The sequence below is a fragment of the Brassica napus genome, chromosome C2, assembly GCF_020379485.1.
Source record: "Brassica napus cultivar Da-Ae chromosome C2, Da-Ae, whole genome shotgun sequence".
Classification (NCBI taxonomy): domain Eukaryota; kingdom Viridiplantae; phylum Streptophyta; class Magnoliopsida; order Brassicales; family Brassicaceae; genus Brassica; species Brassica napus.
Genome location: NC_063445.1, coordinates 33,826,691 through 33,898,779, shown reverse-complemented (window position 1 = coordinate 33,898,779; position 72,089 = coordinate 33,826,691). Strand labels below are relative to the sequence as shown.

General features: G+C 39.4%; 3 protein-coding genes and 2 long non-coding RNA genes across 7 annotated transcripts; all 5 read right to left on the bottom strand.

Annotated features, from left to right (window-relative positions):
- Positions 1-13,558: 13,558 nt before the first annotated feature.
- LOC125582356 lies at positions 13,559-14,397 on the bottom strand. Its single transcript, XM_048749018.1, has 2 exons — positions 14,103-14,397; positions 13,559-14,052 (listed from the first exon to the last, which is right to left on the bottom strand). Exons 1-2 carry the CDS (start codon positions 14,395-14,397, stop codon positions 13,559-13,561), a joined length of 789 nt encoding a protein of 262 aa, XP_048604975.1.
- A 6,046-nt stretch (positions 14,398-20,443) lies between these two features.
- On the bottom strand, positions 20,444-26,498 carry LOC125582530. The gene is made up of 2 exons (XM_048749271.1): positions 22,155-26,498; positions 20,444-20,656 (listed from the first exon to the last, which is right to left on the bottom strand). The coding sequence occupies exon 1, from the start codon at positions 24,423-24,425 to the stop codon at positions 22,800-22,802; it is 1,626 nt and encodes a 541-aa protein (XP_048605228.1). The 5' UTR covers positions 24,426-26,498; the 3' UTR covers positions 20,444-20,656; positions 22,155-22,799.
- A 5,977-nt stretch (positions 26,499-32,475) lies between these two features.
- LOC106399569 lies at positions 32,476-34,213 on the bottom strand. The gene is made up of 4 exons (XR_001280055.3): positions 33,734-34,213; positions 33,399-33,638; positions 32,986-33,207; positions 32,476-32,726 (listed from the first exon to the last, which is right to left on the bottom strand). It is a non-coding gene; the product is annotated as an uncharacterized LOC106399569 (long non-coding RNA).
- Positions 34,214-42,071: 7,858 nt separating this feature from the next.
- Positions 42,072-44,544, bottom strand: LOC106401628. 3 transcript variants are annotated; one of them, XR_001280504.3, is made up of 7 exons: positions 44,216-44,544; positions 44,093-44,117; positions 43,764-43,879; positions 43,215-43,509; positions 42,808-42,945; positions 42,604-42,710; positions 42,072-42,509 (listed from the first exon to the last, which is right to left on the bottom strand). It is a non-coding gene; the product is annotated as an uncharacterized LOC106401628 (long non-coding RNA). The 3 variants fall into 3 exon arrangements; XR_001280502.3 differs by having other exon boundaries at positions 44,093-44,137; positions 44,216-44,539; XR_001280503.3 differs by having other exon boundaries at positions 44,093-44,150; positions 44,216-44,504.
- Positions 44,545-53,438: 8,894 nt separating this feature from the next.
- Positions 53,439-55,090, bottom strand: LOC106397221. Its single transcript, XM_013837804.3, has 2 exons — positions 54,935-55,090; positions 53,439-54,196 (listed from the first exon to the last, which is right to left on the bottom strand). Exon 2 carries the CDS (start codon positions 54,175-54,177, stop codon positions 53,659-53,661), a length of 519 nt encoding a protein of 172 aa, XP_013693258.2. The 5' UTR covers positions 54,178-54,196; positions 54,935-55,090; the 3' UTR covers positions 53,439-53,658.
- Positions 55,091-72,089: the final 16,999 nt, after the last annotated feature.

The window sequence follows — 72,089 nt, the reverse complement described above, 5'->3', positions numbered from 1 at the left end:
AGTGCTAAGTTTGCTCTTAAAAATGCCCTTCTTATGCTCCTCGCCTAGGACTCCTTATATACTAGCTCCAAGGTCGGTTTACGCTTTTACTCTTCTGCCCTTAAGCCGTCATAGCATAAAAATGGAGATATCCCATTTTTCCCGATCTTTCAATTATCTTCAAAATTTCCGTATTTATCCGCGGAAACTTGACATTTATCCTTCCTTGTGGACCAAGCGTAAACCGTGCTGCGGTTTACGGGCTTTTGGTTAAGAAATCGTAGGATGGGCCTCAAGTCGTGTTTTAGATCCCTTGGGGCCGTCTTCCGACTCGACACGTTTACTACGAATTCTTTTTGATAAAGAATGAACTTTCCGCGGTTTCTAATCCGCGAAGTTTGATCGATGAATTTGAATAGCGGAAAACATGGACTGAGCTTGCTACGGTCTTCGGGAGATAGCATTTGAAGGTTTGACGAGAATGCATGGATTGATGTCGTATCGATGTTCGGAAGGGTTCAATCGCTACACAGCGACTGAACTTCGGCTCGAGCCCGGTTGCTACGTAGCGACCGAGCGGGACGAACGCTCGGTCGCTACGTAACGATCGAGCTTTGGCTTGAGCTCGGTCGCTACGTAGCGACCGAGCTTTGGCTCGGGCTCGGTCGATACGTAGCGACCGAGCGGGACGATCGCTCGGTCGCTACGTAGCGACCGAGCCTTGGCTTGAGCTCGGTCGCTACGTAGCGACCAAGCGGGACGATCGCTCGGTCGCTACGTAGCGACCGAGCTTTGGCTCGAGCTCGGTCGCTACGTAGGGACCGAGCTGGACGATCGCTCGGTCGCTACGTAGGGACCGAGCTTTGGCTCGAGCTCGGTCGCTACGTAGCTACCTGTTTCGATCTTTCGTCAGACATCTCGATTCTTTCTTCCGTAAAGCTTTTTCGTAAGGAAGAATCTATTTCGAGAAGTACTCTTCGGAGAAATTCTTATTTTCTTCCTCGGACGTTTTGAATGTTAAATTTGTCGTAACCGTTTTTGACCCCAACAGTTAGCCCCCCAGCCTGTTAGAGTTGTGACTCTAGCGGGCGGATAGATGACTTTGACAAGGTTAAGTGTATTGGACAAAATTCACATTTTAAACTCCGCGGAAAAAAGTTGTCGAGACGATATTCCGAGTCCATACTTCTATAAGTAGTGGGCTCTTGTCATTCATTTTCTTCACACCTTCCCTTCTTCATTCCTTTAAACTCATTCAAAAATTAAAAAACTCTCTAGTTTCATAATTTTCCTTTCAACATGTCTTCCTCCCAAGGTGATAAGAAGGATTCCGACGTCGAGATGGGCGAGGCCACTTCTCCGGCTCTGGTTCTAACTTCTCCGGGGGAAGCGCCGGCTTGTGTTGCCGGTCATCTTTCTTTCCGCGAGGAACTAGTTTGTCGTCAAGCCGAGAAAGAACTAGCTCAAGCTGGCTCTGAGTTTCCGTCTTCTTCCGCGCAGGTCGTTGCCTCGTGTCATGGGACCGAAGTCATGGCTCTTCTCCCGCAAGCCCTACCTGCAGGATCTTCCACGACTCCGATCCTCGTCGAGGACAAGGAGAAGGCCGCTGACTCTATGCCTCTTCCTCCAGCCAGAAAAGACGTCGTTCTGGCATTGCGTGCTCCTAGCGCTGTCCTGGCTACTCAGCCTAAGAGTCGGAAGAGGAAACCTGCCAAGAGTGGTGACGGAAAGAATTCGCAGCGAGGCGGATCGAGCCTAGCATCGGGACTTCGCGGAAAGGTTTATCTCTTGTTTGAATTCTCGATCGTCTTTTGTGCATTGTTTTCTCAGACTTAGTCTTAAGAATTTTCACCGTTCGCAGTTCATATCGTTGATCGATGGGATGATCGGCGAATGTGGTTCTGAGACCAGTCGCCTTTCCTGGGAGTTGGTGGAGCTTCAGGGCAGATGGTCCGAAACCGAGGCCATGTTGACGGCCGTCAAGGACTCTCACTCTGCGAAAGTGTCGAAGCTCGAGGTTGCGATAGGGGAGCTTGAGAGGGACCTTGGGAAGACGGCGAGTTCCTTAATTAAGGAAAAGAAGGCCAGGAAGGCCAAATCCTCGGAGGTGCGTCGACTCCAGCGTCAGATCGAGAGTGACGCGGGACTAGCGCGCCGTGGGATCCAAGAGGCTACGGATGCCATTCGCGCGGAGTTTCAAGCTCGCTTGGCGAAGATTTCTGCTTCCCTAGGTTCCCTCGAGTGTATCCGGAGCAGGGATCTAGCTTTGGCGACGATTGAGGGTGGGATGGCCGTGGTTCGGTCGTTCCAAAGTGAGACTCCCCCGACCTTGGAGGCCGAAGAGGCCCGACTGTCCGACTGCAAGGGAGATATGGCGGCAGAGAATGGAGATTTCGGTCTCGTCCTGGCCGACCTGAAATCCGCGTGTTTCCTTCCGACGTGTTCAGAAGACCCAGAGGGGAAAGACCCGATGGTCGGAGAAAACGGAGGTGGCGCGGCTCCAGGCTCGGACGAGGCAGCAGGTGAAGAGGGGGCGTAAGTTCTGAGGATGACTTGGGTTAGATCTCTTGCGAGAGATTTTTTTTTTATGTTTTTATGTTTCGGCCCTGAATGGCCTTATTTGTATTTCGGGACTGGCCGTGTGTGGCTTTGAATCCCTGCCGCTCTGCGGCTTTCTTTTTATGGTAAGATAATCGGATAGTGCTTTTTATGAGTTTGCGAATAGTGGGGAGGAAGGTGATGAGTTGTCGTCTCATATCCTTCTTCGATTGTGAAATGTTTCATTCGAGACCTGTTTCGAGAGTTCTTCCGCGAGATGTGAACTCTGCGGGGGTGATGAAGATGTCGAACGTAAACATAGAGGCATGGTTTAAGAATCTCTTATCTTTCGATATCATGCCTTCGAGATGTTAGAGACCAGTGCGTTGGGTTTAGGGCAAGACCTAGGTTTACTCTCGGTTTAAGGATTGTGCGGTGACTAACCGGCTATCGTTTTTCCTGTCGCGATTTCTTCCTGATTCGTATCGATGTAAAGTCCGCGATAGGTTCTTGGCTTATACGACTTGTTTGATACGAATCGAGCATCTCTCCGGAGACCGGAAGTGCTAGACCAAAATTTCAGATTTCTTTTATAGCGCTATTATCCTTGTGTCGGATGTAAGAGAGTCATCTTCGTGAGATGGCTATGTCTGTTTAGGACGTTTTGTGAGTTCGATGTGATCAGCATCGGACTTGGTGGCGTGTGCCGTTGTTTCGAATTTTTTGCGCAAAACAGGTGCTAGTGTGTGCACATATATGTTTCTTTTGTGACGGAAGTTTCGTTCGTTCGAAAGAAATAAACTTTTGAGGCATCTTTTGCGACGTCTCGCGATGCCGAAGGTTGCTTCTCCTAAACGGTTGACTAATATCCGAAGACCTCGCACTGATTTTACAGGTGAGGAGGTTTTGATAAGTCGAAAACATCAACAGCGTGGTAAGAAGTTTTTTTTTTTTGATTTTGGGGAGTATACGAGTATACGTACCCACTCCCCCCCTTTTTAATGAGGGGGGACAGCTGAATTTGCCTTTCGGCAAACTGCCTACGTACTCCTTTGCGGAGATCAAGCCGTCTCGTAGTTCAGTGATTGCGGGTTGGTTCGTTTAGTGATAGTATTTTTTGAGATGCATCGCGTTCCAGGTTCTAGGAATTTTTATGCCCTGCATGTTGGCTATTTCGTAAGAACCTGGTCGGACGACTTTTTCGATTTTATAGGGACCTTCCCAGTTCGGCCAGGAAGTCTGCGAGCACTTGTGATTTCGCGCTTGTCCTCGGTCGGTATTCGATGTCATACTCGCTCAATTCGACCGCCCACTTAGCCAATCGGCCTGATTGACTTGGGCTATGCAAAATTTTCCGTAAGGGAAAAGTCGTGAGGATGACAATCGTGTGGGATTGGAAATATGGTCTTAGTTTTTGGGCCGATGTTATGACCGCGCATGCCAATTTTTCCATCAACGGATACCTAGATTCGGCATCCAGCAAGGTTTTGCTTATGTAGAAAATAGGCTTCTGCTCCCCGCGTTCTTCGCTGATCAGGACTCCGCTTACGGCCGTTGCCGACACAGCGATGTACAAGAATAAAGGTTCCCCTTCCACAGGTTTTGCGAGGTCTGGAGGGGTAGCTAAATAGCGCTTCAACTGTTGGAAGGCGTTTTCGCACTCCTCCGACCATTCGAATTTTTTATTTCCTCGCAGGACGTCGTAGAAGGGCAGGCACTTATCTGTTGATCGTGAAATAAATCGGTTGAGCGCTGCGATTCTGCCGGTCAGTCTTTGGACTTCCCGCTTATTCTTTGGTGAAGCCATCTCGATTAGTGCGTTGATCTGTTTGGATTCGCTTCGATACCGCGGCATGTGACCAAGTAGCCGAGGAATTCCCCTGATGCCACGGCGAATCTACATTTTGTCGGGTTGAGCTTCATGTTATGGGAATTTAATTGCGCAAAACACTCTTCGAGATGTGACACGTGATCTTTTGCTTTGAAGGATTTGACGAGCATGTCGTCGATATAAACCTCCATCGTTTTTCCGAGTTGTTTGGAGAACATTCGGTTTACGAGTCGTTGGTAAGTTGCACCGGCGTTTTTGACGCCGAAGGGCATTACCCTATAGCAATAAGTTCCGCGATCGGTAATGAATGCAGTCTTCTCGCGATCGTCGGGATTCATCCTAATTTGATTATAACCTGAGAAGGCATCCAAGAAGGATAAAAGTTCGTTGCCCGCTGTTGCCTCTACCAATCGATCGATATGTGGTAGAGGGAAGCTATCCTTTGGACATGCTTTGTTTAGGTCGGTAAAATCCACGCAAACTCGCCACTTCCCGTTTTTCTTTTTGACTACTACAGGGTTGGCGAGCCAGTTTGGGTATCTTACTTCTGTTATCGACCCAACTTTAAGCAATTTTTCGATCTCATCGTTTACTGCGGCAGCACGTTCGGGTCCTAGCTTCCGCCTTTTCTGCTTGATGGGTTTGAATGTTGGATCGATATTCAACTCGTGACATGTTATGTTAATGTCGATCCCCGGCATATCTTCCGCAGCCCATGCGAATGTATCGAGGTTCTTTTTAAGACAGGCTATGAGTTCTGTTCTTAAAGGCTCGCGGAGATTGGCTCCAATCTCGACGCAGCGTTCCGGGAAGGCTTCGTCGAGACAGATCGTCACCACGGGTTCGCATGTTGGCTCGCATTTTTCGTCTAGGGCTGCGATGCTGCGAGATTGCCAGAAGAGTTCCGCTGAATCTTGACCTCGTGTATCTTTGCTGGAGGTCTTTTTCTCCACTTTTCTAGGAGTGATCTCGAGAATTGGTCTTTTTCGTTTCAGTTCCGCGGCGAAGCAAACCTGTGAGACTCTCGGATTTCCCCATATTATCTCGACTCCGTTAGGGGTCGGGAATTTGAGGCAAAGATGGTACGTTGATGGGATTGCGCGTTTAGCCATGGCGTCCCCATGATAACGTTGTAAGATGCGGGATGGTCAACGACTAGAAACTCTGTGACGTTCGTCACGGTTCCAGCTTTGACAGCAAGATTAATCGATCCGTAGGCCATGGTTATTTCCCCCGAAAGTCCCAGCAGTGGGCTTGGGTATTTTGTGACTTCGGATTGATTGACCCCCATCTTTTCGAGCGTTTCTTTGAAGATGATATCGGCCGAACTACCGGTGTCGATAAGCACCCTAACGACGTCGATATATCGAATCGTCAACTCGATGACAAGGAGGTCGTTTCGAGGTTTGGCCCGATCACCGTTGCTCCCCCCTTGAATGAGATGACGTTCGCGCACGTCGAGTCTTGCATATCGTTTCTGATCGTTGAGTGGCTTTTGCGGGTTAGATTGATCCGTATCCCCCCTCCTTCTAGCGCAAAACTGTGGGAACCGAAATTCGCACTGTCGATTTCCGTTTAAATAAGGAAACTAGGAAAACCCAAATTTCCCAGAGGACCCGGATATCTGCTAATTACCACACGTCAAGCAATCAGAACATGAGAATAACAACGATAAGAATAAGAAATAGAAAAAGAGAGCAAAGTAGATCTTATTCCAAATCTGCGTATGAGCGTTTACAACAAGGTATAAGCCTGGGCTCGAGAGCTGTCGGCGAGATTCCTAGTTCTAGCAACCCTAAGACGGCTTAAACCTAATTGAATCGCAGCTCGAAATAACAAAAACGGAAGATTGCCTAAATTGCTCTAAGTGCTAAGTTTGCTCTGAAAAGTGCCCTTCTTATGCTCCTCGCCTAGGACTCCTTATATACTAGCTCCAAGGTCGGTTTACGCTTTTACTCTTCTGCCCTTAAGCCGTCATAGCATAAAAATGGAGATATCCAATTTTTCCCGATCTTCCAATTATCTTCAAAACTTCAGTATTTATCCGCGGAAACTTGACATTTATCCTTCCTTGTGGACCAAGCATAAACCGTGCTGCGGTTTACGGGCTTTTGGTTAAGAAATCGTAGGATGGGCCTCGAGTCGTGTTTTAGATCCCTTTGGGCCGTCTTCCGACTCGACACGTTTACTACGAATTCTTTTTGATAAAGAATGAACTTTCCGCGGTTTCTAATCCGTGAAGTTTGATCGATGAATTTGAATAGCGGAAAACATGGACTGAGCTTGCTATGGTCTTCGGGAGATAGCATTCGAAGGTTTGACGAGAATGCATGGATTGATGTCGTATCGATGTTCGGAAGGGTTCAATCGCTACACAGCGACTGAACTTCGGCTCGAGCCCGGTTGCTACGTAGCGACCGAGCGGGACGAACGCTCGGTCACTACGTAACGACCGAGCTTTGGCTCGAGCTCGGTCGCTACGTAGCGACCGAGCTTTGGCTCGGGCTCGGTCGCTACGTAGCGACCGAGCGGGACGATCGCTCGGTCGCTACGTAGCGACCGAGCTTTGGCTCGAGCTCGGTCGCTACGTAGCGACCGAGCGGGACGAGCGCTCGGTTGCTACGTAGCGACCGAGCGGGACGATCGCTCGGTCGCTACGTAGCGACCGAGCGGGACGATCGCTCGGTCGCTACGTAGCGACCGAGCTGGACGATCGCTCGGTCGCTACGTAGCGACCGAGCTGGACGATCGCTCGGTCGCTACGTAGCGACCTGTTTCGAGCTTTCGTCAGACATCTCTATTCTTTCTTCCGTAAAGCTTTTTCGTAAGGAAGAATCTATTTCGAGAAGTACTCTTCGGAGAAATTCTTATTTTCTTCCTCGGACGTTTTGAATGTTAAATTTTTCGTAACCGTTTTTGACCCCAACAAAGACCAGGAGGAGGAAGCATGTATACCTCATCTTCTAGCTCACCTTGTAAGAAAGCATTCTTCACATCCATCTGCCACAAATCCCACTCCAAGTTTGTTGCAATGGACAACACAATCCGAACTGTGTGCAGCTTAGCTACTGGTGCAAAGGTATCAATGTAATCCTCTCCATAGGTCTGTGTAAAACCTCTTGCAACCAATCTGGTCTTCTTCCTATCAATCTGCCCATTTGCTAGATACTTTATTGTGAAGATCCATCTACTAGATACAGCCTTCTTTCCCTTAGGCAGCTCACTCTCATACCATGTATCATTCTTGATCATAGGACATGCTTCAGCTCCCACTGATTCTTTCCATTCCTTGTCTAACATAGCTTCTTCATAAGTCCTTGGTACATAACTCTCATCCAGACTAATCATAAAGGCATAATGCTCCTCTGGAAACTCAGCAAAGGAACACACGGCTTGAGAAGGATCCACAGCCTGGGCATTGTAGTACACTCTCGTGTTTACCCAGTTAGAAGGATCCCTCTTTATCCTTGTGCTCCTCCTCAAAGCTTGAACCTGATCTTCAGTTTGCACACTAGCCGACTCCACTTGCTCTTCTTCTGAACTGGCCGGTCCAACTTGTTCTTCTCCACTAGACTGAACCTCATCCACTTCTCCACTAGACTGAACATTGTTCTCAACTTCTTGTGATATATCTTGATCATGAAGACCTGAATCCTCTTGGTTTTGCTCTTGCTCACCAGATTCAGTTCCATTCCCCCTCTCATGATCAAAAGGAGTTGTTCTTCCAGCTCCACCAGTCTGATTAGAGGGCTCTCTCCTTCCGGGTTCCTGATCCTGGGATAACCCTATCCCGAGCTTCTCCAACAACACTCTCAGTATTGTTGCCTTATCAGATGGAGCTTGAGACAAATCCTTCAGATTTTCCCACTCATTTTCTTCATAATAACCTTTTGTTTCAACAAACTTCACTTCTCTAGATACCATCACTTTCCTTGCTTCAGGATCATAGCACTTGTACCCCTTCTGAGTGATAGAGTAACCAATGAACATAGCCTTAGTACTCTTTGCCTCCAGCTTGTTTCTCTGCTCTCCTGGAACCATGACATAGCACACACACCCAAAGACACGTAGGTGATCAATGACAGGTTTGCTCTTGTTCAACACTTCAAATGGAGACAGATTCTTCAATATCTTGGTTGGAACCCGGTTGATGAGATAGCACGCAGTCTGCACAACATCACTCCAAAAACGTTTTGGAACATTTGAATGAAACATCATTGATCTAGCAACCTCCATCAAGTGCCTGTTCTTCCTCTCAGCTACACCATTCTGCTGTGGTGTATAAGGGCAGCTAGTCTGATGCACAATCCCATGCTTAGCTAGATGACTCTTGAATGCATTGCTGATGTATTCACCTCCATTATCTGATCTCAGTACCTTCACAGTAGCATTGTACTGATTAGTAACATATGCTTGGAAGTTTATAAAAGCTTCTAACACCCTATCTTTAGATGGAAGCAATGTGAGCCAAGTATACTTTGACTTCTCATCAATGAATGTCACAAAGTATTTCTGGCTGTCCCTAGACACACATGGAGATGTCCACACATCCGAGTGAACCAAATCAAAACAATGCTCATAAGTAGTCTCAGAAGTTGGGAACACAGTCCTACAATGCTTTCCTAATATGCAAGCCTCACACTCCAAGTGATTAAATGACATATTAGGCATGATCAATTCAATTGCACGAGCATGAGGATGTCCCAATCTAGCATGCCAAGTCATACTATCACACCTATCAGCAACACTACTCAAGCAAACATAATCAAAGGGTTTAGAATTCTTAGCCATTTGAAGATGGTATAGCTGATTCTTGCTGTCTCCTCTGCCAATAACTCTCCCAGTCTTCAAATCTTGAAACTCAACTTCATCAGGTCTGAACACTACTTGACAATCAAGATCAATGGTAGCTTTCTTCACAGATAACAGATTTGAAGTGAAACAGGGCATGTAGAAGGCAGTCGTGTCCTTCTCAAACAGTTTGAGCTTCTCCACTCCTTCTATTGGGATCATAGTACCATTAGCTATCATAACACTCCCTGTTGCAGCCTTGATCTCACTTATAAACCTCCTATCACTGATCATATGATGACTTTCTCCAGAATCAATCACAATGGGTTTAGGAGCTCCGGATTGTACATCATGTTTCTTGCTTGCTGCTAAAGCTTGTACATGTTCCATGAACACTCTCCATTCCTTCCTGGTGATGCGATCATCAGCTCCACTCCCTTTCTCCTGCTCTCTTAGCACCACACTGTCTTCTACTGATTCACCCATGTAGGCTGAGTAAGAACACTCTCCTCTAACCATCTGGTGAACTACATTCTTGATCCCCTTCAAGCCCATCATGTGTCTTAAGTCATCCGACTCACTATCCTCTCTCCAAGGTCTTCTCATCATGAACCACACCTTGGAAATCTTTCTCAACCTTCTCCTTTTACAGCTTGTACCACCTCTCCACTGAGTTGATCCCTTGTTCTTCCCACACACACCACGCACATGTTGAACAAGCTTACAAATCCCATTCACAAGAAGGTTAAATACAACATCTTGTTCCTGCCTTTCTTGAATCACTTTCGGATCTGATGTGCTTGGCCTCAACACATCTAGCTCCGACCATACACATTTCAGCCTTCCCACAAGCTGATACAACTCGCCCTTTCCATGTTTCCAGTCTTGGATAACACCCCTGGCTTCATGAACCTTCAACTTTGCTGTCTGACCTTCTTCAGCAGCTATCTCCTTTAAAGGTTCCACCTTTACATGGATCTTCGCCAAACTTGCTGTCTGACTTTCTTCAGCAGCTACCTCCTTTAAAGGTTCCACCTTTACATGATTACTCCAAATCCCACAGCTTTTCAAAGCTGTCTTTACCACTCTTGACAATACCCACTCGTTCTCTTCTTCAAACTTCTCTGATCTACCACTTCTGTGCTTCATATCCATGTTGAGATCACTTGTTTTCGCCAGAGAATCTCACACAACCAAGCCACAGATGAATACACAACACAAATACCCAGAATCTTCAATAATCTTAAGAACACTCAAGAACACTCAAGAACACTCTCTGATTTTTGCGAAAAAGAATCTACACCCACTCCCTTTTAGCCAAACTGGCTCTGATACCATAAACACTTTTGTGTTTTAGAGCATGATTCAAACAATCAGAGATATTCAGATGAAAAAATTAGAGAGATTAAGAGATTTTAGTGAGAGAATAAAGAGAGAGACTCAAAACTCCATTAATTATTAAAGATGAGGTTTACAACATATTTATATGAGTGAGACAATCAATTTCGAAATGTATCTGATAAGGAAGAGATTCAGAGCATGTGTAGTCAAAGAGAGCCATCCAAAAGCAGCCAATGAGAGTCTTCACATGCTTGATCCCTTTGGCATCTTTTACTAGATGCTGTCTACTTTACAGCCTGTCTCCAGCCTTTCTAGCTTGAGGAAACCTTATCCAGACTGATCCTTCCTTATCCAAAAGCTCCTTGGTCGTGGTTAACTCTCCAAGGTGAAGCAAGGTCACTTTCCAAGCTTTAACTTAGTTACCACAGTAAAACCAAAGTTACTGTGGTAAAACTCCAAAGTTACTGGATGTCTCAATCCTCTTTCTCTATCAATGTATTCACTCTTTATTACCTCATCTCAACAAGGGGGACTTCTTCGGGTACGTTATTGTACTTTTGATTTCTTTCTTATTCCAGTTTCTGATGGGAGACTACGGTTTCTGTGCAGACCATCTCCCAGCTGTTTCATCTTGGAGAGCGGCTGTCTATTGAGAGCTCGCCGGTTAGCCAAGAAGAGCTAGATGAGTTGAAGCGTCAAGTTTCGGAGGAAAAGGCTCAGCGTGTAGCCCGTGAGATGGAGATCCGTGATCTCAAAGACAAGCTAAAGGATGTGGATAGGACAGCCGAAATATCCTCGGCGGATGCGTTGAGTATTGGCAAGAAGAACCAGAAGCTGGAAAAGGCCATAGAAACTCTGAGGCTCGAAATGGTGATGGCCATAAACGGGGCAAGAGTCACCGCTCGGTGGGAATTGATGAGAGAGTGGCTACAGAAGAAAAATAACCAATGCGACCTAGCCAAGGCTTTGGAACAATATAAAACAGTAGCCCTGGAGGAAGCCAAGAACAAAGGTGCTCCGGTTCCTACGTTCGAGGATGAGCCTGCCGTTCTCCCTATTTCTGGGATGGACATAGATTTGAGGCCTGGGGGGGTCTTCCTCTTGAACGCATGTTCTTCCTTTTTGTTGTGATAACGGCCTTTCTCGGCCTGCTCTGCTTTTGTTTGAACAATAGCCCTGTTGCGGCCTTATGAAATAAGTTTCTCTGGTTTTGCTCGCTTTTCTTCTTTTCTTCTTTGACTTTCGTAGATGATATTCGTATTGCTTTTGTGATTGTCTTTTCTTTCGAAAGAATGCAGGTTGCAGGATGACCTCCGGGTCTTGGAACTTGACTCATGAGTCGTAATCGGAGGATTGGTGAGCCAAGTGTCGATTGCTTGATAGTCTCTTACAAGACTTGGGCCGTCTTGGCTTTGGATGATCGTCGAAGGACTCGTGGATCCTGGGAGCCAAGGTTCCTTAGAACCTTTGGACCTTGCAATGATCAGACCTCGTGGGTCTCATATGACTGGATCTCCTCTGGGGACCCTGGGGTCGGTTGGAGAATTTTAATAATCTTGGGACCCGGGGGCCCCTTCTTAGGGAACCCGTGGGTTCTGGACCCTGAGGTCTTGAGTTGGACACATGGTCTTTGGACCCTGAAGTCTTTTTTAGGGAACCAATAGGTCCTTGGCCCTGAGGCCTGTCTGAGCCCGGACTCCTTTCTCAGAACCCAAAATTAAAGTTTTGAAGGGACTGCATTCTGCCATCCTAGGTGAGGCCACTCTCGGTACCTGTTGGGGTATCGCATTCTACCGCTCGGAAGCTGGTCACTATCGAGTTCCCGTGCTGCATGCTGCTTTCTGCAGAAAGCCACTATCAGGCTTAGAGGGTGCTGGTGTGGGTGAAAGCCCAAGTGCCAGGCTTTGCTGCTTTCCACGTCTGGAGAAGCAGGATATTATAAGGTGCTCCCGGACTTTTGCACTTGCTCAAGGGCAATTATACCTCGTGTCCCCTGTATTATTCTAGCACGTAGCGTTTTAATACAGGTACTTTCACATTTTTGGTATTTTTGTTTGGGACCCCAATATGCATGAGGCTATACATGGGTTTTAGGTAGTATTGACGGCATACTCGGGCTTGCGCAGACCCATTCCTACCTTATGTCTCATACCCATTTTGTTTTTGCGTGGTCGTACCACTTGTCATTAAGGGTTGGCCAGGATTGAAGGTCTCTTGGACTTGATCCAGCTCGTTTGCCCCTTTAAGTATTATGGCATTCCTACTACTCTTTTATAGTCGGAACTATTTTATTATATAAGCTTTGTCCGGAGACGTTTCAGTTTACATAGGAGTAGGAAAACATAATGCTTAAATAATAGATAAAATAATTAATAGAAATCATGGTCCGGAGACCGTACAAGATATCAGCTTTTGAGGTACCCCGGAGGTTAGGCCATGTTTTACCTCTTGTTGCTAGGTGGTCCGCAGGGTTTGACTTGCTTTTGGGACGAGCGTCCTTGCTGGAGGGTTCCTCCTTCTGCTGCAGGGTTCTGCCTCTTTCTTGGGTCTAGGGACCGCGGTCGAGACTCATTTCATGCCCCAATCCTTAGTGTTCGGGGACCACTCTCTTCTGTTGATGAAGGTTTTCAGCACTTCCATGAAACATGTAGTCTCATTCATCCACTGGAGCCACCAGGTTCGAAGGTCTCCTGCCTGGCTAAGTGTCTCCATCCTGCGTCTGCGAGGCGCCCTTTGCTCCAGATCCACCAGATGTACCCTCTGAGGAGGTCTCCTTGGAGTACTCGTGCCCCACTTGTTTATCTGCGAGACCACTGGCTAATATCTAATAAAGTTCTCGGTGATCTTGTCTATGTGAGGCGGGGGACGAGGGTCCTGCGAGGACCAGGTATTGCGAGCAGATGCAACTTTGAAGGGCTTCGGAGGAGACCATGCGAAGCGGTTGACATAGGTACTTTGGGGATCCTTTGGGTTCTTGGAATGATTCAGGGTCCGCCTTCTCCGGAACGACCCCCAATTACCTGTATCATTGACCTCTGATCCTTAGGTTCGCGGGGTCCGAGGCCTTCTCTGTAATTGCTATAAGACTTTGGTCTTCCCCTTCAGGGTGGTATGGTAGCAGGATCGAGAGTTCTCCTTGTCTCCCCTAATTATTCTGATGCCCCAGGGTGTAGGGAACTTCACCATCTGATGAAGGGTTGAAGGGACTGCTCCCATGTCATGAATCCAGGGTCGTCCCAAGATCATGTTATATGCCGATTGGCAATCTACGACCAGGAATTTGGTAGACATGTTGACCCCTTCAGCGTATACTGGGAGGATAACCTCTCCGGCGGTTTTCTTGACCTCGCCGCTGAACCCAATGAGTGGGGTTACCTTGCGCGTCAGGGTGCTCTCCTCCAGCCCTAGATCTTGGTACGCCATCTGGAAGATGATGTTGCTGGAGCTGCCGTTGTCTACTAGTATTCTTTTCACCAAGCAGTTTGCTACTGTGAGAGAGATAACTAGAGCATCATGGTGGGGAGCCAGGATCTTCTCTTGCTCCTTAGCTGTGAAGCTTTTCTCGTCGGTGCCTAGAAGTAGGCGCTTCGGTTATGTCGTTCCCAGCCATGCTTAGCGTTACGGGTGCTTTTCTTTGCGGCTGTGTGGCTTACTCCGCTTACTTCCGAGCCTCCAGATATGACATGGATCACCCGATCTTGGCGAGGTGGTGAGGCTGGTGCAGCTCCTTTGGATTTCCCTGTTGTCTCTTTGTTGAGGTGGGCCGTGGCTTTCTCTGAGAGGAATTCTCGAAGATGCCCCTTTTGGAGTAGTTCGTTGACCTCGATCCTCAGGGCGATGCAGTCTTTGGTTTTGTGGCCATGATCGCGATGGAAGTCGCACCAAAGACCCGGGTTCCGGAACGAGTCAGGTGTCATCTTCGGAGGCAACCTGTTGGGCCATCTGTCTCAGTACGTTGACTAGCTCTGGTGTTGATACTGAGAGATGGGAGATATCGGGCCAGGTAGATACCGACATCCCTTCTTCCTTCTCTTGCGGCCGGTACTGGAACCTGCCCTTGTTTCTACTACCAGAGTCCTTGGGTCCCCTTTGGGATGATCTTTCATCTCGGTCTCCTCGATCTGATCGGGCTGATATTTGGTCCTACTTTGGCTGAGCCTTGGCGCGGCTAGCAACATCTTCCTCCCACTTCACCTGCGCCTAGGCTCGGGACAACACATCTTCCATGGTCTTGCAAGGATACATGGTCAGCTCTTTGTATAGCCCCCCATCTGGAAGTAGACCTCTCTTGAAGGCAAAGATCGTAGTAGGGATGCTGCATTCGGAGACCGCCACTTTCTCCTGGTTGAAGCGGGCTATGTAGTCTCGCAGGTGTACCACTCGATGATGGAGGATCTCGTAGAGACATCTGAAGTCTTCTCCAGGCTTCTACTGCTTGCGAATTGCTCCACGAATTTGTCACTCAGGCCTGTGAAGGAAGATATGGACCTGGTAGGGAGATTGATGTACCATTGCAAGGCAGGTCCAATCAGAGTGGAACCGAACCCTTTGAACATCGTGGCTTCGCAGGACTCCTTAGGGAGTGCAACCGCCAACATCCTTTGCTTGTACTGCGCGATGTGATCGTCGGGGTCGCCAGTACCGTCATACATCATGATGCTGGGGAAGGAGAACTTTCTAGGCATCTCAACCGAGGTAATTTCTTCCGCAAAAGGGGTATCCGCGTAGGAATCAGGTTGCTCCTTCGGATTAGGGGAGCTACTCCTGGTAGGCATTCTACCATGGATTGCATGGCATCGAATCTCCTAGAGAACATCTGCTCTAGGTAGGCGGTTATGGAGGATTCGGTTGCTGCTTTCTCGGGTTCTTCCTTCCTGGGTTCTGGCTCGGAATCACTCTCCTCCAGATCATGGATTTGAGGATTCTCGGTCCCTTCCCGTCTTGCCCCAGCTACCCCAGATGCAGGAGGTGTGTCGGTGGTACCTTCTCCGGTGCTGGACGTGTTCAGATTTCCCATAGGTTGAACCCGGGTGTTGAAGCGACGCTTCTTGTTACCTGCCACGTTGAGGGTTTGATTCTGGTCCCGGAGGGCAGTGTTCTCTGACTGTAGCTGGCTGAGCTTCTCGGCGCTTAGCTCCAACTGTTTGGAATGTTCGTCAAGTTTTTCCTTCAGGCTCTGGACTTCTGAAGAGAGGTTGGAATTTTCTCCGGTAGTTCCTTGAGTTTGGTGTATGTTGGTGATTTGGCCTTGCAGGCTGTCTATTTGCTTTTGAAGCTCAACTGTTGTTTGAGAAGCTCCAGGTGATTCGCCGTCGTGCTCACCCACCGTCATCGTCACGTAGTTAGATTACTCTCCTCCTTCTAGCGCCAAACTGTTAGGGGATTTTTGTGTAGGCTCTTTGTGAGTACTACGGAACGATGGACAAGCCGGTAAACCGAATGTATTTGAGGATGCTTGTAGGTATTTCGTAAGGATTTGAAAGAATAATGAAGAGAAAGACTTGAAGAGACGTTTTATTAGATAGAACAGCAAGAACAAACAGGGTTACAAGGTATTGAAGAAGAACCATAATTCTAGCCGTCTAGCTCTAGCCTCTAAGTCTTGGAGAAGTCGATCCTTGCTTTAGGGTTTTAGTAGCTCTTATATAGTCGTCTAGGAATCGGTTTCATTAGGTTAAACTCTTCCATATTCGGAAATATGGAAGGTTTTCCTTGTCGGAAGTTTTCCATTTTTTGGAAGGGAGATCGGTTCCAGGGACCGAGCTCGGGGTTCCTTCTAGCGGGGACCTGGAGCATTCCCTTATCGGGGACCCGAGGGTCTGGGTCCTGCCTGGAGGCTAGAGGAAATGATAACGGGGTATTTTTCCCCAATACCGAGAACTTAGATTTATGAGCCTGTCTCAAGATCTCATCCTTGAGTTCCCTGCTGTTCGGCACACTGACTCTTCCATTGACCAAGATGGTACTATTGCTCGTCGTTTGGTACTCTGTTTTGTTATTGCGAGCCACCTTCTGCAACATTTCGTCAAACAACTGAGCACATTGTATCTTGGTAAGTAGATCAGCCTGATCCACTGCCTCCAACCCCAATGGCTCGTCACTCCCAACCAATATGTTGAGGTGCAAGGACCTAACCATCTCTTCCAACTCGCCTGCCTCACGCTCGGACGAGACTTCAGCCCGTCTCCGGCTCAATGCGTCTGCTACTAGATTCGCCTTACCCGGATGGTAAGCTATATCCAGATCATAATCAGCCACAAACTCCATCCATCTCCTCTGCCTTAGATTCAACTCAGGTTGAGTGAAAATGTACTTCAGGCTCTTATGATCGGTGAGAATCTGGACCTTAGCCCCGTACATATATGATCTCCATATCTTCAGAGCAAACACCACGGCCGCCATCTCCAGATCATGGGTTGGATAATTCCCTTCATGCTTTCTCAATTGTCTCGAAGCATAGGCAATCACCTTCCTATGTTGAGTCAGGACACATCGCAACCCAGTGATGGACGCGTCCGTGAACACTACATAAGGCTGATCCGCCTCAGGCAGTACCTGGACTAGTGCTTTTGTCAACACGCCTTTCAGAGCTGAGAAACTCTTCCCACACTCCTCTATCCAGAAAAACCTCACGTCCTTACCGGTGAGTTGTGTCATGGGTTGAGCCACACTTGCAAACCCCTTGACAAACTTCCAGTAATAGCCAGCCAGCCCTAGAAAACTTCTAGCCTCCGTGGCATTCTTAGGCTGCGGCCATGCCTGTATAGCCTGAATCTTTTTTGGGTCTACAGACACTCCTTGATCAGACATAATATGTCCAAGGAACCCAATGCTCCTCTGCCAGAAGCTACACTTGCTCAACTTAGCAAAGAGCTTATGTTCCCTCAACCGTTCCAACACTGCTCTGAGAAGCCTCTCATGGTCTTCCTTGTTTCTGGAATATACAAGTATGTCATCTATAAAGATGATTACAAATTCATCCAGAAATTCTCGGAAGATGCCATTCATCATCTTCATGAACGCAGCTGGAGCATTGGTTAGAACAAACGGCATAACCACAAACTCATAGTGGCCGTACCTGGTCTGGAACGCCGTCGTCTGGATATCATTGGGCTCAATTGGGATCTGATGATACCCCGAGGCCAAATCAATCTTGGAAAACCATTTGGCTCCTTTAAGTTGATCCAACAACTCATCAATCTGGGGTAATGGGTACTTGTTCTTCACAGTCACCCTATTCAACCCTCTGTAATCAATACACAGCCTGAAGCTACCATCCTTCTTCTTCACGAAAAGAACTGGTGCTCCCCAAGGCGAGACACTTGGGCGTATAAACCGTTTGTCCAACAACTCCTATAGTTGTTTCTTTAGCTCGGCCATCTCGGCAGGAGCCATTCGATAGGGACTTTTAGACATTGGGGCCGTCCCTAGTTCCAGTTCTATTATGAACAGGTCAGCCCTATCAGGGCGAATGCCCTGTAGCGCCGGAAACACATCCTCGAACTCACTGACCAGCGGAATCTCATTTGGGTCACCACCCCCCCCCCCCCCCTACGACCTCTTTAGTGGTGATTGTGGAGAAGTAAGCCTCACAACCATTCTCAAGCATCTGTTCCACTTGGATCGCTGATACCACTAAACAACATGAGGTCGGCTTAATACCTTGGAACCTGATCGAGGGTCCACACCCACTCTCGAACTGCACCCTTTCCCGGTGACAGTCGAATGTGGCCCGATTCTTTCCAAGCCAGTCCATACCCAATATCACCTCGTGATTCTTAAGGGGGACTACCACTAGATCCACAAGCATTACCCTGTCCTGGATCTTAACTGGGATGTCCTTAACCAGCCCTAGCGAATGCATCACTTGCCCTCCGGCTGCATTCACTATGCATGGTGCATCCCCTGTCCCAATCTGGAACAAACCCTTTCCAATCAACCCCGGACTCACAAAACTATGTGTAGCTCCAGTATCGAAAAGTACATGTGTATCCACACCACCAATACTTAGGGTCCCTACAAAGACCCACTTTAAGTATCTAATCCGTTCTAAGGTTTCGTACCATGCAATTCTACTGAATTGAAAAAAATAAACTTAGAATCATTACCAGTGATCTTTCAATGGTTTAGTCTCGTCCTCGTCTTTGGACAGCTCGTAAACCCTTGGCGTGGAGGTATGGCCCCGGCTCTGGCTTGGCTTGCTTGCCTCACCATGGCTCTTCTCCTGTTTCGCTTGGAGCTTGGGACATTCTCGTTTGAAATGTCCTACCTTTCCACAATAGTAGCACCCTCTGGTATCACCGTCACTCGAGCCCTGCCTGCGGCTCTGTTCTGGCCCTGGACAGTCTCGAGCTGAGTGATCCATCTTGCCACAATGAGTACAGGCTCCCATAACCTTCCAGCACTCGCCTCCATGACGTCTTCCACACTTAGAATACTCAGGCCTACCACTTGAGGTTCTACCCTCCTCGGCCGTGTCCCTCTTCCTCATCCGGTCACTCCCGGAACCACCAGAAGCCATGTGACTCTTGGACTTCAGCTTGGCCTCCTCAGCCAGGTTGGTCTCTACCATGGCCATCCTCTCCACTAGTTCAGACACTGTCTGAAAATGACTAACCGAGCAATAGGTTCGAAGTTCGACCCTTGGGCCTCGAACGAACCTTCGAATTTGTACTGACTCCTCCTCCAGCTCCTTACCCACATATCGTCAGAGCCGGTTAAACTTTTCCTCATACTCACGCACTGTTATGCGTCATGGGTCAAGTCTAAGAACTGAGACTCCAGACGATCCCAAGCTTCAGCTGGAAAGTACTTGTGGTTGAACTCAACCTCAAAGTCTGGGAAACGCTCAATAGATCCATTGGTGCGTTTGTCCAGAGCTAACCACCAGTTGTGCGCGTCTCCTTCCAGGAAGTGAACCGCAATGTCTTTCTGGTACTCCTCTGGGCTACGAGTTCAGCGGAAGTTCCAAGCCAATCTGCTCCTCCACTCGTCTGCCTCAATGGGATCAACACTATCAGCAAACTGCTTCGTACCCAGCTTGGATATGTGAGCTAACAAGCTCAGGTAATCCACTCTCCTAACAGGACGAGCTGGTGGGTCGATTTCCATAACACCCGCCTCGACCGTAGCTCGATCCTCAACTGTCCTAGCAGCTGTCCGAGCTACCTATGCAGTTGTTGTCTGAGCTACACCTGCTGCTGTCCCAGCTCCCTGAGCTGCCCTCCGAGTTGCTTGAGCCGTGGCCTGAGCTGATGTGACCTGGCCCACGGAGGAATTCACCTACGGGGTGAACGCTCGAGTGAAAGCCAACATCTGAGTTCCCATAGTCTTTACCACGTCCAACACCTCACGCATGGACGGTTCAGCCAACTCCTCTTTGCCAGTTCCACGACCGGCCTGGTCTCCTGCATGAGAGGATTCAGCTTCCTCCTCACGTTCCAACTCTTGTTGCTCGCCCAGGTTATCTACCTGAACCTCAGTAGGAAGGATCGGCACTAAGGTCTCCCCGGTCTCATTGTTAACCAGCCCCGTCTGGGTAGGTAACACTTGAGTGGGATTTGTCCCATCAATCCCAACTGGTCCAGATGCACCAGCCGCTTCCTTGCCCTTTCGAGACTTAGACTTCCTTGTTCCATTGGGAGTTGAAACATAAACAAGTTAGTTCCATGAACTTAACATAAACCTCAATCAACACACAAGGTAAAGCAATTCAACAATTATTACCCAACCTTACCGTGAGACTCAAAGCCAATGTGTGGTGAACACATAACCCACCCAAATCCTAGAATCAAGCATGCTCTGATACCAACTTGTAATGACCCGATCCCGGTCCTTAGACCCAAGCTGATCTGCGGCCATTCATCCTACTTATGTCTATGTGATTCCGGTTTTAAGTCAATAGTTTCTAAGTTCATTACAATGCAATTGAGGTTTAAGACAACAATGTAACAAGATAGCATAAGGGGCAAATCGATTGTATATATAATAAATGAGATCCATACATCATTCATGGGTACATACTACTAGAGTACACACTTAGTCTATTATAAGTTCACAGTTTGCAAAATAGGCTATCAATACTTCACACTTAACAATAAAGACCCATTCACCACACATCTTCCCATGGCTTGAATCCTCACGGTGCCTTTCCTTTACCACGGTCCAAGTCCGATCCTGAAACCAATCCATACACATCAATCAATACATAACCGATAGCCTAACATCAACATCTAAACATGCATGGTTCGGTTCCCTAATGTTCTTGTCTAATCTAAACCTCAGTAACCATAATAACACACGGCCACACTCAGATCCTTCATAGGATCAGGCGCGCCTAAACCAGATCACAGCCGGATCACACCCAAGCGATCTAGATCAAACCGATCAGTCCTTGGTGTATCCGATCATGTTTAAGTCCGGCCCAAGGCCAAGGACTTCTCTTCTGAACCGGCTAAAGCCTTGGTTCAGTCTCTCTACATATGATCAATCATAAAACAACATAATATAAAGAGAAACAAGGCGGATTAGAAGAGAGGAAGAGATGGATGTATCTGATCATCAAACCGGCCACAAGCCCGATCGGTGTAACCGCCGACTAGGGCCGATGGTTCTCAGACTACACCACTAACCTTGGGCATTAGTTCCCCTGGAGGCAAGTCCTTCTCCTTCTCCATCTCCTTGTGTTTCTGTCTAGTATCCATGTCAATCTTCTGGTCTTCCCATGATCAGATCTCGCCGGCAAGACACACACCACCACACACGGTTCTCTCCTAGAACCGCCGATCTCTCTCTCTCTCTCTCTTTCTTAGGTTTGTCTCTAACGATTTTGGCAGAGGTTCCCCTCAGGAATTATGTCTGCAAATCTGGCCCCAAGGCCTTGTATTTATAGAGAGAGGGAGTCGGAACTGCCATGGGGGCGAAAGGGTGGGAGTTGTAACCGAAAAGGTGCTTCTCTCTCCTTTGCAACCGTTCGGCAATAACCACCCCTAACCGGTTCCCAACTGCCTCCAACTGCTCCTGTTCCTGTCGGTTTCAATCCTGGCTCCAAGGCCAAGCCCTTAGGCTAATTGTCCATGCCACGGCCCCATCCTCTAACTGAGCCACCATAACCGTCCAAGTAACCACTCAACCGCCTCGGACCGGAACACTCCGCCAAGCTGAGTTGAGCTGGCCACTAGTTGTCCCCAGCTGAGTGAGCTAGTCCATCAGCTCCAGTGAGCTGATCAGTACTGACTGAGCTAGCTTCACTCTTGTTTCAACTGAATGAGCTTGATCCGGAACTCGCCCAGCTACCAGATCACTCGTCCAGCTCTCCTAAACTTCCTTTTACTCCATCCTGGTTAAGTCTCAGCTCCCTGATGCCCTTAACCTTCTCATTGAGCCATGATACGCTTGTCCTTAGGTCTGATGACCTGACTGGTGCGTCTCCCCGCACCATGGCTCGTCCCGATCGATCCTATCTCGGATCGGGGACACTACAGAGCTGGTCTCATCGGTCGATATGCTGAGGAATCGTCTACTCGGATCTTTTTTTTTTTAAATAGCTAACTAAAACACAATATTAGTAGAACCTCCTCCAGACTTAAACAACACTATGACCAGTGTTATATAGTCTAAGATTGGTGGGGAAATAAACCATAAGGACAATGTTTAACAAGAAGAAACGTTATACCTGATCGCTGATGGTGAGCGTCGATCGACACAGTTAAGTGGCGATCGATCGATACTCGTGATGCTCTGTCGACCGACAATGGCCTGTTGTCGTTGATCGCTGTTGGTATATCAACTCTTCTTCCTTGGATCTTTTTCCTTTTACCTATCATAAACAAAACATTAAAAGTCAGTAAAAGATAACTAACAAAACATAACTTTTCTTTTTTTCGATGAACAGTGTTCTGCTACAGTAACGCTGCTACAGTAACTCCTGATTTTCTGATACAGCGTCGATCGATTTATTTGCTATAGTGTCGATCGATTTCCTTGCTACAGTGTCGATCGATTTCCTTGCTACAGTGTCGATCGATGCTACAGTGCATATGCTACAGTGCAGTTGCTACACTACCGTCATTACTGTTCATCCATTTTTTTTTTTAACCAGCAATGAATAAAAACTTTAATCAATAACAATCTAAACTAAACTTAATGAAATTACCTAATAGTGGGTTGTCTCCCACTCAGCGCTTTGTTATAGTCATTTAGCTTAACTTTGGAAATATTATTTAGTCCAGATGAGAATGAGAACATGTTCCAAAACAAGTTTCAATGTCTGCTCTCTGAAGCTTTATCATTCTTGTGTGAAAGCTTCCTCCATAGACTCTTATCCTCTGTCTATCATCTCGGCAATAAAGAGTGCTCGAAGCTTTGCAAATGGCTGTGAGAAGCATCTGCTGCGCACTCTAGATTTCCTGACACCATCTGAGAAGTGAGGGACCAATGATACCTGAGGACCGTCCTTGATCCTTTTTCTCTTCTTCCAATTCATCCTCTTCTTTCCCCCAGACTTGTCTGATCGCGTTGTGGTATCTCCATCCCTAAGATTTCCACACACATCGAATTTATTCGGCTCTGATACGCATCCAGTGTCGATCGATGGAGAAGTGGTAGCGTCGATCGATGCCGGCTTGTTGATGTCGTTCGATGGTATCTGGTCAATGTCGACCGATGGTATCCGGTCGGTGTCGAACCATGCTGCTTCTGCTGGGCCCTTATCGACTTCATCTATAAATCGCAACCCTCTCTGAGAAGCTTCTACGTGCTGATGATCATCCAATACCTCATTGTAAGAGTTGAACTGCATACTTCTATCAGGTGGAATAGGAGATTCAGCTTTAAATACAGAGCATGAAACCACAAACTTCACAAGATCATGTTTCCTCTTCACTCTTTTGTGAAACCCAGCAGCTTCTTCTTCGCATATAAGTGGTCTCAGATGTTTGGAGTCAGCATTGCGTGAGGCCTTAGCTCGGATCGATGCTGCAGTCGGATCACTTGTATCAGCTTCTTCTACTTTGCTCGGCTCTCCAAATCCATGTTGTTCATCCCTTTTTGCCATAATGTCGTCGAGCACCTGTATTGGAATCATATACTCCTCATCTAACAATGCCAAGAACCTGTCCCATTTATCATTTTTCTCCTTTTCTCGAATTGCCTCAGCATCATCAAGAAATTTGTAAAGGAATGCTCTTTCAATGTTCTCCCAGCTGGTTAGAGATCCTGGCTTTAGTTGACTGAACCAGCTGAATGCATCCCCAGAAATAGAATAGGGGAAGATCATGCAGAGCATGTGGTGTTCAGACACTTCATTCTGCTCACTCCTTGACACAAGATCCTCAAGCTCTTCGATGTGGTTTCTAGGATCTTGGTGAGGAAGACCCTGGAAGGAGTCTTGACCAACCCAATCGTACCAGTCTCGGCTCAGGTCAAAGTCATTCATCTCAGCAACAACAATCACATCATAGATCACAGCACCCTGAGCATTAATTAATTGTCCTGCGCTGTTGCGAGTGCGACATTCTTCGTCTCTTAACATCTCATTCTCGTTGACTTTGAGTATGAGCACTTTGATCTTCTCTGTCTCCCCGCAAGTGGTGTTGTTTTTCACCGGATAAACAGTGTCGGGATGAACAGTGTCCGGATGAACAGTGTCACGATAAACAGTGTTCGGATGAACAGTATCGATCGACGTGAGATGAACAGTGTCGATTGACAGAAGATGAACAGTATTGATCGACGTGAGATGAACAGTGTCGATCGACGCATGATGAATAGTGTCGAGATGAACAGTGTTGTCCGACACAAGTTGGATAGTATCGTTTGATGCTTGGTTCACGTTGTCGATCGATGCTGCTTGGAGGGTGTCGATCGATTCTTCCCTCGTAGACTTAAGGATCGTGAGTGAATCAGCAGACTCCTTCTTTGAAGAACCCATAAATCCTCTCTTCATTGTTGTTCCTGGTACTAAGATGTTTGTACCTAAAACAAAAGAAAAAATTTTATCAGTTTTTTTGAACAGTAGTAAAACCTAGACTAAATCTAACTAGATAAGATCTAATGGCGATCAAAGCTCCCCGGCAACGGCGCCAAATTTGATATCACTCAAATTACCCTAAGGAGTGATTTATACTCTCTCAAATAAGAGGTCGAATTGTAGTACTTAGGGATCGAATTCACAGGGAGCTAGGGAACCAATTAGATCTAAACAGTTTATGATTAAGCTAGGCTAATGGTTTATAAAGCAGTAAATAAGCAATAAACAAGTTGAACAAGACAATTGTTCAGCTTGGTAGGGAGTTGTTTAATGGAAGTATGGGTTGCTAGATCTAGGGTTTCTATTCATGAAATTAGGATTATAATGATATAGATGCATAAGATGTTTGTTGGATGCACAAGAACTCAAACAATAACAATAATCTACCCAGCTCTCGCATGTCTAGATTATCTATCACTAGATCTAAGATCTCAACTCTCGCATGTTGATCTGTAGAAAATATCGATCGACGATTTGATAGAAATGTCGATCGATACACCTTTCAGACCGTCGATCGATACAACTACCGAGTTGTCGATAGACGATCCTTCTAGCGAGCTTTACCGAGCAGGTTTGAACTATGTTCACTATGTTCCTAGATCAACTATCGTCTTTCTCTAGGAATCCTAGCACAATATGAATTATTCAGGAGATAAACCATGCTCTCGCGTGCGCCTATTCATCCTAACATCATGGTTCTAGTTCACGACTATAGAACACAAGCAATAAGTGCAAATCAATTGATGGGCATCCTAACAACTTAGCAATCTATATTTGGGGCTAATCCTTCATCCTATCTGAACCCTAAACCTAACAGGTGGATCTATTCAGACATGAAGTTGTCACAGAAAATCATAGAAGAATAGATAAGAAATTGCAATAGAATAGATATAAAAGCAATCAAGAAACCAAAGGAGTTCCAGGAGGACTCTGAAGGAGTTCCTTCTTTCTCTCCTAACTAAGAACAAGAATCAAAGAAAGCTTAGATAGCGTGTAGCTGTCAACAATGGCTCATAAATAACATAAATAGGGTTTCTGGTCGTCCAAGGGCATTCTGGTAATTTGGGGTTGCTTCTGGGCTTTAGCGGTCATAAAATATGCTCAGCCCATATTCTGGCATCAATGTCGATCGACACCAATGCATCAACATCGATCTACAGTCCTTCTTCTCCTCGACAGCTTCCTCTCGCGAGGCAGACTGACTACTTTTCAGTAAAACGGGCATAACGTCTGCTACAGGATGATGATTGACCTCAAACCGGTGGCATTGTAAAGCTAACTCAATGATCGATCTTTTACCAAAAGATGGGCTCAATCTAACGGTGGGATGGTTTCCATCCGTAGCTATATATCTGACTCGCCTGTGTAGTTCTGCACCTCAAAAGGCTCCAAAATCACTATATTTCTCCAGAACGTACCTGAACCTGTAAATACTCTAAATAGACTCTATATAGTAGTAATTAGTTATTAAAACACTTATATACCATGGCTAAAAGTGGGTAAAATCCATGGTCTATCAAGAGACTTCACTGGTACATGGTTCAACAAGCGCAAAGAAGATATGGAGACTTGTTTCCCAACAAGTGCCAACTTTCAACATCACTAGCCCAATCACCTCCAAAGTCAAGCTAAATGACTATAACAAAGCGCTGAGTGGGAGGCAACCCACTATTAGGTAATATTTTTTTAGTTTTAATTAATATACTATTTATGTTGGTTTTTACTTATTGCAGGTCATAAAAATAAAAAAAGAAACAAAAACAGATCCGAGAAGACGATTGTCCTTAGTATCGCCCGATGAGACACTGTCGACATCGATCGACAGAACAATACCTGCATCGACCGATATCAACATCCTTACATCGGTCGACATCCATTCCGGTCTGGTATATCGTTCTAACTCATTACATTGAGTACTTATGATTTATTATCACCATAGCTCTGACTGAATTTACACTGGGAAAAATGTAGTTTAAGTCTGGGGGAGGTTTACTAATATTAGTTTATTTATGAATTTAAAAAAATATATTTTCAAATATAAAATTTTTATTGAGTCAAGAAGGGGATAATGAACTTATTAGATTTTTGCTTGTTATCTAACCACTCTTTACCACCATTCAAGACTTACTGATTGCAGATAGTACTAAAGATACTAAAGTGGATCAATCTGTCAACTATGTTACACTTGCTGAGATTGTTTGAAGGAACCAAAGCTAACCTCCAACACTAAACTTGACACAACTGCTTGTCTTGGGGCTTGGTATACATGGGATCGAATTCTTCAAAAAAAGTCTGGAAGATAAAGCCTTGTGTAGATAGATTTATCACCCTCTCTTTCTATTTTCGAAATATAGATACAAAAAAAAAAAAAAATAATAATAATATTTATATATCTATTAGAGATTTAATTCGAACATGACTTAGTGGCTACAACCATTAAGGCTTGCTTCATATGAATTCTATAGGTAAAGGATTAGAACATGACTTGGTGGCTACAACCATTAAGGCTTGTTTCACAAATAATCCTAGGGTATAGGTCAAAAAGAAGTGAACAGGACTTGGTGGCAACCACCATTAAGGCTTGATCCATGGAAGTCTGTCCAATCTTGGTCAATGATCTTGCAAATATAAGCAGACTTTGACTAAGAGAGAAATTAGTAGACAGAGAGGATATGAACTAATGTTTACCTGCAGGTCCAGATACTTGTGTGAAATTCCTTGCATCATGTGATCGATACTCCTACGGTAAAGCCTACACTTTTATTTATGCTAAGAAATGAGGTTGGTAGAGGGGAATGTCAAATAAGATTTGCTAAGTTGTTGGCTATGTGAATTTGGTTGCTAAGCTAGGATATGGTATTATGTGCTTTTGTGATTAGGACCTCTTAGATGTGGATTGCAATATTGTAGAGGTGATGATTCTAAGTTTTAAATTATGTGAGTCCCTGCTGTTTTCAAACTTCTTTCAGAGAGACTGCCTGTTTGTTTTGCTTGAGGACAAGCAAAATGGTAAGTCTGGAGGAGTTGATAGACCATGGATTTGACCCATTTTCAATCCATGGATTATAGGTGTTTTTACTATCTATTAATATATTATAAAGTCTATTTATTATATTTATAAGATCATGAGCGATTTGGAGATAAGTGATGATTTTGGAGCATTTTGGAGATATTTGGAGTAAGCACCCGAGATGACCATTGAGCTCGACCATCGGTCGATATTGGAAGAGGAATATCGATGGTGTGAACATCGATCGACAGCGAAGCGCACAGAAAGCCCGTTTGGGCTTTGGTCGGGTCGAACCCAGTATATGGACAATAAATACAAAATGTCTTACCACTATGACACTGGAAACTAACTGTTAACTGTCCCGAATACTAATTAATATTACAAATGGTATCTGAAATCTGTAAACAGTGCGAAAATCTAATCCCCGAATAAACACCAATTTTTCGCTAACTCGCTAGGCCCAGACCAACCGCCCGACTAACGCCTAGCGTAGTTCCGAACAGGAATTATAATAAAGGGATAAACGGAGATTTTTTTGGGGAGTATGGGGTATATCTATGTTGCATGGAAACTCCGTTGAAGGTCCATTTCCCGTTTCAGAAACGTTTCGGAATCGGAATCTCTCGGAAACTTGCGGAAACGCATTGGAAACTCGTTTCTTAAAAATTTCAGTTTGGAAACTTAATGGAAACTTGCGTTTCTATTTTAGAAACTCGCGATTCTGTTTTGGAAACGTTTAAGAAACTCTTTTTTTTTAGAACAATTTCTATAAATAATAATAAATATAAGGATTCGTTTGTTATTTAAATAAATGATTCTTTTGTTCCTAAGGCAATAGAAACGCAAGTTCCTAAATCATAACTCATAACTGTTTCATTATCTTCTTTCTCATCTATAGTGTCCTGCAAACAGATAATACAAAAAAATAAATAAACCGGTGCATGTAGAACAGATCATGCTCACGCTCTTGACAAGGTTATGAGCACTGTAGCCTCCTCCATTGCCTACTTCCTCATATTCCAAGATTGAAGCCATAACAAATGCTGCTTATCTCTCAACGTTACTGCTTTCTTCTGAAGCTTCACCATTCATAGCAGGAACTCTCTGTCTGCAACACACATTCACAGGAGGCACAATGGCATTACCTTGGCGAGGGTTCATCATGTATACGTAGTGCGGTACTTATTACTCTTGTTTTTGCTCTTGTTTTACTTTGATTTTCTTCAAGATGAACAATATGAATCTTAAAATTATCAACCCCACTGTAAGTAACATAAGAGGTACTGATTACATATCTTTTCTTTTGGTTGAGGAATTGTAGTTCTCAAGTTGTAAATTGGAGTTGACCTTACTCTCGGGTCTTTTGGATGCTTTTTGATCGGTTCAGTCTGATGTTTTACAGAATCATGATACTCGCCTTGGAGAACTCATTACATGCACTATAAACACAGCAGTAATAACTCCCTTTACCAAGATATTATACACAGGAGATATCACACGACGTACGAAAGAGGTCTTTGAACAGCTTTGTGCTAGCCAACAAAGGACTCTGTCTACGCCATCTCAAGCTCACTTAGCCGCTGAAAAAATGCTCTATGAGCGCTGGTCTCGTCTATCATCAATCGAGGAAAAGGTCTTAAGTCAAAAAGCAAAGCTACATTGGCTATGTGTGGGTGATGGTAATAACAAACACTTTCATAATGCGGCAAAGACTCGGGAAGTCAGGAATACTATCCGAGAGATTCAAAGAGAGGATGGATCAACAGTAACTACTCAGGAGGACATAAAGACCGAAGCAGTTAATTATTTTAATGGGTTTCTCGCGCATCAAACATTGGATTACCAGGGTATCTCCGTGGAGGCATTGAAGGAGATTCTGAACTTTGAATGTGAAGAACTGGATCAGACAATGCTAGCGAAGGAAGTCACTGCAGATGAAATAAAGGAAGTTGTTTTTAAGATGGCACGAAATAAATCACCAGGCCCCGATGGTTACACGTGTGAGTTTTACAAAGCAGCATGGCCAATTGTTGGTACGGAAGTGGTGATAGCAGTAACTTCTTTTTTTGAATTTGGTTTCTTACCAAAGGGAGTTAACTCCACAATCTTGGCATTGATTCCTAAAAAAGATGAGGCCATAAGGTTCAAAAATTATAGGCCGATCTCCTGCTGTAATGTTTTATACAAAATAATCTCCAAGCTGTTGGCAAATAGGCTGAAAAGAGTGCTACCGAAATTCATCTCCCCGAGTCAATCTGCATTTGTAAAGGATAGGTTGTTGATGGAGAATGTCCTCCTAGCTTCGGAACTGGTTAAAAACTATCACAAGGATTCTGTCTCATCCCGCTGTGCGCTTAAAATCGATATATCAAAGGCTTTCGACACAGTGCAATGGCCTTTCCTCTTGGGAACTTTGAAGGCGTTGGGGTTTCCAGGAAAATACATTACATGGATTGAGAAGTGTATCACGCTAGCCTCTTTCTCTGTTCAAGTTAATGGTGAATTGGCTGGCTATTTTAATAGCAAAAGAGGGCTAAGACAGGGTTGTTCGTTGTCTCCGTACTTGTTTGTCATTTGTATGCAAGTACTATCTCGGATGCTTGATAATGCAGCCATATCTAGACAGTTTGGCTTCCATCCTTACTGCCAAGGTTTGAGACTCACACATTTATGTTTTGCGGATGATGTTCTTGTGTTCTCTGATGGGAAGAAGCGATCTGTAGAGGGTATGCTTGAGGTCTTTCGGCAATTTGCAGATTTCTCGGGTCTGCAAATAAGTATGGAAAAATCAACACTCTACCTTGCTGGAATCAATGATACAGAGGAAAGAGAAATTCTTGAGCACTTCTCCTTTGCGGCGGGTACATTACCAGTTCGTTACCTTGGTCTGCCTCTGATGACAAAACAAATGTCGGTGGCCGACTATACCCCACTTATTGAGAAGGTCAGATCGCGCATAAGCTCATGGAACAATAGATTTCTATCATTTGCTGGCCGGCTCCAATTGATAGGATCTGTAATTCATAGCTTGACAAACTTCTGGATCTCCGCATTTAGATTACCAAAAAAATGTGTTCATGAAATAGATAGTCTGTGTGCGGCTTTTTTGTGGTCGGGACCTGAGCTGAATACAAAAAAGGCGAAAGTCTCATGGAAAGATTGTTGCAGACCAAAAGAAGAAGGTGGGTTGGGTTTGAAATCGATAGCTGAAGCAAATAAAGTGGCGAGTCTGAAACTACTTTGGAGGCTTGTTTCTTCCCCATCGTCCCTATGGGTTAAATGGGTTAAGAATTATCTGATACGAAAGGGTTCTATGTGGACAGTTAAGGAGAGCTCCACAGTGGGTTCATGGATATGGAAGAAACTCTCGAAGTATAGGGATGTTGCAAAAACTTTTTTGAAATCTGAGATACGAAATGGGGAAGCAACTTCTTTCTGGTTCGACATCTGGACTCCGGCTGGAAGATTATTTGACATCACAGGCAGTAGAGGCTGTATTGACATGGGCATAAGACTGGATGCAACGGTAGACACGGTCATCAAAACGCATCGTCGACGAAGGCATAGACTGGAGACGCTAAATGACATAGAGGATCACATTCAGCGTATGAAAGAGAGAGGTCTCTTGGAAGGAGAAGATATTAAGCTGTGGAGAAGAGGAGACAAGTACAAATCCATCTTTAACTCCAAGGAGACTGGGAGATTGATACGAGTGCCTCAACCAAAAGTGAACTGGAGTTTTGGACTCTGGTTTGCTTTTAATACACCTAAATACTCTTTCATGGCTTGGCTTGCAATTCTCAACAGGCTTGCAACAGGAGACAGAGTTCAGCAATGGAACATCAACAACTCCAGCGTGTGTGTGTTCTGTAATGATCCGGTGGAGTCAAGAAATCACATGTTCTTTGCCTGCAATTTTTCAGGGAGAGTTTGGAAAGGTCTAGCTCAGAAGCTGCTGGCTGCGAGCTATACCGACCAGTGGGATCAAATCATATTACTACTGGTGGAAAACAACAGAGACAAGACTGAATTATTCCTAGTCAGATATGTGTTCCAAGCTACTCTATATGCCATATGGAGGGAACGAAACCAGCGTAAGCATGGCGAAAGGCCAATGACATCGGAACAGATCATTCAAATGGTGGACAAGATTGTTCGCAACAGGCTCTCATCCATCCGTGACAAGGCGCACATGGGAGGATTGGCCAAATGGTTTGCAATTCGATAGCTACTTAAAGCACATGTTTTGATTAGCTTTCAAGTTAAGAAAATTTCTATTCTAATGTAACACAAAGTGTAAAACAGCTTTTTTGTTTGAATTAATTTAACATTCTTTCAAAAAAAAAAAAAAAAAAAAAGATATTATAGCAAAACCAAAATACCTTCTAACGCTACCGCCGCCAATATTGGGATCATATTACTCTTCATGCGCTAACTCTTTTTTTGACTCATAGGTGCCTCATTCAGCTCTCTAGAAGAGATTTCAAGAATTCAAGTTGTTTTCTTGCAACAATATTGCTTTAAATCTCGGTGGTTCTGCCACGGGTTGGGCAAAGGTAAAGCTCAACTACTGAAACCGGTTCAGCGAAACTTACTCTCTCATCTTTAGAGTATGAATCCACCACCTGCATAATTGCAATACCTACATTTCACAAAACTGTTCCCACTGAAGACAGTAATATAACCAGTAAAGAAAATTGATGTTGCTATATACTATGGAAACTTAGGTCTCCAAACTGGTCTCAGTCTATGAATAACATTAACCAAGTGTAATTTATTCTAGTATTGATTTGTTTTTATGAATTCAGTTTTTCTGGATCAGTTAATACGGATAACACGCTCCTACACAAAAATTTAGTTAACTACCAAGGACATACCTCAGAAATGGTTTCTTGTTCTGTCTTGGAGCACGCCTCTTTGCAGACAAAACACATAAACTGTAATATAAAAGTAAGGTTTATATATAAGGACACATGACAGCTACTGAGAGAGAGTTTATCAAGTAGGACAAGCAAGTCCTATTACTTTAGCCAAGTAGACAGCTTTCAAGCAATTAATGTGAAAATTCCAAGCCGAAAAACAATACCATTACAGCATGACTCCTAGAATTTGGGAGCTCTCGAACAAACTTCTCAAATGCATCTAATCTGACTCTACCCTTGATCTCAAGCAACATAGGCCACTCTTTTGCAGTAGTCTTTTCACCACTGTCCAAGGAAAATATCAGTTTAGTAAATATAATATCAGTGAGTGTACAGACTTTGACATAAAATTAAATGTCCTATAATGCGAATGAGAAGCTTATAACATCTTCCATGCAGCTGAGAAACAGTGTAGTAGTATAACATCTTAGATCAGTTAGCACAACGAAAATGTTTCAAATCTGCACGCCCAAATTTGGAAATGTAGATGAAACGAAGTACTGAGCTAGGTTTGCTATCACTAATGAAACCATTGATTACAAACCTTTTCAGAATGCCGATGACAGAGATCACATTAGAGACACTCAACTGGAGTGCACTTTATCATAGACATTCTTCCACAGGTATGGAAACAGATCCAGTTAAGCGAACTCGAACTCGATCTTACAGAGATCTCCACTGAGCCACTATCCATCAGCTCCACTTCCACTTGGAACTCTCCTTTGTGTGTTTTCCTTACCAAGCTTCTGATATCCACCTTTGTGTCCTGCAACAAAAATTTGAGCCATCTCGGAAACAAATCAATATAAACTAATATACAAAAAAAGACACAATAGTGCACTAATAATACTGAATCAAACGTGATCAAATTTAGGCTCAACCACTTACTAAGCAAATCACATAAAAACTGTAGACTAATATACATAAAAACTATACACATATACATAAAGAATATACCTTTGTCATCTCCGATGAGCAGCAGCACGATTTGTGATAAAGATATATCTTCATCATCAAGTTCTATGGTTGTGAGTAATTCTTGATAGTGTTTCGAAGGCCTTGTATGCCGCATTCACCATCTCTTTCTCATTTAAAGCTTTCTGCTCCTGTTTTAGTTTCTTCTCTAGCTCAGGCTCCTTCCTTGGAGGCACAACCATCTTATCCTCCTGATCCATAGCTGCTTCACCTGCCTGAGTCCTGAAATTAACATTCAACAAAATTCCAAAACTTGCATCACCATATAGAATTTCAATGAAAGTTTTCAGATTTTGATGGTGTCTATGGATCTCTACCTAATATTTACGAAATCAGGCTGCTTTTAAAGAAAGAACCTCTCACTAAAGAATGTGTCATTAGTTTCTTCGACATCTCAAGGCATTGGAAAGCATCCCGAATGGATGAGATGGCTTGTGGGCTCAACCCAAAACCTTGAGCATCTGCCAAACATGATTGTATCGGTACGTTGCTTGGATTGATGTCAGGCAACCTCGTATAAAAGTTGATGACATCCTAGCGCTGATTCAATCCTAAGTGAGCATATCTGGGTAATCTGAAAATCGATGCTCTGTTGTAACAACGTTTGTCGATTGGAAGAGGAGGAAAAAGGAGAAGTGGAGAAGAATTACTCAAAAAGCAAGAAAGAACGGGTTAAGTACGCGGCCTATTTTAAAGCCTCCAATTAATAAGAGAGTGTATGTTTTATTTTTGAAATTGGGGAAGACGAAAAGATTAAAAGTAGATGGAAATGTCTATTGGAGATATATGTTTTGCACAAAGTAAATAAGTTGATAATTTGATTATTCGATTTTAATAACTCTGTGGGACCCACAAAAATGGAGAATTGATGATGTGAATAGCTTTAGGGGAGTGTAGAAACTGTACTATTATAATATAGATTTTGGTCATTTGATCCGATAAAATTGGAAAGCCAAGATTTCTTCATTATTCTCTCATTTAGTTTTCATTTCTAAAAAGGCTGCCTCTTTAATATTATGGATCACATACATATATGATATAGGGGTTTTTGTCAAAACTAACCCACAACTTGATTTTAACCCCAAACCTATACCCAAACTTGAATCAAATACAAAACTAACCTAAAAACCTAGTGAAATTACACCTCAGCCCCTTGTGACCAAACAAAAAAACAGAAGCCATTTTTACGAATATAGCCCTAGTAAATCGTCTGAGTCGTCTAAGATGTTGGAAGTCGTCTGGACGACTGAAGTGTAAGTCGTCTGGTACCGGTTTATTTTAAAAATAATTTATAAATCTTGTAAAAAAATATTTTGATGCGTGAAAAATAAAAATCAAGTAATTATAAACAGTTTTAAGTGATATAAATTAAGATATGATAAAATTGATTTGTTTTGAAGATAGATAAGTGGAAGTAGTGAATCATGAAATACTTTGGTTTAGGAGTTTGGCAAACATATGTTATAGTATTGTATGTATTGTTAGGGTTAGATTTTGGAAAACTAAAATGTTTTTTTCAAAAATTAGTTTTCACCTATATGTATTTATTTATGTGTATAGTAAACACTTTTCAAGTTTGATTTTATTTTATGAAGTCTTTAATTAGATAATTAAGTTTAGGGGTTATGTTTAGGGTGTAGACGACTTATATTTCAGTCGTCTGTTGAATAATTTACTCGGACGACGTATATTTCAGTCGTCCACATCGTACCGAACCTTTAATTTTACCAATGTACGTTTTAACCTAACCGGATCATTTTACTCGGACGACTTACATTTCAGTCGTCTGGTGAAGAAATTAAAACAGACGACTTACATGTAAGTCGTCCAAATATTCCCACCTAAAATTTTTTTAAAAAAATATTTTCCCGCTTAAATAATTTAAACCAGACGACTTACGTTTTAAGTCGTCTGGAAAGTCTTCTATTTTAGTTTCCCGCTAAAAATATTTAATTTCCCGCTAAAAATATTAAACTCTTCTGGACGACTTACATGTAAGTCGTCTGTTTTAATTTCTTCACCAGACGACTGAAATGTAAGTCGTCCAGGAAGTCGTCTGAGTCAAAAATATTTAACCTATTTGGATTTTTTGTCTCCCTATATAAAGAAAAATTTACACATTCTCTCTCCTCCTCTCAAATGGCTGCAACAAAAATGTAATGTTCATCATTCTAAAACTCTCCAACCTCTCTCTAATCTCTTTGACTTGAAAACACCAAACTTTATATGAATTTTTCAGTTTTGTCTCATGTATTTCTTACTAATCTATCTCTTTTGCATGTTTTTAATCAAATGGTACTCATCTTCCACTAATTTAAAGGTAAATCTATTAATTTTAGATATGTATTTTTGTGTGTTCTGTAAATGTAGATTTATCTAATCTTCCACTCATTTTCTCTATTTTTAAGTCATTTGAACGTTTTTGGATATGCAGGTTTTTCAGATCTGGATTTGATATGCAGGTTTTTCAGATCTGGAAGACTTCTTGGACGACTTACTTGTTAGTCGTCTGGAAGTCGTCTGGACTTCTTGGAAGTCTTCTGACAAAGTCGTCTGGACTTCCAGGAAGTCGTCTGGACTTCATGGAAGTCTTCTGACGAAGTCTCCCTTTCATAATAGATCTGAGCGTTTTGGTAAGTTCTTATGTCTGATTTTTCTTCATTTGGTAACTTCTTGTTGTATAAAGTTCTTACTTTTTTCCCAAACTAAAACTCTCCAAACCCACTCTAATCTCTTTGACTTGAAAACACCAAACTTTATATGAATTTTCCAGTTTTGTCTCATGTCTTTCTTACTAATCTATCTTTTTTGCAGGTTTTTAATTAGATGGTACTCATCTTCCACTAATTTAAAGGTAGATCTATTATTTTTAGATATGTATTTTTGTGTGTTCTGTAAAGGTAGATTTATCTAATCTTTCACTCATTTTTTCTGTTTTTAAGCCATTTGAACGTTTTTGGATATGCAGGTTTTTCAGATCTGGATTTAATATGCAGGTTTTTCAGATCTGGAAGACTTCTGGGACGACTTACCTGTTAGTCGTCTGGAAGTCGTCTGGACTTCTTGGAAGTCTTCTGACAAAGTCGTCTGGACTTCCTGTAAAGTCGTCTGGACTTCCTGTAAAGTCGTCTGGACTTCCTATAAAGTCGTCTGGAAGTCGTCTTAACTTCCTAAAAGTCTTCTGACAAAGTCGTCTGAACTTCCTGGAAGTCGTCTGGACTTCTTAGAAGTCGTCTGGACTTCTTAAAAGTCGTGTGGTCTTGTCTACTCAAGTGGAATCCAAGCTTGTCTTTGTGGAGGAATGATCTATAATAGTTTTGTTTGTGGTCTGTTTTGTGAATTGCATGTTTACTCTTTTAGTTGTGAATTTTTTGTAAAATCAGTAATAATGTTTTCCAAGATGTATTAAATGTGCTAACAATGTGTTTACACATTTACAAATCAATGAAATAACAGACTTCATCAGCTTTTTTCTTATCTTTGGATCTCTCATATGCAATAATAAACTCCAATGGCCTTTTTCTCATCTTAATAAACAAGAATGTTGGTAGCTTTATATTGATACAACATTTTAAGAAGCATTTTAACCCTTCTTCCAACTCATAACAATAGTCATCATTATTGTCTATAACAATAATACTTAAGAGATGGAAACAAACAATAGTAACTAGTCAAAGCATATCATATTTTATTATAAGTTTGCGTTGAAAAACTTAGTCAAATTTAGTAAAACTAAGGGAGAGAACATATTTTGTAAATATGAGTTTTACATATCTTGAAGTTGCTTATCACTCTTAAAAATACAAGTTATTCAAAAACTAACGTAGATGACTTAAAAACTAGCGGAGAAGACGCGGACGACTTCAATCTAAGTTGTCTAGACAACTAAACTATACGTCGTCTGGTCAACGCAGAGGTTATTTTTGCAATTGACTTTGAAATCTGTTATTTCGGACGACTGAAAAATAAGTCGTCTACTATTGTTTGGCTAAAAAAAAACTCCAAAAAAGGTAGACGACTTACATTTCAGTCGTCATAGGTTAGTTTTGCATTTAACTAGATTATTTCAGAAGTTTGACTTTTCTGGACGACTTACATTTCAGTCGTCTAGTGAAAATTAAAATAATAATATATTTTTTAAAAGTAGACGACTTACAGTTAAGTCGTCATAGGTTAGTTTTGCAATTGAAAAAAAAAACTTCAAGATTTAATTATATACAGACGACTTATAATTCAGTCGTCCACGAGACGACTGAAATGTAAGTCGTCCAGGATTTACGAGGTTTGACCAGAATCTCGGAAAAAAAGCTTGGACAACTTACAAGTAAGTCGTCTCGTGGACGACTGAATTATAAGTCGTCTGTGCATAGTTAAATTTTGAAGTTTTTTTTTCAATTGCAAAACTAACCTATGACGACTTAACTGTAAGTCGTCTACTTTTAAAAAAATATTATTATTTTAATTTTCGCCAGACGACTGAAATGTAAGTCGTCTGGGGAAGTCAAACTTCTGAAATTATCCAGTCAAATGCAAAACTAACCTATGACGACTGAAATGTAAGTCGTCTAGGTTCTTTGGAAATTTTTTTGAAACCAAACAAAAGCAGACGATTTAACTTTCAGTCGTCTCAGGTTACAGATTTCAAAGTCAATTGCAAAAATAACCTCTGCGTTGACCAGACGACTTCCAGGTAAGTTGTCTACAGCCAGACGACTTCCCAAGTAAGTCGTCTGACGAACAGATCTGGAAAAAAACTTGATGTCATACCTTAAATTGGTGAGATAAGTTCCTTAGCATACATAAGGCTTCTCCAAACACACAGAATCACAAACGAAAGTAACCCACCCAGAATCGTTAGCTTCTATGACTCTATGAACCATAAAAAATTTAGAATCAAAATCTTGGGTTTTTTTAGCTCATTGTGGAGAGAAAGTGAGAGATATGTTGTGTTTAGTTCACAAGAATGGAAAAAGAAGAAGGGTAAATCGATTTTGGGAGCATTAAGAGCTTCAAATTGGTTGTTCATGGTGGTTGTGGTATTGATGACAATGGCAATCTTGTAATTACTTGAAGATGATGAGGGTGAGAGAGTAAAAATGTCATTTTCGAAAAAAAAAAGAAAAAAAAAATTGATGGCATTTTCGTAAATTATATGAACTTGTGGGGTGAATAGGGCAAAACCAATTTTCAAAAAAAAAAGAGGTTAGTTTTGTGTTTGACTTTAAGTTATATGTCAATTCTGCAAAAAGCCCTATGAATTAGATGTGTTTAACCCTGATATCGGTTCAGTTTTTTTTCTCTCGGTATTTCGGTTTATAAAAAAATAGCTTCCATATTTAAACTATATTTACTTTGGTTTTGTTCGGTTTATATACCGTAAGTTTTTGGTTTGTTTGGTTTTAAACCAAAAAACCGTAAATATATATCTTTTATAATTTTGTTTATGAATTTTACTTTATATGCTTAGATATCAGTTTTAATATAACACGAAAACATTTAAGATTTTGAAAATACTATTTTTAAATAATTATTTAATATATTAGATTAATAATAATAATAATTTTTATATAATAAAAATAAGAAAATTATTAATTCATAATATTATTAAATAACTAAATATTAGCACACATATTTTTCAAAAAAAAATTAATAATTATGTATTGTTTCAATAAAATAAATTATAAAAATTGAATACATTATTAATTATATTTTATAATTTACATATAATTGTACTACTATATTTTAATTGACCGGTTTATTAGGTTTATTCAGTTTGATCGGTTTATATACCAAACCATATCCATATATCGCAGTTTCTTAAAAGAAACATTCATTCGGTATATTAATTATACTAAATCCAAACCACTTTCTCTATTTTGGTTCTCAAACACATACAGTTATTATAACTTGTTTTAAAAGAAGTTTGAGAGCTTTGTGTTTATGTAGTTTAAAATAATTTCCTTTTTTTCTAGCTGGACACTTGTATTATCTTTCTGTTTTACATTTTACTTCGTTTTTATGTTACATCTCTGTGTAGTTCTTTGTGCATGTTAATTGTTAAATTTGAACTTGTAGGATGGAGAGCACATATCCCTATATATTAATTGAGAAGCATTTGAAAAATTAGAACCTTAATTTTGTATTAATTAAAAAAAACCTTAAATCTTAGGTGGCACTCTAAATGCCTTCTAAATTTCATTTCAAAGAATTCTAGAGCATCTAATATAAAGTATAGTTTAATCTAATGGTGTCACATTATTCCATAATTATATAACACTAGAGAACATTATATTAACCTAAAATATATGAAGTGTGTATTCTTTCCTTAAATAAAAGCTACGGAATTACCTAATATGATTTACATATATACGGGAATTAATAATTATGAATAATAAAGATTTGATAACAATTTTTGCATCCTTCTTCATTTTTGTTTAAATTTATATTATTAAAAAAACTTAAACAATCACATTAACCATATAATAAAAAAATTAGATTTTTTCTTATATGTTATATTTTGAATTTTTTAAAATGACTTTAAATTACAAAAATGAAGAAACCTTTATATGTTATATATTTTTTTAAACGACTTTAAAATACAAAATGAGGACACCATATATGTTATATTTTTCTTATATGTTAGAATTTTCTTATATGTTATATTTTGAATTTTTTTAAAAAGACTTTAAATTACAAAAATGTAAGTTTTCCTTAAGTATACGACTAAAAACATTAAAATGACATGTATCAATTCGATGGTTGATTTGAAAGCTTTCAAAACCATATGGAAGATAAAAGTCAAAATAATTCAACTGTGAAAACAATACTGTTCACTTTGTTCAAGAATGTGTTCGCTGGAAAAAATAAGGTTTTTATGTCATATTTTGTTTAATGTCCTAAAGAACATTATATTAACCTAAAATATTCTTGAGTGTGTATTTTTTCCTTAAATAAAAACTACAGAATTACCTAATATGATTTACATATATATGATAATTAATGATTATGAATAATAAAGATTTGATAACAATTTTTGCATCTTTCTTCATTTTTGTTTAATTTTATATTATTAAAAAATAAACAATCACATTAACCATATAATAAAAAATTAGATTTTTTCTTATATGTTATATTTTGAATTTTTTAAAATGACCTTAAATTACAAAAATGAGGAAACCTTATATGTTATTTTTTTTTTTAAAAACGACTTTAAAATACAAAAATGAGGACACCTTATATGTTAGATTTTTTCTTATATGTTATATTTTGAATTTTTTAAAACAACTTTAAATTACAAAAATGTAAGTTTTCTTTAAGTATACGACTAAAAACATTAAAATGACATGTATCATTTCGATGGTTGATTTGAAAGCTTTCAAAACCATATGTAAGTTAAAAGTCAAAATAATTCAACTGTGAAAACAATACTGTTCACTTTTTTCAAGATTGTGTTCGAGGAAAAAAAATAAGGTTTTTATGTCATAATTTGTTTAATGTCCACTAGAGAACATTATATTAACCTAAAATATAAGAAGTGTGTATTCGTTCGCTAGATAAAAGCTACGAAATTACATAATATGATTTACATATATATGGAAATTAATGATTATGAATAATAAAGATTTGATAACAATTTTTGCATCCTCCTTCATTTTGTTTAATTTTATATTATTAAAAAAATAAACAATAACATTAACCATATAATAAAAAATTAGATTTTTTCTTATATGTAATATTTTGAATTTTTTAAAATGACTTTAAATTACAAAAATAAGGAAACCTTATATGTTATTTTTTTTAAAAAAACGACTTTAAAATACAAAAATGAGGACACCTTATATGTTAGATTTTTCTTATATGTTAGATTTTTTCTTAGATGTTATATTTTGAATTTTTTAAAACGACTTTAAATTACAAAAATGTAAGTTTTCCTTAAGTATACGACTAAAAACATTAAAATGACATGTATCAATTCGATGGTTGATTTGAAAGTTTTCAAAACCATATGGAAGATAAAATTCAAAATAATTCAACTGTGAAAACAATACTGTTCACTTTTTTCAAGAATGTGTTCGATGGAAAAAATAAGGTTTTTATGTTATAATTTGTTTAATGTCCAATCCGATCAACCCATGATGTATTAATTATAGTTTTGTTCCATTATTTTTAATAAAAATTGATCCGATCCATCGGAAAAAAATTATATAATAACAAAAAAAAATATTTTATATATATAAATAAAATGATCACATATATAAAAAAAACTATCGATAATATATATATAAATAAACTCACCCTGCGCAAGATCCTAGTATAAGAATAAAATGGCGATATCCTATTTAGAAGTTACATGCAAGCTATGGCTTTGATATTGTACTTCAACTTTCCGACACTACTTGACCAACTAAATTAAAATAACAAATACTATGATTGAGGTGCCTCTTTTAATATGTCCATGATTACTGAGATTTTACAACTTTCTGATTTAAACCCATTTTTCAAATCTACAGTCCTATATGTGTAGCTTTTTGCCAGGAAAAATCAAAACATTTTATGACACACAATACCAACCAAGCTCATTCTAATCTAAACCATTCATCACAACCATACACATGCAACCGCCAATCAAACAGACGGGAAGCATGCTCTGTCTCAGATTAAAAAGTAAATAAATTAATATGGAACTAAGATAAACTGATAAGAAATATAAGCTTGGAGCACAATCGATGACATTCAAAAAGTTAAGCTCTCAGCTTTATGCTATACATGGTCCATGGATATGTATTCTTTAGAGTCCTACACAACCTGGGCCAGATTGTGTTAATATGGTTCTTATTCGAAATACCAACATGTCGGTACTTCTAATTCTCTGATCCGATACGGCAGTCTGTCTTCATGACCATACATGCTGAAAGAGAATTGACCAATTCCCATGCTATAACTTCAAAGTCCCCATAACTTTTCAGAAATGACTTCAGGAAGTTATCTAGAAGCAAAGTGAAGCCAAGGACCCGAACCTATTCAAAAAAAAACAGAAGTTTACATCCTGCTCTCCACGCCGCCAGATCACGCATAATTTTTGCTCTGTTGTGCCTGCACACAACGACATCAAGTCAAAACAAACAGTTAGAGATTCTGGAATTTGTGTTGTCTCTTTTAGGAAAAGTGATTTGTCACTGACACATACGTATTCGAAAATAGATTTGTCAGTGACACAAGAATGAATAAATGATCTTGATGTAGTTGCTGGATAGATTTGGAACGATGCTTATCCCAGTCGTGTAACTGATACGCCTGCGTATGAAATATATCGCTTAAAACATCTGTCTTATTGCAATTTTCCAGTCAATTGATCTTGAAAAACTAAAAGATTTGGAGATAGAAATAGTACCCATAATTCGATAAACTGGTCAAGATCTTCTTTTTTGGTCAAGATCTTCTTAGAACATAAACTAACCCCCTACCATCAGGCCTTAAGAAACTTACATCAGGCCATGGCCATCTCCAAAGAGATCAATTTGACTCCCACCTGCGAAAGCGCACACACACAATCACTCTTAACGCTGCTTAACCAATGAATCAATTAACCCCAATAATTGATTCTTCTCTGGGTTTTTGAAAAAGCGAGAAGCTAAGTGTCATGACACTGCAAGCTCCACATACTCGCGGCCTACAGCAGTGGATATAATCACAACTAAACCAATCAAACAGATTATCACTCGTTGTTTAATCCAATCTTGGATTTGGAACTACAATTGTGAGAAACATTAATATATAATAGAGCCTTGGAAGCTTTACCTCCAAGGTGATGTTAGGTTCCGAGTTTTCCTATCAAGCTGCAGATTTCTAGTGCCTCTGAAGCTCTAAGCCCTTTCAGTACTTGACAGGTGCGCCCTGGATCGGCATGAGACCAAAACGCTTCAACAAAAATCTCTCCTTCGAATATTTATCATCAGGGGAGAACCCGGCTGCAATTAGCACAACAACCCAATTGGTTTTTTAATAACTCAAAAAGATTTCTTATAAAAACAGAGGATTGTGGAGACTCATCTGGATGGGCAGATTCAGTGGCTGCCCCGAGCGGTGATTCCTTCTGCACAAATTGAATTTGATTCATGTAAACACAGTTTTAACAACATGGTACAGTGAGCAAAGAAAAACGTTTAAATTAAGATAGATATCATAAAGCATATTAGTTCAAGAAAGTAAGGGAATGATGATTATGAGTCATCCGATCCTTGGGATGCAGAATCTGGCCTTCTCATTAATTATACATCAAACTATTAAGCGAAGTCTGACTCAGATAACCAACATCAAACATAAGATGGTGTTGCTAGATATATGTACCTTCGTAAGCTATCAGAAGAAAATAATCTGCAAGGAGGGTCTTGGGACGCAAGGCTTGATGAAGACTCAGTTTCTGATTCTCTCCTTGAATTACCATTCATGGTATCTGTCTTGTTCTGTAAGAAGAAAAAAATGTTGAACACTAACTTGAGCATAACACATCAAAGACAAACAATAAGAAACATGATTCATGATACATGTTCAGAGAACTCGGGGCATTGTTTCTCAAAGCTCTCATAGATTTTAAATCTCTAACTAAGACACCTACGGATCCGCTTGCAAGTGTTATCTGGATTTGTGAGAATGATGCTTAGGGTATGTAGACTAACCTTTTTATAGCTCCAGATGCACCGCCTGAAGAGAGGGAAGATTCACTGAATATGAAATCTTGGTTGCAGTGGGTCAAAGAGTTAAGAAGGTTGTTAATGAAAGACAATCAATTCATCGCGTACCGATTCCGAGGAGAAGAACCGAAGATGAAACGACACTAAGACTTCTCGATCCAGGGAATCATCATCAGATTCATCGCGATTCATCTTGAATAGCTCTCTCGAAACGTTTCCATTGATTATAAGAGAAAAAACGTAGGGATTGAATATTGACAAAGCGATTCAACATCTTGAAACTCCATAGCTGTATAAGAGAAGAACAAAGGGGGAGACGCTTTGATTCATTGTGGAAGAAGAACAGGAACCCTAAATTTTGTGGTATGCTTTGTATCGGGCGGATAACGGGATTGAGTAGAAAGCACACAAAATCTGAAGAAAGGCCGAAAGCAAAACGCACAGCATCAATTAAAAGACACGTGTCGCAATAAGAGCTCGCGAATTTCTGACGTGATTTTCTTGTCGGCATACGAGAGAAGAAAACATTCTTTTATATATAAAGATGAATAAACATAGAAAAATATTGCTAAAAAAAATTCAGTTTTGAAGGGTAGGTAAAAATTTAGCATAAATTAAATACAAATAATTTTCAAATATGTTTTCTCATGCACATTTTAATTTGTTTAATAACTAAATTCAAATACAATAAATTAAATATATAATAAAAAACAATAAATACATGTGACAATTTTAAACAATTGATTATTACAACATGTTAACTATAAAATTATTGTATTTGAAATAGTTATATAAACTTTTAAATATATGATTAACGTTAAAATGTATCCTAGTAATAGTAATAATCTAAAATAAATATATATGCATATAAAACTAAAAACAAATAGTGACGCTAAATAGTGGCGCGGTAGCGTGGAGCAAGATCTAGTTTAAATGTTAAATACAAAACGTGGACCAAATCTTTTACACAATTATTTATTATCGGTTTAAAAACCAACTCTTCATATTTTTTACATCTATATGGTGCCAAATAGTTTCATTATACACACAAACTTATTTTGAATCCACAAAACATTATTGTATTCTAACCCCAAAACACAAAACCTTAACAATGTTCCTTTTTATTTTAAACTAACCCTAAACCCTATTTTTTGATAAATAAAATACGTATGGTTCTTTTTACGATAATGTTTAATAAAATATCAAAATATATCACTACAAGAAAACATATTTTTTACGAGGGCGGTATTCGTTGTAAATTCGTCGTAATAGGGGCATTACGAAGAATTAACATCGATACGCGTTTCGTTGTTAAACGCTCGTCGTAACGGAGGTTTCGTCGTAAAGTCCTAGTTACGTTTACGAGGAAGTCAATTCCTCGTAAAGCGGAAGGAAACTATTCGTCGTAATGCCCTCGTAAATGACGATGTAAATACCTCGTAATAGTTCGTTGTAAAAGCCACGTAAGGCTTCCACGTAAAGTCGATGTAAATTTTACGAGGACTTTACAACGACTTCATGTAAATTCCTCGTAAACGTTACGAGGATTTAACGTGGAATTTTACAACGAATTTACATCTCCATATTTAAAATATTAATTAATTATAATAATTATATAAATTTTATAAAACAATAATTTTAAAATTTAAAATATTTGAAATAAAATTAAATATGAAACCAAATAATTTTTTTAAAAAACTATAAATTCATTAATTAAATAGAATTTAAATTTTTTATACAAAACAAAAGAAATTAAAAAAGGAAACTAAAGGCCAACATCATGGTCATCGAAGTAGTTGGCTGAGGGGTTCGGGTCTGTAGACGTTCCTGCTTCGGGATCCGGCTGGCTCATCCCGAGAGCTGCTCGTCTCTCCGCCAAAGCTCTCTGCAAAGTTGGATTTCCCACCGCCATCACATCCAGCAAACCCTCGAGAGAGTCCAAACGCTGCTGCTGGGTATCCATGCGAGCCTGCATCCGGTCGTTGTCCTGGTCCCGTCTCGAATAGTATGACGAAGTCGCCCTTGCAACTTCGTTAACGGAACCTATTCCAACCGTCCTTCCCTTCTTTCTAGGAGCCACCTATATGTATATATATAAAACCGTATTTAGAGTTAATAATAAAATAAAGAAAAAAAATTAAAATTATTAAATTTTACCTCCTCGAAGATCCGGTCGACCTCTACGGTTGACAACTTGACGGGTAATCCATCTGCAGACTGTTGGGTAAGTTGCGTCTCTTGCTCTTCAACCCGAGACGCCACAGCGTTGAAGAGTTTCTCGGATGCAGGATCCACAAAAACCCCATCTGGTGAGGCGTGAGTCATCTTGAATAAGTCCGAGAGAGATGGCAAAACTCCCGTCTTCTCCAACTAATAAACAACAATAATAAATAAATTAAATATAATTAATAAATACAAGTTTAAAATAATGAAAATTATAAATTTAAATAAAACTTACAGCTTCGAGACGAATTCCGGCATGGGTTTTTTGGCTGGATCTATGAACCATGGGCAAATGGCCATCTTTATCCCTCGTTCTTCGGGAAGCGGAGCAGGAGTTGGCTTTGCAGATGGAGCTGGGTTCGTTCCAATAGGTGATGAGGCCATCCCATGCTTCCTTTGTGACCCCGCTCGGCTTCCCCTCATAGCCGTAAATCTCCCACTTGTCCTTCCAATCGGAGACGGTGTTGCAAAGACGAGTTTTCGCCTTTGCAATAAATTCGCTCTTCACCCTCTCGGTGATTCCTACGGACCAGTTCCACCTTTGCTGAAAAAACAAACATTTTAAAAGATTAGAAAAAAAAATAATATTATTTAATTAACAATATAAATATTAATAATATGTAAATATAATTACCGCAAAACATTTAAACCACGTCGTCTTGACGTGATCGGGAGTCATGGTCCAGTTGGGATAAGGGCCGTCATAATATCCCTTCATCGTCTCTGAAACGCTCCGGCTAACACGGTTGTTAGCCCCAAACCTGCAAATATAACAAATTTGTTAAAAAAATTGATCAAAGATTTTAAATTTAAAATTAATAATTTTATGTACTTACCAATAAGTACCCGGGGGTCTATCGGGGTCCAGAACGTGTAAACCCTCTCGTCCGGGCTGGGCAAGCAAATCCTCGACGGTGTATCTTGCGAATGGTGCATGAGCTGGCACCCGCAAATCGGGATGAACTGCAGCCGGTGGGGCAGGCTGATCCGGGGCGACAGGTGGAGCTCGTGGGGGAGGCATCTGAGATGGAAGAGGAGGAGGGGTCGAAGGAACTCTCCGAGATGTGTGAGAGTCTGGAACTGTCCCGGAAGAAGACGATGGACCGCTAGAGGAAGATCCATCGCCAAACAAATCCGCATACGTAGGTGCAGGAGCTGCTGGTCTCGGTCTAGGAGCCATCTAGAAAATTTAAAAAAATTAAATTAATATATATCCTAAACGAATTGTTTAAAATAATTTTCTAAACTAATCATCTAAACTAATTCCGTTAACTAATCACCTAAACTAATTCCCTAAACTAATCACCTAAACTAACAACCTAAACTATAAAAAAAAAAAAAAAAAGATAGAGAGAGAAAGTTACCTTAGAGGGGGAGAGGAGTTAGGGAGGAAGATACGAGCAGTGCTCGTCTGAAAGACTTCTCCCATATATATAAAAACGGTTTCCTCGTAACTTCCTCGTAACATTACGACGAAGTTACCAGGCCCGTGTTTTTCGATTTACGACGAAATTACGTCGAAACATTGGTTTACGACGAATTTACAAGGCCCACGTTTACGACGAAGTTACCAGGCCCGCGTTTTTCCATTTACGACGAAATTACGTCGAAAAATCGGTTTACGACGATTTTACAACGCTTAACCCTAAACACCGAGAATGAAATCCCTAAACCCCAAAGTCACATATCATCTAACATCATATCTCTTCTTCTCTACTACTTTGTGCTCTTTCTCCAACTTAAACTCTAAAACCCTAAAACTCCAAATAATTTTTTTAAAATTAACACAAATACATATTATATAAAACAACATTTGTTACACATACATTAGGATGGTAAAAAAACAATATTTCTTTAAACATACGTTACAATAGAGAAATACAACATCAGAGACATATATTACATCACTCTAAATCGTTTTCGTTCTCATCAATATTACATCACTCTAAATCGTTTTCGTTCTCATCACTATCATTACAATCATCATCGTCGCTTCTCTCGAACTCGTCTTCACGTGCTTCATCTGTCGCATCTTCGGGAATATCTTCATATTGAAAGTTTTGCGGGTCGATCAAAAGGATTTCATCAGTTGGTTGTTCTGGTACCTCAACTTCATTGATAGCGTCTTCTTCTTGCAAGGGCGGTTCTTCTCCAGCGACAATGCGTCCACGAGGTGTAATTTTGATAGCAGCTAACCAGTTTATCCCGGAAGTTCGAAGCCGAGGATAAGGAAGGAAGCTTACTTGCTCGGCTTGTGAAGCTAAAATGAAAGGCTCAAATTTGTTGTATCTTCTCCCAAAATTGACATCCACAACACCAAATTTGTTATACCGAATCCCTCGGTTCACAACAGGATCGAACCATTCACATTTGAAGAGGACGCATTTTAGCTTCAATAACCCCGGAAATTCCACTTCAATAATCTCCTGCAAGATCCCGTAAAAGTCCGTTTCACCTTTCACACATATTCCGTAGTTACTCGTTGCCCGATGTCTCCCATACTCGTATGTGTGAAAGGTAAATCCTCGTGTGAAATACATAGGTGATGTGGTGACCTTTGCAACTGGACCTTGAACCAATTCGTGAAACCATACGGGATAATAAGGATCGTCGTAATCAACCTGCAAAAAGCAGTTATTCTTAATTAATATTGAAGTATCAAAACACTTACTTAATTAATCAATGTATGAGATATATTACGTACCTGTGATTTTAACCACTTGACAAAGTGCTTATCTTTACGTGTGTCCACATCAGTTGCAGATATTCCTGGTATTGCTTCTTCAACTTGAGATACAAACATGCTGCAAATTAAACAAATAATCAAGTCATACATAATTAACTGCAATTCATATAATTAACATTCACAAAAATATTTACCTTTCAAAGTAACGGGTCATTGCATCCTCGCAGTTGAGCAGAATATAAGTGTGGGCACTATGTTTATCCTCTTCACATGACCACCATACTTCTTTCGTTTTACCACCAAACCTTGCAATTTCGCAGAAAATGTCAGGAACACCATCAATTGGATATGATGTCGGTACTCCACCATCATCATATCTTCTAGGAACTCTTTTCCTCGTACGAACAGTTGGAGCAAAGTAGTATGATGTGAAGTTAGATGTTTCGGCTGTCAAACTTCCCGCAACTATTGAACCTTCCACCTTTGCAAGATTTCTTGCTTTCCCCTTCAAATGTTTCATCTGTCGCTCATACGGATACATCCATCCGTTGTGAACAGGTCCACGAAGCAATGCTTCATATGGTAGGTGGACAACTAGATGCTCCATGACGTCAAAAAATGAAGGAGGAAATATCTTCTCCAGGTTGCACAATATGATCGGAATGTTATGATGAAGTTGTTCGATGACTTCTTCCTTGAACGTACGTGTGCTGAGATCTCTGAAAAAAGCGCCGATGGCTGTATATTGCAAAAGTAATCAAATTAATAACATTTCATAACATATGTATATATATTAACGTTTTATAATTACCTGCAAGTGCTTCATGGACATTTGCTGGAAGGAGCTCGGCAAAAGCAAATGGAAGAAGTCGTTGCATAAACACATGACAATCATGACTCTTCATTCCGGAGAACTTTTGACCTCGTTCAACACATTTTGACAGATTTGAAACATAACCATCAGGAAACTTAACTTCTGATGCAACCCAGTCAAACAAGGTTGTTTTGGCTTCTGATGACAACCGGAAGATGGGAACAGGAACGTTTCCATTGCTCTTGATATGTAACTCACTTCTTGAGCAAATATCAGGTAAGTCCATCCTTGACTTTTTGTTATCTTTTGTCTTCCCAGGGACGTTAAGTAATGTATTCATGATGTTCTCAAAAAAGTTCTTCTCAATATGCATGACATCCAGATTGTGGCGTAAGAGAAGATCCTTCCAATAGGGTAGCTCCCAAAATATACTCTTCTTATGCCAATTGTGAGACACACCATATCCATCAGGCATATTTCCAGGAACATGCCAATTTCCTCCAACTTTAACTGTTTCCTGAGCTCCGTAATAATCAATGTCTGCTTCGATCTGCTGGCCGGTGAGATATGGAGGAGGACCGTCTCTGACAATTTTTTTGTGCCGAAACAATGTCTTATTTCTTCTGTACGGATGGGCAAGTGGAAGAAAGCGACGATGACAGTCAAACCAACAACTCTTCCTACCATTCTTCAGTTGAAAAGCATCCGTCGATCCAAGACAATATGGACAAGATAATCTTCCATGTGTTGTCCAGCCAGACAACATCCCATAAGCAGGGAAATCACTTATCGTCCACAGCAGAACTGCTCGCATCGTAAAATTGTTTTTCAAGGAACAATCGTACGTCCACACCCCTTCTGACCACAATTGCTTTAGCTCTTCTATCAACGGTTGAAGAAAAACATCAAGAGACCGTTTTGGATGCTTCGGCCCAGGGATTAATATGGTCAAAAATAGAAATTCTTGTTCCATGCACATATCCGGCGGTAAATTGTACGGCGTAAGAATGACTGGCCACAAAGAATATTGTCTACCAGACATTCCAAATGGAGAAAATCCATCGGTGCATAACCCAAGATAGACATTCCGAATATTTGTAGCAAAATCTGCGTGTACCTTGTTGAAATGTTTCCACGCTCTTGCGTCTGATGGATGTGCAACCTCACCATCTCTCTGGACATGTTCCGCATGCCACCTCATCGATGCAGCAGTCCTCTCAGATTGATATAATCTTTTCAATCTGTCTGTAATTGGTAGGTACCACATCCTTTGGTACGGTACCCTATTCCTCCCACGGCCTTGCGGTTTGAATCGTGGTTTTTTGCAGAATCGACACTCTTCTAACTTGTCATCTTCTTTCCAGTAGATCATGCAGTTGTCGATGCAAACATCAATCATCTCCGAAGGCAACCCAAGACTATAAACCAATTTCTGAATCTCATAATAAGATTCAGCAGACACGTTGTCTTCTGGCAAATACTCTTTAAACAACTCCGCCCATGCATCCATGCAATTCTCAGGTAAATTATGATCCGTTTTAATATTCATCATCCTAGCTGCTAGAGACAATTTAGAGAGACCTTCTCTACAACCAGTGTAGATTGGTTGATTTGCAGCATCTAGCATTTCATAAAACCTTTTTGCATCCAAATTAGGTTCTTCTACATTTCCAGTTCCATCAGCTATTGTTGTAGTTGTTTCTAAAAATGCATCACTAATCATATCTTGAACCCTATCATGATCTACCATCTGCTCATGATCTTGATGATAATTATATTCATTATGCAAATGATTCGGTTCTTCACTATGATGACCATCCTCAAAATTATTATTACTACTACTAGCTTCATTTCCCCCATAACCCTCTCCATGTTGATACCAAATGTAGTACTGTGGTGTAAATCCTCTGTTTACTAAATGCTTCCATACAGTTTCACTACGTGCAAATTTTGAATTCTTGCATTTCCGACAGGGGCAGAACATCTTACCGCTTTCCTGTGTGATCGGTGTACAGCCCGCCTGGTGCATGAATGTCTCTAGCCCGCTCAGAAATGCGTTTGTCACCCTCCCGTCGGAATCTTTGTGCAAATACATCCAACTCCGTAACTCGTAAATACTACCGCCACCGGCCATTTTTTCTTAGATTTTTTTTTCAAATCTTTTTTTTTCTGATTTTTTTTCGGATTTTTTTTCTCCCGTTTGTGTGTTGTGAGGAAGAGAGTTGTGGGAAATGACATATATATAGAGAAATTTTCGAGTTGGGTAGTTGAAAAATAACAACGATTTTACAAGGAATATTTTACATGGATTTTACATGGTTTTAACATATTATTTACAACGAATTTACGACGAAATTAGGTAAGTTAAAGCACATTGAATACACGTTTTCACCTAAATATAACGGTAACATGATTCGTTGTAATGTCGATGTAAAGTTTACTTTTCGACGTACTTGCGTCGTAATATTACATGGCGTTTACGACGAAATTTGGTTTCGTTGGTTTCGTCGTAATTGCGTTGTTAAGCCACCAGTTACTATTTCTAAGACGACGATAAGGAACCTGTGTCGTTCGTCTGTCTGCCAATTCAGTGGAATGACAAGGAGAAAGTGGACGGAAGTGCAGCTGGTTTGTACTTGAGAGGAACCTTTGACGATGGTCGGAGGTTCCTTTCAAGTATAAACCAACTGCACTTCCGTCCACTTCTCCTTGTCGCTCCACTGAATTGGCAGACAGACGAATGACTCATGTTCCTTATCGTCATCTTCGAAATAGTAATTGGTGGCTGAATGAGGAACAGAGTCTAAACGCCATCAGGTTCGAGAGGAAGAGAGTTGTGTGTTGTGAAGAAGAGAGTTGTGGGAAATGACATATATATATAGAGAAATATAACAATGATTTTACAAGAAAAGTTTTACATGGATTTTACATGGAACATTTACAACGACTTTACAACGAATTTAGGTAAGTTAAAGCACATTGAATACACGTTTTCACCTTTATATAACGGTAACATGATTCGTTGTAATGTCGATGTAACGTTTACAACTATTTCGCATTCCACGTACTTTCGTCGTAAACTTACATTGACTTTACGACGAAATCCTTTCGTCGTAAATTACCATGGAGTTTACGACGAAATAATGTCTCGTCGTAATTGCGTTGTAAAGCCCATGTAAAGTTACGAGGAAATAATTTCGTCGTAAACCGCCGTTGTTACTGCTACGTTTTCTTGTAGTGTATGCACAACAAACAAGTTCTATTAACCTTTTACGATACTCTTTGGAGTTGATTACAAAAATATATATATTTGAAATATTAACAAAGTTAACATTACTTCCTACTCCTATAACTATTAACTATTTATATAATAATTTTAAAATCAATTTAGTTTAGATATCTTTTTTCCATAGAAATGCTACTTTGAAAGTTAAAGCTTAAAAGTGATAGTCAAATAACTAAAGGTTTAAAATATGAATGCATGCCAATTTGAGTGCTTTTAATGCAATTTTCCCAAAACATAAATGCATTCAATCATTTTTTTAATTTGTGGGAAAAATGTCAAAGTAACATTTTTTTGTGAAATTGAAAAGGTAAATTAGTGAAACTAATGAAATTAACTTCACATTCATCCAAAAAAAATAAAAATTTAAAGAATTCAAGAACACAGTTTAGAAGATCTCATGAATGTAAATCACAGATTCTGCTTATTTGTTCCTCCTCTTTTTTGATTCGAAAGATAAAAAAGGAAACAAGTTCAATTCTTCTAAACATTCATCTCGTTCTCTTCTTATCTCATAATGTTTTTTCTTTGAATCTTTGTTGTCTCTACGTTTCCTTAGAACTCACTTGCTGTCTGAACCGGCGGGCGCAATCCTGGAATCTCATAACCAGACTGCTACATTTCAAAGGGTTGTCAACATTCTCCTCGTAGCATTTCTTCCACGCTTCGTGATCTGAAGAGCAAGGCATTGGTTTCGGTTCCGGAATCTTAAACTCTTTCTCCCTCAGATCTTTGGCTCTCTCTGTCACTTCATGAACGATGCTCCTTTCTTGTCTCTCCACCTTCTCAAGAACCTTCTCACCCTCTTTCAAAATGGATTTTATCGATTCCAGCTCTGTGTTTGCCGCTGCTTGTTGCGGTACTGGGAAGAAGAATGGTGGCTGTGTCGGTAGTTCTGTCATTGGCTTTGATTTCTCTGCATCGTGGTGTGTTTTTGCTTGGTCTGCCTTGCTCTGTGGTGAGACTTTGGGTTTGGTTTTCTTCGCCTTCCTCTTTGGTTGATTGTCGCCTTCAGCTAACTGATTGATCAGCCTTGAACTTATCTGAATTGTGTAATCGCCCATTTTAAAGAGTTTGAACAGCCTGGAAGATGAAATCCACATCAAGAAACACATCACACAAACTTAGTAAACAACAGTATATCGTCAAAATCTAATACTGACTCAAGGAGCAACTAAGTAGCATTTCAAGATCTTCAAATCGATGAAACAAAACATAGAAACGCAAAAAAGCAAATAGACATGAAATCAAACGATAGCAGCCTTTCATAGGCTAATAGCAATACAAGTTAGACTCTTGTTCTAATGTGATATGTAAAATTCAACTAATCCATGGTACACTGAGAAAAAGAGGTAAGAAAGCTTAAACGATTTTGGCGTTGGTGCCCACAAGAACACGGACACTTATATATACATGAGTACCAGGCAAGAAGCAAACATAAATGTTTAAAAATCAAAGCCAAGAATGAGATATACACAATATCCAGAACAAAGAGGTACATTGAGATAAAGAGGTACATTGAGATAAAGAGGTAAGAAAGCAAAATGATTTTCGCATTGGCCACAAGAACAAAGACACTTCCAGATACATTGCCAAGAAATGAGCTATACAGGACGAATCTAAAGCAAAATTAAAGGTCTATAGATGTTGATTCAACAATATGTGAATGTAACAACTGCTTCGCGCAGAAAGAAAAACGGGTGATTCTTCGAGATTGGACAAAGAAGAAATCTGTGGATGATACAAGGCTAAGAACCCTAGAATCTTACACCAAGTATCAAAAACCAAAATCAACATGGAAAACAAAGACGGAGACGATACCTGATAGTAGGAAAATATCGAGAAGGATTAGGGGAACGGCGACGGCGATCCTCTCGTCACAGCTGTGAAAAGGAAGACGAGAGAGGAACTGCGTGCGATAGGACGCTGATTCGAAAAGGTGTGGGCACAGTTTGTGAGATATAATATTAAATTGAACCCAACTTATTTAATGGGCTTATAAGGCCCTAATGCTAGTTTTGGGTCAACTGAAAACATAATTTTTTTTTGTAATGTCCGGTAAAGATGAAAAATATATATGGACGCAATTCTATCATCGTCACTCCGAACCGCCCTATGAAATCTACGTCTGATGATACACCATACACCATGTTGAATATTTCTTGTAATATTTTTCTCCATAATTTGCACAATTTGTGTTTTCTGGAGTTTGAACCCCAGAACTCCAGATGTAGAAGCATTAATGAACTCTTAGTCAAACCGCTGGACTAAGGAGGGTTTTACGAAAACATAAAATATAATCAGACGTTTTGAATCTTTTGATATAAAATAGGAAAATTTTCTCAAATAAAAATAAAATAGGTTTTTTTACCAAAAAAAAACTCACAAAAAAATCATCAAAACAATCTTATATATTAAAACAGAAGTCACAACCTTGATTCATGTGTGATTTTTTAAAAAATGAACCTAATGAACATATTCCTAGAAAGTCATGTTACATTTAATCTCTAAATCTTATCATTTAAATTTTGGGCATACCAGAAATTTTTATTGGACTATTAATAATTGGATTTAAACAATATATGAGTTATTGGATTTATAGATAATATAAATTAAATAGATATAATTTAATGTTGTAATACTATACATCCATATGTTAATTATTTAAATATTTGTCGATGTTAAATTTTAAAATTATGAAGATTTTTTTTTAAATAACAGAAATCATATATCTAACAATGATTAATTTTTACTACCTTAGACCAATGAAAACAAATTTTATAATATATAGTTTATTTTAAAGATTAAACAAAAACTAAATGTTTAATTATTTACTCGATAATATAAATCTTTGAAGCGAAAAGTTTAATTTTTTTTATAACTTTCTAAATTTGTGACATGTTACAATTTTTTTGAATATGACAATAAAAAAATATTCTACTAATCTTTATATATATAATTACGATTTTAATAATGAAATAATAATCCGAAAATATATATATAGAAGAAGATACAAATCCATGTGAAAGTTTGAAACAATCTATTCAATGAAAAAATATACCGTAAATTTATTATGTTTTAAAAATTGATAGACACATATATATTATAATATATACCAATTTGGAATTGAAAACAAAATGTTTATATAAAAATAATTAAAACAAAAATCTGCGCGGTTGTGCGGATCGAGATCTAGTTTTGGTTAAATAGCCATATACATTTACTTTATAAATATAAATAATTATTTAAATAAATAAATAAAAGTAAATATTTTCATAGTTTTTGAAATATATATTATTGAATTTGAATTTTTTACCATACAAACTGCAGTGAATCAGCACAAATCTATCTAATATACTCCGTCCGTTTCAGAATGATAAATGTCTTAGAAGAGAAAAATATTTCAAACTTTAGTTCTTGATTTTAGTTCCAACTTGAGCCTATTGTTTCTCTCATTGATACAATTTTTGTTTCTCTGTTTTTGAATCAGACGAAAAATAGAATATTTGTTGTTTACCTCCAAGTCAGTAACAAGCAACATCCCGACAAGCTATGTGATCATATCTCGACACTGTCCTCGATGATTTCGTTGAGTAAGATTTGTCACGTCACGGACCCGAGCCCAATCTTGAATGAGAAGAAGGCTTATGATGATTTGGCTCATAAGAAAACCCTAAAATTTTCTCTTTTTTCTTCTATAAAAAAGAGGTAGCCCCTAAAATTTTTTCTAGAAAAGCAAAACGTAGTGAAATCCTGCCCGAATGAAGAGAGAGTAGCCGTGACGGAGGAGAAGCCACCAGAGCCACTATGGATCACCGGAGAACCGCCAGCCACTGTGAAGTCTCACCTGAGAGGAGATCTCGCCGTGTTTCGATCCCTTCTCGTTGTTTTTTTTTCTAGATCCAGCTACTGGTGAAGGTAAGGAAACCCTAATCACTCTCTGTTTGTTCTTCTTTGTCTCTTTTTTCTTCTAGATCTCTGATCTAGGGTTTGGGTGGAAACCAACCCTTGTATTTGTAGATCTGGTTCGTGAGGAGCCGTAGAACGCATATCTACTCCATTCATCCCTTGATTCGCAGATCTATGCTAAGGTGAGGTCTTGTTGCAATCTCTATCTCCTTTTTTTGCCAAGAAACAGTTATTCTATTACGCAAACTTGAGGTGGTCTTACCGGAATAGAACAACCAATAAAACAAAGATTTATGTGAAATGAGCGAGCAGTTCTAGCTAGCAAATCAACAATTTTGTTTTGCGCCCTTGGAATGTAGGAGATCTTGAAGTTCGGGAAGCATATCTGAAGAGTTTGAATGACTTCCAGCTCTGTTGAGAAGTTTGGCTAAGCTTGTGGATCCTTTATCATTGCAATCATGTCCTGGCAATTTGTTCCAAAACTTTGACATGTCGAATGTTGTAGCATGCTCTCCATTGTCCATCTTAGCACTTCCAGTTGTAAGTCCAATGCCGACTCACGGCTTCTTAAGTTTTGCGTCCCTATAAGCTGGATCTTTCCCATACTATCCTTCCATACCCATCTACTTCCACTGAATTGAGTTGTAGAGGTCCATGAACCATTCACCATACAAATGTTACCCAAGCTTAAGACTTGTGGTTCTTCAACGATCTGTGCCTGTGGGGGAGCATGTATTTTTTTCCTTTGCATTGTACCAAGCCTGACACTCACTCTCTTGAAAAGCTCAGATGGGTCCCTATCTATACCTCTGAATAGCTTATCATTCCTAGCCTTCCAAAGATACTAGATTATCCAAGGATAAAGATCTCTATCATGTTCCGGCTTTAGAATATTGTTCTTCCTCCAAAAAGATAGTCCATATTGGCATAGATAATCTAGATAAGGAATGTTTGCGGGCTTGATGGAGTTGATGATAATGACCATGCTTGTAAGGCCGGTGGGCATTCAAAGATCGCATGAGTAACAATTTCTTCTGGCTCTCTACATCTTGGACAATAGTTATCACATCACATATTGCGGCGGACCAGATTCCTTGTGACCGCTACATGCCATGTAATTAATTGCCATATAAGATGACATATCTTCTAAGGTGCATTTACTTGCCAAGCAAAAGCTTCGAGTTTGGGTATACTGGGCTCTAGAACTTCATTTTCTCCAAGAAAGTGATCTGATGGTGATGATAAAAGAAGATCTGTTGTATCCGATGTATCAGCGCTTCATCACAAATATGGGAAGCGAAAAGAGAGAAAGCATATAAGTTTGCATTGATTTTTTAGATCTGTAGATTTGCAATAAAAAAAAGTTAGTTAGTGATAAAGAAAATAAAAGAGAAGATGAAATTATGATGTATAAAAAGAAATGATTTGCAGAAAAGAATGTGATTTACATGGTAAAAAGGGAAGAAACCAAACAAATTTCTCAAAAGGAAGAAGAAAACCGAGGTAATAATCAGCTAGAGAGAAGAGAGATAATGCAAGTTGATGAACCATCTTAGTCACTTGAATTAACTTAGTCAACAACTGTTTGATTTTAGTTAAAAAAAATATATTTTAGTAGCTGAAACTGCCTTATGACGTTGTAATAAAAACATGAAAACTGCCTCTGAGTGTTAATAACTCAAGAATAATCTCGTAAACAAATAGTCAAAGAGAAGAGCCAAAAACAAATTTTAATACATTAGACTTGATCCGCGCTTTCAAAGTGCAGGATTACTTTGTTTGTAAAATTCAATTATATTTCAAATTTACAATGTGTTAGTTTTTATCATCGACAAAAGTGTGTGATCAAATTATCTAACTTCATATTCTTTCATGAATTAATTTGCTTGTAGACAGATAGAATTTGTCTTATTTATTTTTACTAAAATATGATATACTAATAGAAACATGTAAATTAAAATGTATAGATTTAAAAGTATTTATATTTGATAAAATCAGTAAATTAAGCCCTTTATCAAAAAAAAAAAAAATCAGTAAATTTTCACAACTGATTTTATTTGTTCGATAGGTTTCAGAGTTGTAAGCCCATATTGACTTTTCTGTATAATTTATTACGCCAATTATTTTAACAATGATTCAGACCTAAGCCCAATCGACAAAAACCAACAATGTCTCTTTATCTATGTGTTCATTTGGTGCATTTATTTATTTATTTATTTATTTATTTATTTATTTTTATTTATTTATGTTTGCTTAAATATTTGCATTGGGAAAAGTATTCAGAATTTGGAGATCATGTGGGTACTCTAAATTTTTGTGTGGGTGATTCATATTTTTGTTGGTGTATACCTTTAAAGTAGTATAGATAGAATATACCTCTAGAACTTCCATATATTTTTTGTTACTTGTTAGTAACCAGAATTTAAAATATTGTTAATCATATATTTTGTTAACAGTTTTATGGAGAATAATCAGCAACTTTCGTGTGATTGTTATGTAAAATTTTTAATATCTGTTATATATGAGCTATAAATCTGCAATATACTTTAGATGGACGATTGATTAGTGATGTGGCTTTATTTTTTGGTTTTAGAGTAATAACCGTATATTTTATTGTTGTAGTAACCTAAAGTAGATGTAGAAAAACAATGAGTCGTGGAAAGTACTCACAACACTTACTAATAAAATTCAAAATGAATTTCAGTTTGTTATGAATATATGTCTACTCGTTACATATGATTTACAACTTTGTCGAAAATAGAGATATCTATTGTATTAAAGATTTATTAGAATCTATCAATAAAAAATTCTATAAGCATGAAAATAGAGATATCCATCGTAATTAGTTTTAGGGTTTAGGTTTTCATTATGGATTATAAACTCTGTCACTCTATTTGGTACAAAATTATTAGCTTTGACTGTACTGTTTTGCATTTCAATGTCAAAAAGACTGCTGTCACGAGTGTATTCATATCTAATTTAAAATGTTAACTTATATTGTTTAAATGGATTTAAATCATGTATCTGTGACGTAATGATTTTATGATTGTAAAATATAATGTATAAATATTTCATCAATACATTTTGGCTCGACATGTTTTAATAGTTGTTCTGTTTTTACTGACTTTATAGATTAAATATAGATTAATTTTAGATTAATCAAAAATTAATAAGGAAATCAAAAATTAAATATAAATTAATTTTAAAGGAAATGGCAATCATGTAAATAAATTAAAAAGTAAAGACAAAATCCTAATAGAGATTCTACTTTAATAATATATATATATATATTGTGGAATGTTGAGCGAGATAATTAAAGAAAAGAGAGTAACTAGTTTTGGGTTGACAAAAAAAAACTAGTTTTGGAATATGTGGCCATCAATGGTAGAAAGACAACCATCTAGATTTTATTTGAGAAGTGATTTGTAACGTGTCATCATCATATTGATTTTGAAAAAAAAAATGTCAACGGCATAGTAACGAAGACAAAATTCTTATTGATTCTAATTGTAAAATGGATATTTACATTTAATGTTAATTTATATTTCTGATAAGTTTGTTCGAATATTGTAGTAACTCATAAATCGTCAAATATAACAATAAATAATATAATAGTAGAAATATAAATATTATAATATTATCAAATTTTCAAAATATTATTTAATTTTATTTTTATAATGTTATAATTTTTATTACTAAAAAATATTCAAAACTTTATGCAGTTTATAAAAATTAAAATTTTCTAATCCCATTACCATGAGTTTCTTTTTAATATCTGCAAATTTTAGAAATATTATTTTGTTTTACGTTTAGATAGTTATATACGTAACCAAATTTTCCCTTAATTTTATAGAATTGATTTAAAATATTTTAACCAAAAGAAATAGATAAAATTCTTTCCAATAATATAATTTTAAATATATACATATATATTATTAAATACAAATTAAAATAAAAAATATTTATTTTATCTTAATTGTGCATATAATTAAATTTATATTAAATTTAAATATTGTAAAAAATAATAAATTATTTATTTAAAATTTTAAGTATGATTTAACCAAAAAAATTATTTTTTAATATGATTTAACATTTAAATTTGTTAGTTCTACACTTGGTGTGTAGAAAAACACCTAGTTATGAAAAACATCGAAGTCGAAAGATAACAATTGTCTAAAAAATTAAGGGAAATTTGCCAAAACGAAACAAAAAAATAACATGGGTGTCCCTTTGGTATAATACCATCCCTAAATTGTCCCTTTAGTATAATTTTTTTCATAATCCCAAAAATAATCTTTGACTTATCAAATTAAACACATTAAAAAAACAATTTAAAAGTTTAATTGAATTTAAAAAAATTTTAATAAAAAAGAAAAAAAAAGTTTTAAAACGTTAAATTTAAAAATTTATTTTTTTATTAATTTTTTAATAAATCTAAAAAAATAAAAAATGTTTTAAATTTTTTATAAAAGTAAAACTTTGTAAAAAAATATTTTATAAAGTTTATTTAACGCTTTTTATTAAAAACTTTTTATAAAGTTTTATTTTTATAAAGTTTACAAAGTTTATTTTTATTAAAGTTTTATTAAAAACGTTTTACAAACTTTATTTTTTATTAAAAACGTTTTACAAAGTTTTATTTATTTTTTTACAAACTTTTAAAAAAATTTTAAATTAAAAATTTTAATTTTGTTATTATTACAAAGTTTAATAAAAAGGAAAAGATTGTTTAAAAAAAGTTTAATAAAAAGGAAAAAAAAAAGTTTTTGACAAGTTAAATCGATCTATACACGTTTTGGAAAGTTTAAATATTACAAATCGGTTAAGCTATCTTCTCCCATATCAAAATCCTCCAAAACCATTCTTTTTAAATTCTCTAAGGTAGAACTTGATTCCAATAACAGTAGCCTACCCCCTTTGTCATCAGCCAAAAAAACTCATCCCATGGTTGCATGGTTGCACCTAATTCCCAAACACCACATGTTGTATAGATATGCATCACAGAATAAAATTTTGTGAAAATCACAAGACAAACTATGGAGAAATCATATTGATGAAGAAGAAAAAGCAAAATCGTTTTTTTTATATATTTTCACAAGGAAAATCGATCAAAACATGTTTTAGGAAGTTAGAATATTTTCTTAACTAAAACTTCCTTAATTTTCGCAAAAAAAAACATGTTTTCTTATCCGTAGAAGACACCTTCTACACTGTCTAGAACCATGACAAAAATCTCGAATGCAATTTCTACCTCATGTAGACGTTCGAGTAGTGTCTAGATTTCGTATTTCGGGAATTTTAAAATACTTCATAAAAGTAGAAACTGAATTCGACAGAAAGTAGCTATCTTCACAATTAGTAGAATTCGCGTTCCACATATTTAGAATTTTAATTAAAAGTAGATTGTTCGTTATAAAAATAGTAGATGAATTTATTTAATTTAGAATTCGTTTTCTACTAACTTATTTTTCGTATAAGACAAAATCTACTTTTAGTAGAACGTAATTTAAAAAATTTATTTATCAAGTTATTCAACCAAAAAAAATATCAGTTTGTTTATATAGGTGTTTTATTATTATTGTTTAATTTTTCATAATTTTTTGAGTCATAAAATTATTTATTTCATTAAGTTTCAGAAATGAAAATGGTAAAAAAGAGACAAAGTAGACAAAAATATTTTTATACCAAAAAGACAACTATATTGAATTTTTGTTCTGTTTTGGTAATTTTTCCAAAAAATAATAAATGCAGAAAAAAGAAAACAAATCAAACAAAGAATTACTTTTTTTTTTTTTTTTATCAATAAGAGCTTTTAGCTCTGGTGGCACCAGTGATGCAAACTCATGATAGCCACCTTAGGTATGATGGATCGGTGCATGATGGTAGAGATGGAGATGGAGATTTTGTTGATTTAATCACACAAACAACCCACGAACTAGTATCCTATCACACAAACAAACCAGAATCATAAACGAGCAAAGAGAAAAAATAATCCACCTAAACTCTATTGAGCTCTAGTATATCATGCATGCAACTGTTAGGCATCTATAGGATTATAATCGCCAACACCTGAATAGAAACCATGCATCTAATATCTTCCAATAAGTTACACCCCCAATCATCTTGTTAGTCGAGCAATAGACTTTCTCAATTAGGATTGCTATTTACTTTTAAACCCATAAAACAACAAACACTTAGAATTAATAACTTGACTAGATTTAATAGGGTCCCTAGCTCTTTGTGGATTTGATTCCTAAGTACTGCAACTGAACCTCTTATTTGAGAGAGTAATTCACTCCTTAGGGTAATTTGAGTGGTATCATGAGTCTTATCAAAATGTTTTCAAAAGAGTTTTACTGAGTTAAGAAGGGGATAATGAACTTATTAGATTTTTGCTTGTTATCTAACCATTCTTTAGCACCATTCTAGACTTACTGATTGCAGACAGTACTAAAGATACTAAAGTGGATCAACCTCTCAACTATCCACACTTGCTAAGAATGTTTGAAGGAACCAAAGCTGACCTCCAACACTAAACCTGACTCAACTGCTTGTCTTGGGGCTTGGTATACATGGGATCGGATTCTTCAAACAAGTCTGGAAGGTAAAGTCTTGTGTAGATTTATCACATTTTCTCTCTCTATTTCGACCTTAGATTTATAGGTAGAGATATTTATTTTCAAAAAAAAAAAAAGAGAAAGAAAAAAAAAAAATATATATATATATATATATATATATATATATATATATATATATAATAGGTGTTAGTTAGGTGGAATCCGAACAAGATTTGGTGGCTACAACCATTAAATCTTGCTTCATAAGGATTCCAACAAAAAGAATTCGAACGGGACTTGGTGGCGGCAATCATCAAGGTTCGATTCACATGAATTCTTGGATATAGGTCAAAAAGAAGTGAACAGGACTTGGTGGCAACCACCATTAAGTTTTGATTCATGGAAGTCTGTCCAATCTTGGTCAATGATCTTGCAATAGAAGCAGACTTTGACTAAAAAAAAAAATTAGTAGAGAGAAAAGATAGAAACTAACTTTTACCTGCAGATCCAGTTACTTGTTTGAAAATCCTTGCATCCTGTGATCGATACTCTCAAGGTAAAGCCTGCACTTTTATTTATGTTAAGAAATGAGGTTGGTAGAGGGGAATGTCAGACAAGATTTGCTAAGTTGTTGGCTAGGTGAATTTGGTTGTTAAGCTAGGATATGGTATAATGTGTTTTTGTGATTAGGACTTCTTAGATGTGGATTGCAATATTGTAGATGTGATGATTCTAAGTTTTAAATCATGTGAGTCCCTGCTATTTTCAAATCTCTTTCAGAGAGACTGCCCGCCTGTTTTGCTTGAGGACAAGCAAAAGGGTAAGTCTGGGGGAGTTGATATACCATGGATTTTATCCACTTTCAGCCATGGTATATAAGTGTTTTAAGATATAATTATTATGTTTTGGAGTTTTTTTAGAGTATTTACAGGTTCAGGTACGTTCTGGAGAAATATGGGGTTTTGGAGCCTTTTGAGGTGCAGAACTGCACAGACGCATCAGATGTCTAGCTATAGATGGAGACTTTCTCACTGTTAGATGGAGCCCATCATTTTACACAAGATAGAGATTTGATTTATCTTTCCAATGCCACCGGTTTGAGGTCAATCAGCATCTTGTAGTAGATGTTATGCATGTTTTACTGAAGAGTGGTCAGTCTGACTCGCGACAGGAAGCTGTAGAGGAGATGAAGGACTGTCGATCGATGAAACACCGTTGGTGTCGGTCGACAGTGATGCCAGAATATGGGCTGAGCATATTTTATGACCGACTGAAGCCCAGAAGCAACCACAAATTACCAGAATACCCTTGGACGACCTAGAACCCTATTTATGTGTTTTCTAAACCATTGTTGACGGCTAAGCTTTATTTTATTCATAGTTCTAGGTTAGGAGAGAAGAGATGAACTCCTCTAGAGTCCTCTTGGAACTCCATTGTTTTGGTTTTATTTATATTTTATGTTCTTCATCTATTCATCAATGATTTATGTGACAAACATCATGCATGAGTAGATCCACCTGCTAGGTTTAGGAATTTCTAGGGTTTTGAATGAATTTCTGAATTATATGATTGTTAGGATATCTAAAGATCTCTACATCAGGATATCTTGTAATACTAGGATCAAGAGTAGTTGGAAAACCACGAGAGTGTGACTAATTGCTTGAACCTAGAATCATAGGATAATTGAGAGGCACGAGAGTGCAATCAATTAACGGAACCCGAATCCTGCTGGATTAGATACCTAGGCGCATACGAGAGTTGGTCTAGGAATTTAGTTGAACATATTCGATCATATCGATAACGCTTGCCTAAGGCAGCATCGATCGACGCTTATACCATAGCATCGATCGACGCTCATACCGAAGCATCGATCGATGCTCATACCATAGCATCGATCGACGCTCATACCGAAGCATCGATCGATGCTCATACCAAAGCATCGATCGACGCTCATACCATAGCATCGATCGACACTCATACCATAGCATCGATCGACGCTCGATCCGTGTTGACATGCGAATGCTGAAACATGGAACTTAGTCAATAGATTAGACTCACAGTGAGAGCTGGTTGTTTTTTGCATCAGATATCGAGTTCTAGAATCAATCCTTAGCATCTATAGATTAGAGTTCTAATAACCTGAATGAAACCTTAAGTCTAGCAACTGCCTTGCTCACCACTGCAATTTACTTTATTTACTACATTAATAAATTATTAGCCTAGCTTAATCATAAACTGTTTAGATCTATTGGTTCCCTAGCTCTCTGTGAATTCGATCCCTAAGTACTACAACTAGACCTCTTATTTGAGAGAGTATAAATCACTCTTTAGGGTAATTTGAGTGATATCAGTGGATAGTAAACACCATCAAGCTTCATCTGGAAATCACCTTCATTCTTTTCTTGGGCTCCACAGACTCCATAGAACATCTCATTGATCTCATCCTTGGTATAGATCTCTGGTACCAGCTTGGTCTGTTTGAATGAGCTAGCATGTTCTGGAAGACATAGGTAGCTGTGCTCATCTCTCGAACCTCTTTCCATTAGCTTTCTGATATCATCCTTGGACACATAGATGACGTGTCCATCTACATCTCTGGCGTAGCCCTGATCATCTCTGTAGACTCCATACTCATCTTTCTCCTTCCAGTGGAATCTCCTAGTTCCATCACGGTCATAGGCGCGTTTTCCAAACTCGGGACGCTTGTCGACTGATGTTGGGTCGGCAACATCGATCGACGGTCGAGTGTGATGTCGATTCTGCTTCTTGAAACGATTGTCTATTCCACCAGCTGTGTCATAGAACTCGTTTGTAACCCTATGTTGGTGCTCGGATATGTTGTGTTGTTGCATGAAGAGGTTGTCTGCTCCATTAACTGTCTGAAGAATATCTGCGATATCCTCTCTGGATACATGCAATGTTCGGCCATCTATTTCTCTTGCGTAGCCATCTGGGTCCCTGAAAATACAAAATTCATCTGTTGTTAGATATTGTTTATCATGTTTAAATTTTTCGCTTACAGTGGATTTTGGTTTCAGACGGATGTCGATCGATGGTGGGGGGTTGTTGTCGATCGACGGACGGTTGGTTCTGTCGATAGGATGGCTGAAACGTGTTCTTTCCCCAGTAGCTTCTGCTAGGTATTGTTCTACTTCATCACGTCTTTGCATGTTAAGAAGTTCCTCATATGTGAAACCTTGAGGTTCATCTGCTCTTGGCTCATGAATTGCAGTTTCTACTGCATAGCTTTCGTGATGGTGATCATCTGCCAAACTGCCAATCGAGTTATCTCCTTCTCGTACACGGTCGACTTCAGTGTCGATCGATGGGTAGTAGGCAGTGTCGGTCGATGCTCGTTTTCGGCTTGTCTGATGAAGAGGAGTGTCGATCGATGTTAAGACTGTTCTGTCGATCGACATCACATTCCTTTTCCAATAGGAATTGTGGAGAAGTCTATCTTCCTCATCAAGAACGGCTTTGTACTCTATAGCTTGTTCCATCTCATAATCTTCATCATATTCCTCCGTATGCATGGTGTGTCTGGTGTGTGCGGCCATAGTGGGGTTGTAGTAGTCGTTCTCCCAATCTTCTGGACTACTGTCGACCGATTCTTCTTTGGGAATGTCAATCGATTTATGGTAAGCACTGTCGATCGATGTCGCAGTGTGAGTTTCGATCGATGCCAAATATTCTGTCTCATACTCAGCTCCACAGTGGCATGCTGCGATGAATCATGGATCATCGATTCCTCTGGAGGATGTCTGTGGCTTTTTGACAGAAATAGGATTGTAGTGAACATGTGGATCTATGAGCGTCAGACATAGCTAGTTGGTTTGCATGTTGCACATTGCTCCTACTGTTGACAAGAAGGCTCTCCCAAGTAGTAGAGAAGAGTTCTAGTTTAGCTTGATTTCCAATACATGGAAATCAACTGGAACTAGGGCATTACCAATCTGCACCTCTAGGCCTTTTATAATTCCCCATGAGCTCTTCTAATAATAATCCACAAAGGTGAATGATTCCTTTGACAGCTCCACCTGAGACCTAGATGATCTGCCATAACCCTAGGCATAATGCTGACGGATGCTCCTGTGTCACATAATGCATGTGGGAATTCAATACCCTTCACTGTGCATAATATTGCGAACTTCCCAGGATCACTCTTCTTCTTCAATGTAATCCTCTGCTTCATATTTTCTTTAGCTTCATAGAACATTCTCCTAATGTCTTCTTCTGTCTCTATAGTTTCTCTGAAGAACATCCACAATCTTTGGGTAAAATAGGCCTCCTCGAATGGCTTATCTAGAGGAGTCTCTTTCAGAAACTTTCCATTTCTTTCTTATTAGCTCCCTTCTTCAGATGTTTCGCCACTTTTTCCTTTCTTCTTCTCAGGGTTCTTCCCATAGGAACCCTATCAACCTCCATAGGATTTGCTACATCATCTGAATGTGTACTGGCGGCCTCTAGTTGGTTATCTGAAAGTTCGGATTGTGGTTTGAGTGCATTGAGACCTGCAACGTCTATCTTCGACATCTGCACTCGGTATGTAAGAGGTGCTCGTCGATCGATTGGCGCTTGAGGTCGTCGATTAATAGCGCTCTCCTCATTGATGACGGGATCAGAATGTCGATCGATTTTGACGTATACAGGGCTGGGCGGATGTGGGTGTTTTGCTGCGAACTCCTCATTAGTCATGATCCTCTCGGCATTGCAAGATGCGGTCGACTCCGTATGTGTTGTCGATCGGTTCTCTGGAGAGGATGTCGATCAGTTTTGGATGACCTCTGTCGACCGATGTTCAGAGTTCGACGTCGATCGACACCAATGCGATCCGCCGAAACTCATCAAGCTCTCTACTTCGAAATCTCCCTCTTGCAGCTTCTCTTGCTTCACCACTTGCCAGAAATCATCATCTATGATGGCTTTGACGTGGTGCTTCATCACATCTAATTCTTCTGTTCTACTGGATGGAATTTAAATGAATTAGACTGAGAAGAATCAGCACTTTTTTCGTTGAGAATTTCTCGTTCACTTGCCCTTGTTGCTAAAGGTAAGGTCAGCTTTCTTTGCAGGATATGAGATGATCAGTCTCCCTGATTATCTCCTATCCACTTTCTTGAGCCTTCTTACCTTTTAACAGCTTCTCCTGTCTGAACAACTTGCATCTTCATTTTCTTCAAATGAATGTGCAAGGTCTCAAACTTTGTGTTCAAGTTGTTGTAGACAGAATCAACCTTCCCATTTAAGTCCATCGTCATGCGCTGCTGCCCCTCAAGAACTTTGTCAAACATCTCTTCAATTTTGCTCTCTTGAGTAGGTGGTGGTGGCTTCTGGTAGTAGGAGTTTCCATAACCCCTGTTGTTTCTGTAGTTGTTGTTGTAGGGTTTCTGGTGATGCAGACTCTAGTTGAAATTACCCCTATTTCCATTGGAATTTCTGTTTTCACCCTGGTTTCCAGAACCCTGGAATCCAGTTCGACTGATGAAGTTCACATCTCTTCTTCCTCTGCTATACCCTCTGTGGCTACAGCCTCTCCATCCTCAACTAAGCAGATCTGCTTCCTGAGAAGCTTGTGAACACTGTCCAGTTTTGCCTTCACTTCATCCATCTGGTCATTCCCAAGAATGGATGCAGATCTCTTCCTCTCATAATCAGTGTTCTTGGTGCTACTGCTGGAAGCTAAGTTCTCAATAACTTTCACAGCCTCCTCTGGATTCCTCGTGTTGAAGTTTCCATTGCAGGAAGCATCAAGAGCCATCTGATATTGCACCGCAATGCCTCTGTAGAAAGTACTGAGCAACTATACTTCATTGAATCCATGGTGTGGACAATCTCTCTGATAAGACTTGAATCTGATCCATGAGCTTCTGAATGATTCTGCAGGCTCCTGGGTGAATGTAGCGATCTTGCTCCTCAAGTCTTCAGCACGCGCCTCATCAAAGAAGTTGCATACGAATGCATTCTTGATGTCGCTCCATGATGTGTGAGATCCTGTGCGAAGCATCTCCAGCAAGTGAATACTTGAAGAGCTTGCATGGGAGTTAGTCTTCAGAGACCCCCTCGACTTTGTGAGATAACCCATAGTAGGGTGTATGTCCCACGAGTGTGTAGTACTGCGGCTTAAACTCGAAATTCCCCCTTTAAATAGTTGGAGGACGAATGGCTGATCTGTTGGTGTAGAACTGATCTGGATGGCTGTAGTCAGCCAACGTTCTGGGCCGAGCAGCCTTATCTACAGGTTGAGCAGCTCCTGTAGCATCAGTATCGGACTCAGGGATTACATCCCCCTGAGAATCTATCCTCTGACCTGTTGCATTACGCAGATGACCTTCTTGGTCATACAGGTCTCCCTTATAATCACGTACAAGAATCAATGTCACAACCATGTCTCGCGGCTCAGTATCGATCGATGTCCGGACTGAAGGGTCGATCGATATCGGATGGAATATGTCGGTCGACAGAAGGGTGTCTTCGGTCGACAGTTGAAAGCGAGTGTCGGTCGACGAGACTGGTGTTTGTTTCGACGGTGGCTGACGAAAATCGAGGGACGAACAAGTGTTGTTGTCAATTGATGAGGAACGTATTCCTTTGCAGATTGAGCGTTCCAAGCTTGCAGGATCTGATGAGAATAGTAGTTGAGTTTCCTTGTTGCTTCTGGTACTGCTGGGCATGTACCTGAAAACACAAGAAAAATTTTTTGTCTCAGAAAGTGGTTTTGAGAAGAAACCCAGACTAAACAAGATTAAATCTATAAGGCGATCAAAGTTCCCCGGCAAAGGCGCCAAATTTGATCTCACTCAAATTACCCTAAGGAGTGAATTACTCTCTCAAATAAGAGGTTCAGTTGTAGTATTTAGGGATCGAATCCACAGAGAGCTAGGGAACCTAATAAATCTAATCAGAATTGTTAAGCTAGGTGGTTTAATGATTTAAATGTAAAGTTGCAGGTTTGTGAGAAAGTAATTGCTCGATTGATTGGTTGAGGTTTTGGTACTTAAATGGAAATAGCTAGACTTAGGGTTTTTATTCAGGAAATTTGAAATTATAATCTTACAGATGTCTAACAAGTTGCATGCATGATATTGTAGAGCTCAACACTTATAAACAAACCACTAGACTCTCGCTTTCTAGGTTTGTCTTTTGACCAGTGTCGATCGATGATTCTATGTGAATATCGATCGATGCCTTTTCTGAAACGTCGACCGATTATTCGATAGGAATATCGATCAACGTTATTGGTCAAGCGTTAATGTGCGGGTTGAATATGCTCACTAAGCTCACTAGATCTGCTCTCGCCTTACTCTTAGCAAGTCTTAGCTCAATTAGAATGGTTTCAGAATGAGATGCAAGCTATCGCTTATATCTAACAATCCTAGAGCTAGTTTTAGGTAGCTAATCTAGAATCAGGCATTAATGACAATACTAAAGATTAATATCACAACTTAGCAATCTATAGTTGAAGCTAATCCCTCGTAACCTATTTAAACCCTAAAATCTAACAAGAGAACTACTCATACATGGCCAAGTAATTCATAACAGCAATAAGATATAAAAACAACATTAGATAAATGGATAGATATCAATGGAGTTCCAATCACAAATAACTTTGGATATTCTCTCCAATCTACTAAAAATCCTAGAAGCCTTTGCTGTGAAAAACAGTAAAACAAGAAAGCACACTTTGCCTCTAACATGTTCACAAAGCTTATATAATTAGGTTAAAACTCGCCAGGGTAATCTTGTAAATAGGTGAAGACTTGGGCTCTACGTCGTCTGAGACCAAACGGGCTTTTTGCGCTTTTCGGTGTCGATCGATGTCACCATGTGAACATCGATCGATTAATCTTCCTCAATGTCGACCGATGGTCATCTCGGGTGCTTACTCCAAATATCATCACTTTCCTCCAAATCACTTCTGATCCTATAAATATGCTAAATAGGCTCTATAATATAATAATTAGTAGTAAAAACACTTATAAACCATGGGTAAAAGTGCGTCAAATCTATGGTCTATCACTGAGGCCTGAGCCTCTGCCCAAAGTAAAGATTCAGTCTTGCACATATATCTCCCTATATATTGAAATCTTCTTGGTATATCCAAGAATAATTCTCATCTTGTATGTAATGTTTAGTGCATTGACTAAAAAAAGGGAGAATTGGGAAAAAGAGACACTTTCAACTTTGATTTGTCTCAATAAGATTTTTTGAAGATTTTTTGGAAAACTAGGATTTTATTTCTTGTTAATATCATAATGCCCTTGTAATTAACCAAATAATATGAATTTTAAATATAAATTATAATTTTCGTAATTGATTTAATATTAATTAAAAAAGTAAAAAAAAAGTAAAAACAAGGGAAAAAGAAAAATACGGTTAAAGCGTTTAGGGTAAATAACCTTTTTTTTAATCTCGTCTTCTCCGCCGTTTCTCTTCACTCCTTCCATGGCGATTTAAGGTTAAGAGTTCTTCATCATGGTTCTGTGAATCCTTTCCTCTCTAGCCTCGTTCTC

Bases quoted from the DNA above. Each gene is read 5' to 3' on its own strand.
- LOC125582356 (XM_048749018.1), bottom strand. From the start codon at position 14,397: ATGACACCTGACTCGTTCCGGAACCCGGGTCTTTGGTGCGACTTCCAT. The intron at 14,053-14,102 runs GTAACGCTAAGC...GCCTACTTCTAG, and splicing joins AGCCGCAAAGAAAAGCACCC to GCACCGACGAGAAAAGCTTC.
- LOC125582530 (XM_048749271.1), bottom strand. From the start codon at position 24,425: ATGAAGAGAGGATTTATGGGTTCTTCAAAGAAGGAGTCTGCTGATTCA.
- LOC106397221 (XM_013837804.3), bottom strand. From the start codon at position 54,177: ATGGGCGATTACACAATTCAGATAAGTTCAAGGCTGATCAATCAGTTA.